Consider the following 72,089-nt stretch of genomic DNA (forward strand, 5'->3'; position numbering starts at 1 on the left):
AACCAGTCCCTCTCCAACACAAGGTCTTAGGATAATGAAGAAAGGTCAGCATAAAGGAGGGTCCATAGAAAAATTCTTGAAAGGAAAAGACACTGACTCAGAAAGACCTAGAACCTCTGAGGAGAATATGACCTTCTCTCCAGCACAGAAAGACTTCCTTGATGAAATATGGAAGGAATTTAAAAATCAATTGGAAAATTTGGAAGAGAAAATTAACACCTTGCAACAAGAAAATAATTCTCTCAAAACCTCAATTGGTCAAATGGAAAACTCTTACAAAAATAAAATTGACCAATTGGAAAAGGAGTTGCAAAAAATGAAGAAAATTCTTCTCTTAAAAAACAGAATGGAGTCTGTGGAAACTAATGACTTCATGAGACAGCAAGAGTCTGTTAAACAAAACCAAAAAAAAAAAAATTAAAAAAAAATAGAAGAAAATGTAAAATACCTCATCAGTAAAACCATTGACCTCATGAATAGATTGAGGAGGGACAGCCTGAGAATTGTAGGCCTTCATGAAAACATTGAAAAGAGACAAAAAGCCTGGACTTAATATTACAGAATTTAGTGATGGAAAATTGCCCTGATATCATGGAACCAGAGGGGAAAATAGTTATTGAAAGAATACATCAATTCCCTCTGGAAAGAGATCCAAAAATGAAAACACCAAGGAATGTTGTGGCTAAATTCCAGAACTATCAAATAAAAGAGAAAATCCTGCAAGTAGCCAGAAAGAAACAATTTAAATACCAAGGAGGCACAGCAAGGATTAGGCAGGACCTGGCTGCATCAACATTAAGGGATCAAAGAGCAAGGGAGCTTGCAATGCAACCAAGAATCCATTATCTAGCAAAACTGAGCCTTCTCTTCCAGGGGAAAAGATGGCCATTTAATGAAATGGGAGACTTCCAACAACTCCTTATGAAAAGACCAGAGCTAAATAGAAAATTTGGAAATCGAACAGGAGGTTCAAGAGACACATGAAAAGGCGAAAAAGGGGGGGATAAAGAGAAAAAAAACTGTTATCCAATAAGATGAAACTGGCTATATCCCAGCATGGGAAAAAGATTCTCATAACTCTTTTCTTTTCTTTCTTTTTTTTTTTGCAAGGCAATGGGGTTAAGTGGCTTGCCCAAGGCCACATAGGTAGGCAATTATTAAGTGTCTGAGGCCAGATTTGAACTCAGGTACTCCTGACTCCAGGCCTGGTACTTTATCCATTGCACCACCTAGCCACCCCAATTCTCATAACTCTTGAGAATTGTAACTCTATCAGAGAGACTATACTTAACCAGAAGTGATGGACACTCAAGACTTACCCATGAGACTGCTATCCAGTGGGAAGAAACTGGCTATATCCCTATTTGGGAGAGAGACTCTAATAACTCTTGAGAATTGTAACTCTATTAGAGAGAATATACTTAGCCAGAAGTGATGGATACTCATGATTTTATGTGACTCAGATAAAATGATTTAAAAACACTGCCTCCTTAAAAAGGGGGACAGGAAGGAGACAGGAGTATGGAGGGGTTCGAATGAGGTGCAAAAGACCTATTGTAATAGAGGGGAAGAAGGGAGACAAAAAACACCTGAATCTTCCTCTCATCAGACTTGGCTTAAATTTAACTTAAACACACACACTCAGTTAACTTAAGAAACATTTTACCTTTCAAGTAATAAAAGGGGAAAAGGGGAGGGGAGACAGAGACAGGGAGGAGAAAAAGGGGAACTAATAGAAGGAAGGGAAGGAAAAAGAGAAAAAGGGAAAGGGGAAAGAAAGGGGCAGGGGTGGATATAGGAGGGCAAACACACTGAAGGTGGTGGTATTCAGAAACAAAATATTGAGGAATATGAATAATGTGAAAAATACAATCAGAGGGAAGATAGCATGGAAGGCAATAACGAGTCAGTAGTTATAACTTTGAATGTGAATGGGATGAATTCTCCCTTGAAATGTAAGCAAATAGCAGAGTGGATTAAAAATCAGAATCCTACGATATGCTGCTTGCAAGAAACTCATTTGGTGCAGAGAGATACATATAGAGTAGAGGTAAAAGGTTGGAGAAAAATATATTTTGCTTCAGCTGAAGTGAAAAAATCAGGAATAGCAATCCTTATCTCAGAAAAAGCAGCTGCAAAAATAGATAGCATTAGAAGAGATAAGGAAGGAAACTATATCCTCCTTTACCCTCCTATTATAGACAATAAAGTGATTTCAATACTGAATATGTATGCACCCAATGGGATAGCATCCAAATTATTAGAGGAGAACCTGAAAGAACTACAGGAAGACAGACAGCAAAACTCTACTAGTGGGAGACATCAATCTCCCACTCTCAGATTTAGATAAATCTAATCATAAAATAAACAAGAAGGAAGTTAAGGAGATAAATAGATTGTAAGAAAACCTAGATATGATAGACTTATGGAGGAAACCAGAGAAAGAATTGTGGAGTTTGAACAAAGAAGACTATTACCTTCAATTTAGGAAAAAACCCCATTATCTTATTATGTAATTTGGCTATCTCTTATACTTCATTTTTCTTTCTTAAGGATATGATTCCTTAATTCACTTTGGATCATTGTATACCATGGAAACAATGTATAGAATGTCAAATTGCCTTCTGTGGGGGGGTGGGGGAAGCAAGATTAGGGGAAAAATAGTAAAACTCAAAACAAATAATATCTTTGGGAAAAAAATTAAAATGTCTAGAGGACATTCAGTTTGAGGTGTCTGAAAGGTAGTTGGAGTTCATTAGAGAGACTGGGGCAGGAAAGGTAGATTTGAGAATCATTAGCATTGAGATGATAATTAGATCTGTGTTTGTAGAGATAAGCAGGAGAAATTAAAAATAAGTGAAAGAACCAGGATGATAGAGGAGGCAATCTGTTGGAGGAGATGGAATGGAATGGGATCATATTGGCAGGTAGAGAACTTAGCCTTTATAAGGAGAAAGGTCACTTCATCATGTGAAACAAAGGTAAAAGAAGAATATATGGCAGAAGGTATTTAAGTGACATGGGATAAAAAAGAGGGGAATAGAGGGAGTTCACAAGGATATGATGGTTTATTTGTTAGTACAGGGGACCTGGGTGACAATTGAAGGATCAAGGGTTTGGAGGTCAAAATGTGGATGAAGTATAGAGCTTTGTCATGTAAGGTAGAAGGAGTTTTGAGGAGTCAATAGATTATAACAATATACAGGAATTTCAGGATTCTTAAATGTAGAAGTGATACTTTTGTGGGTGATGGCATGATCAAGAGTATGAAAATTTTTGTTTGTGGCTGAAGTGACTTGTAGAATAGGTCATGGGAGGTGAGTAGGTTTAGGAACTCAGTGGTTAGGGTGTTTGAGGGAGAGTCAATTTGTATGTTTGTTAAAGTCCTGTAGAAAGAGTTGAGGAGAGAAAAATTGTGAGCCAGGTCCTGAAATCATTTAGAAAGAAAAATGAGTGACTTCAAGGTCTACAAGCTACCAGAATTTTGATTTTGTGGTAGATATGAAGAATCTCAAAGAGGAGAGGCTACTGAGTGATGGAGGTAGGAGGAAAATCTGGAAGCAGCAAGGACTATTCTAACTCTCCTGTCTTGATAAATGAGCCAAGGGGAATGAGTGAAGATGAAGCCAGTACTGAAAAGCGTGGCCAGGGAGGCTATGTAATCAGGGGGAACTCGGTTTCAGTGACAGCTAATAGATAGAAGGCGCTAATGGATAGAATAGAAAAAAATTAAGATGAAGGAAAATTTGTTGTTTATGGAATAAGCATTCCACAGGGCACTGTGAAAGGACTGGGTGTGCTTGGTCGAAAAATTTTGTCTTTTAAAAATATTACCTGGGAGAAGTAGTGGGAAGGATACTAAGGATTACTCTGATATAAAAAGTAGGAGACATCCATGAAAACTTATTGAAAAATAAAAGCAAACGAAAGATGAGCTCTTTGAGTGTGGACACTGTTTTGTTTCTGTCTTTGAATCCTTAATGTCCCAGATAGTAAATGCTTGGGGACAGTAAATGCTTGATATTGATTTTTCATTCTACCAATCAATAATCATTTATTAAGGACCTACTATGTGCTAGGAAGAAAAGGAAGGAAGAAAACATTTATTAAGTCCCTTCTATATGCATGCCTGTTTCTGGATTAAAAACTAGAGGCAAATGACAGTCCCTACACTACAAACCCCTACACATATTCTAATAAGGGAGAAAGATAGTGTTCCCTCCTCCCCATTTTTGGTCATATTTTTTTGAAAATATCATAGTCATTTCTTGATGTTCTTTCTCTTCTTCTCAAATATACCCCCCTTCAATGAATTCTTTGTAGTAAAGAAAAAGAGCTAAGAAAAATGGACGGACAAAGTAGCCAATACAGATAGTATATATACAACATACTGTCCCTCTTCTTTTGAAAGAAGTGATACATGTATCATACTCTTTCATTAGTGACCAATATTGCTCATCACACTTAATCTGGTTTCAGCCAACTTCTGGTGTTATTTTCACTTCTGCTATTAACATTATTGTATATATTATTATTTGAATTCAATTTTCTTTGCTCTGTAAGACTTCTGTGTTTATAAATGGTGGGCTAGAACCCTATGGACCAGGTTTCATTTTTGAGGCTTCCTCCAAAAAATATAAAACTCTGACTTTTTGATTAGTTATGCTTCTACCTGGGGTTTATTCTGGGTAAATCTCCAAATACAGCCTGTACTCACAGTTGAAGTCAAAAAAACTTCTGATAAAATCAATGGAAATATTCAGTGTAACAATGCAGATATATCAGTTGTGGGTGATGATGTTATTTCACTCCACAGAAAATGCAGAAAACACTATGATCTCATAGGAATCTATAAATAAATGCAGAAAACACATAAAAGGCTTAGTTGTGTATAAATAATCAACACAATTTTCCCTGTCTGGTAATCCCCACTTTATACCAGAGTCTTAAGAGTTCTCCAAACTCAACAAAACTGTGGTTTGAACCTTCCCTTCCTATCTTTAAAAGGGGAAATAAACTTGAGGCTGCAAAACAGGGAACAGCTTGATACTCTAATACTCTCTTATCCAGTAGATATTTAGCCTCATGATACTCCTGTTAAAGTCTAGAGTTCTCTGGAAGTTGCTTCTATTGAAAAGGTAATCCCTCTTTCCATCAGTCTCATACCATCTCAAAGACTCAGATTGACAGTAGAGGGGAAGGTCCATATCCCTTGTTTCTCTCTATAGTGATTTCAGTCTCTTATAATAGTTATTCCCAATATCAGGGACCCCATACATGATATTCCTCTCTCTCCAGAAGACTTATCACTTAGGTAATCCCCCTTCTCTTGAAAAAAGGTCAATTCTTCAAACTTTTGAATTTGGAGATACATATAAGATACTGTCCAATACTGCTATTTTTTCATGATATCCCTCCTTTAGTTAGAAGGTTAAATTCTGGAACCCTCAAAATTGGGGCTACTAGAGAAGCAAACCTGAATAACTTTGGCTGCTTGGTTAAATGATTCCTCCCTTCACAGCTTCCATATAAGATTAGAAACTCCTACTACTATTATCTAGGAACCCTTCCATTCACTGTATGGAAATTGGAATACCTGTCTCTATCATGTGTTGTGGTTCTAAGACACCTATTAACAGTTCCTGGTGGTAGTTCTTGGCTCCCACTTTACACTCCTTGATCTACTGTACTTTAAGAACTCATTGGAAGAAAGGTAGGAGGGAAATATGTGGATTTGTTTTGCTTAACCATATTTGTTCCCTTTTCTTTCTTCTTGTATTTTGGGGGTTGGGGGAAAGGACATCAGGCTTCAGTGATTTACCCAGGGTCACACAGAAAGTGTTTGAGCCTGAACTTGAACTCACATTTTCCTGACTTCAATTCCAGTGCTTTATCCACTGCATTTTGGGGGATTTTTTCCCTTTACTTTTTTTTTAGGTTTTATTTTTTACAAGGCAAATGTGGGTTAAGTGGCTTGCCCAAGACCACACAGCTAGGTAATTATTAAGTGTCTAAGACCGGATTTGAACCCAGGTACTCCTGACTCCAAGGCCGGTGCTTTATCCACTATGCCACCTAGCCGCCCCCCCCCCCTTTACTTTTAATATTAATTTTTTAAAAAATTGAGTTCCAAATTCCCTTTCTCCTTCTCATCCCTCTTCCTCCCAATGAGAAGAAAAACATTCTGATATGAATTATACATGTGAAGTCTTATAAAACATATTTCCATATTAGCCATGTTGCCAAAAAACCCAATTAAAAGCCAGAAACATAAAGAAAGTGAAATGAAGTATGTTTCAATCTGCACTCAAAGTTCATTCATTCTCTCTCTGGAAGTTCCCGAGTCCTTTGGAACTGTCTTTGATATTGACTATAATTATTTGTTAAAAAGGAGAGAAAAATATTTAATTAATATAGAGTTATTGGGAATATCAATGCTATAGAAAAAGTAATATTAACAAAATCATCTTTAAAAAGGTGAAGTTACTCTTGACCTCAATATCCTCATCTGCAAAATGGAGAGGTTGGAATATTTCATCCCTGAGGGCCCTTCAAGTTCTAAAGTTGTAATCCTAAATTGGAAAAAATCATTACATCTTACTCAGCCTATGCAGAAGAAATCTGCAGTAGAGTGTTCAGAGTTTAGAGTTTAAACTAGAGTTTAAAGTGTTCAGTCTTCAAGATATTTCAGAGAAGGAGCAATTTCCAAAGAATTCAAGGTATCATAAATAACATCACTGTAAATAAAAAAGACAAAGAAGATGACATAGGCTATTGTATCATAAACTTATATTACCTTATACTAGTGATCCAAGTAATAGATTAAGGGAATCCTAAAATGAAAGCATGTGAGAAACAAATAAAGGTGGTGGTGAAGAGAAACAGAAAACAAAGTATTCCACAAACTCTTATTTTCAGGTGGCTTTGTGCTGAGTTTGTTTTCCAGTAACTTTCTTCCCAATGACACTTATTCTTCATTGTAGTAGAAATTGTATTGAGTTCACATTCATTCAGTACCTGCAAATAGGTTTCAATGGTTGATTTTTTTTATATTAGACTCTATCTTGACTGTCTCAAAATTGCTTAAGAGGTGTAATGCCATTCTTTTGCTTTGTTTGCTGGTTGCAAAAAGGCATTTAACTCAGACATGATAGGCAAATGATCTCTTGAATGATAAAATCATAGAGAAAAACTAGTTTTACAATCCTCTGATTATAAATGGCAAATGGAAATTAAACAGGAAGCCACATGGTCACCAAAAAATATTTGCTTTTGAGATGAAGGATGAACTAAATAAATAAGGCATATTTTCTATGGATAACAAGCTCTCTCAGAAACCACAATTTGCAGAAGACTTTGTGCTGAGTGTGCCAAATTCTAGATTATTCAGTGAAATCTGAGATTACTCAAAAGAAAACAGCTCCAATAAGGCACAAAGGAAAAAACAAAGTGGATGAAAATGTCTTTTGCCCTGGTTATGACATGCAACTGTGTTAGTAAGTTAGTAAATTAATACATGGGGAGAGGAAAGAGGTAATTAATGAATCTTCTTCTAAAAGCTTTACAAATGTTATCTCATTTGATTTTCAAGGAAATTGAGGCTGATAAAGGTTAGGTGACTTGCTTGGGATCACAGTACTAAGTGTCTAAAACAATATCTGAACTAAAATCTTCCAGAATCAGACTCAGTTCTCTTTCCATTATGCCACTTAGTTGTCAACATATATAGAATTGGAGAGGGGAAAGTAGATTGGAATTATGTGAGAAATGGAGTAGAACAATGATTACAAGTTGCTTATTGTTGAATTGAATCTTTTTTAATGCTTATTTTCTCCTAGTGATACTAAAGGATTTTGAATCATGGAACTTCATGATCTCAAAAAAAAATTAAAATTGCATGTGACTCAACAGACAATAGAATATGCCAAAATGATAATATATACATATATATATATATAAATTATATGCAAATATAGGTAGTGATGTACTATCTACCATGACTTGTGATAAGTGGCATAAAAGATATCACCAGTGTGGCACATGGGACAGAAGGGGAGATATGATGGTGTGGAGTGAGAGTGAGGGATGGCAGATAGGCTCCTCAAGTTTGAGCCCATCACTATCCAGATCTAGAAGGTGACCTCCACTATATGGGTAGGATCTGTACAAAACTTTTACAAATCTGTGGGATCTGTACAAAACACATCACACAGGAAGAGGAAGCATGGATGGGCTTGATTCATTCTAGTGGACTACTGAAATCATAGATTCATTCTTTGTGCACTTTATGTCCCTGTGAAACTGGACCTTCTACCTAACATTTTATTTAACTGGATATAGAATGAGCCTTGACTGTGGAGTCAAGAGACTTAAGTTGAAATCCTGTCTACGATGCTTAACAATCTGGATGACACTGGGCAAGCGTTAAACTTCCGTGGGCCTCAGCTGCCTCATCTATTAAATGGGAATATAGACAAGATGGCCTCTGTGGTCCTTTCTAACTTTCAGTCCATGATCCTGTGAATTCTAAATCTTTGCCCATACCTAAAGTATACTTCCTTCTCTTCACTTCTTAGAATCTCTAGTTTTTTCCCTTACAATTCCTTCCAAGTGTTACCATCTGCATGAAACCCTTCCTGATCTCCTGAAACTACTAAGGCCTTTCCTCCTTTTATCTCCAATTACTGATATATACTCTCTATATGTTTCTATATGTGTGTTTGTCTTTCCCTACAGAACATAAATTTTTTGAGAGCAGAGACTTTAATTTTTGCCTTTTCATTTTCAGGGTCTAACAAAGTGCGGGGTACATAGTCAGCATTTAATAAATGATTTGCTGACTTTACCACATTGTAACAGAGAGAGCATTGGGTTTAAATCCTTATTATGCTACTTAACAACCTGCAATTTTGATTGTGAGGCCTTGAGCAAGTCATTTAAACCTCTCTGTTCCTTTGTCAAGTACAGGACAGAACTGGATAGTCTTGCAGTTCTAGATGATTGATTCTATGAGTTTTTCCCAATGCTACTTCTAGGATATCAGAAAATCCTCCAAAAATATGGAATCTATGATCCACTGGTCCCCCAAACCACCAGCGCCTTGGTCTCTGGTGTCTTCACATCCTTTCTCATATGTGGTACCCAGACCTGAACACAATACCCTTATAGGTTGTCTGCTCAGGGTTAAGGATGACAGAACTATCTATTTCTTGCTGCTAAACACTGCATTTTAGTTTTGAAGTCTGCTTTTGAATTGATGTTTGAATTTCCCCACTGAATTTTGTCATTTGGAAAATGGGAATTTTTCTTTCTGCCTAGTTTTCCCATGAGGTTAGAGTGAAGATCCAAATAGAAGATGTTTATAAAGCCTGTTAGAAATTCTGTTTTGTTTGCCCTTCATTCTCGAAGAAGATCATGACATCAGGGAGATGATGTCATGACAAGCAAATGAATTGGATTTGAGTGAGGCGGAACTAAGTCACCAGCCTCACTTTTTTCCTCTGGAGTCATCTGGGTCCACTGGCCAGATATGTATCTGAAGATGGTCCTGGATGATGGGAGGTAATCAGGCAATTTGGAAATGCTAAAATATTCTTATACAAAACAAAAACTGCATATTCAATTTTAAACACCAAACAAAAGAAATCCCTGACTGAAACATTCAGGGAGATAGTGATCATGATCCGAGACCAGTTAAAAGTGATTTTCACCCTGAGGAAGGTTGCCTCATTTTCCTGGGCCCTTTGGCAACTCAGGGAACTTTAGGTAGAGTCCATCTAAGCCCTTTCCCATTCCTACCTCTCCAACCCCCCCCCCCCCCAACCAAGTCATCAGTCCATCCCTTCCCTCCTCCCATCTTTTTTGCTCCCCCCTTCCTCCCTCTTCCCCCCCCTTACCTGGTCCCTGATGGGATTTAGTGAGATTCCCTGCATTCCAGTCGAATCACTGGCTGCCTTTGCAAGCAATGGGGCCCTTGTGGGCAGGCGGGGCAGGGCAAGACTGAACAGCTTGGATGCCAACCTGTTTCCTCCTTCTCCCTCCCCGCCCCTGCCCCCCACCACACACATATCCATTCAGTGTTCTCGCCCCCCTTCTTGCCCCATGTCAGTCAGGGGCCTTATCCTGGCGTCGGGGGGGGGGCACCTTGAGTTATTACCTCTGCTCCAGCTGCTCCAGGGGACACTCTGGTGTCTGCCTCCAGCCTTGACGATACATGATGGGGACCTTCTCCTCTGGTTTCCTGCTCTTCAGCCTACTGGTTCTTCTCCAGAAGCCTGGGGCTCGGGGGCTACCCCCACAGATTAGAGGTAAGGCATGGCTCAGGATCTGTCCTGGTGTAGGTCAGCAGGCTTAGGTGCCCAGGATGCAAGGGAGACCAGGTCCACTGAAAAGAGCTACTTCTTTGGAGACAGAGAATGGGCCACCTTCAAGGAACATCATTGAATCATTAAGCTCAGGGAACCCTACTAGGGAGAAGGGGTTCTTGGAGAAACTGCACAGCAAGAGGGGACAGGGCAGGGAAAAGGAGACAAAGGCAGGGTTTAGGGTATAGGGACAGGTTCAGGACAGAAAAGCAGACATGGGGTAGGGATAGAATACATAACAACCGTACTGCTAACAGCTAGCATTGATTTAATACATTAAGGTCTGTAAAAGTATATTATACTTTGTCTTTTTTGGCCTTCACAAGAATCTTGTGAAGGAGGTAGTTATGATCTCCATTTTTTAAAATGAGGAAACTGAGTCTAGGAAGGGGTAGATGACTTGTCCAGGCTCACAAAGCTAGTGACTAAAGCAGGACTGGACACAGGTCTTCCTGATTTTTAAGGCCTGTGTTCTATCTATAGTTACTGCCTAGCAGAGGAGGGAAGAGGGCAGATGGAGACAGGATCTAGGGTGGAGGGGGGCCAGGTGGAGGGCTGGAGCAAGATAGAAAATTGAGTCAGAACCTTGCACTTAGTAGGTACTTAATAAATGCTTGTTGATTGGTTAATTGTTTAATCTGAGCCAGGGTCATGGGCTGAGTTCACTGTACAGGAACTAAGAGGGGCTCAGGGATTGGTACAAACGGGGGGGGGGGGAAGGTACAGGGGCAAAGACAGAGGGGGGGCAGGAGCCAAAGGTAGGAATGGTGTTGTATTATTATAGATTTAGAGCTGGAATGGATTTCATTTAATCCAATCTCATTTTCAAATGAGGAAACCATGAATGAGTTGCTGAAGGTCACACAGGTAGTAAGGGGAAGAGAAAAGAGCAGAAACACAGACATGGGTAGGGACAGAAGCAGGGAGGGAGCCAGGACAAGAAGAAGGCAAAAGAGATACAAGACTAGTTACAGAGACATAGATAGGAGGAGAGAGATGAAACAGGAACAATGATGGGGGTAGAGAAATGGACAGTGGGGGGAAAGGCCAATGTCAGGGGTAGTGGAAGAGAAAGGAAAGATATAAAATAGGACAGCAGCTTCTGGGAATTCCCACTTTCCCTTGCCCTGGCTCATTGGTAGACACTCAGGAAAAGCTTCATTGACTTCTCAATAACATGCTTTGATTCTTGGAAGGAAGTGCCCAGGGAGCATTTGCTTGATGTCCCAAATCTGTGTCCAACTGTGTTCTTCCTTTCTTCCAGCACTGAGCTCATTCTAGATTTCACATAGCTCCTCAGGCAGCTAGAGCTTGTGGGTAACTGGGAAGATGTGACCATTGAACCCTGCTAAAGGAGAAGATTCAGTATATGGAAAAGAAAAGGGCAGAAAAAGGAACATAGGTGGGGACAGAAGCAGGGACAAGAAGAAGGTCAGGGCAAAAGAGTCACCAGAGACAGAGAAAGGACTAGTGGTGCTCATGTGGTGACAGTTGCGGGGGTAAATTATGAGAAGATGCAGAGGTGACCCAGATGGTAGAGTAACTGACTGTCTATGAGAAATAAGGAAGAGAAAGATGCAAAACTGCTTTTTTTGAACATAGTTATGAATGTGGGAGATCGATGCTAGAGACTGAAATATCTCTGTCCTTCTTCCTTGCTCACTAATATATACTAGTGACTAATATACTAGTATTTGAAGGGTTACCATGTGGAAGAGAGATTTACTTTGTTCTGTATGATCCCCAATGACTACATCAGGAGTCATATGGAGAAGCTCAAGTGAGGTAGAGCTTGATCTCTCTTAAGATGAAAACTTTCTCATACTTTGAGATGCCCCAAACTCATCAGTGGAACCTCTAGAAGCAGAGGGTCCCCCTTGCAGGAGGGCTTCAAAGAATCTGAATGACCACCATAAGCTCCTTTCATTCTTTTTCTTTATAGCCCAGCACCAAACATACTTCTTGGCAGACCATCAGTGCTCTATCAGTGATTACTGGATGATTGATTTTTGATTAACATTCCAATAAGGTAGATGGTGCTAATAGCAAGATCACAATTTGCCAAGAGAGGAAACTGAGACCCAGAGGGATGTTCCTCCTCACCTTTCTCCCTTTAGTGGGTATCTCCCAGGACCACCATTGTGAAGAGAGGCTCAGACCACATCCTTCATTTTCCTGACTTCAATGCCATATCACTACTTGAGGATCTTTCTTCTCTGTACCATTTTTGGTTTTCTTTTTGTTATTGTCTTTCCCCAATTAAGCTCTTTGAGGGCAAGGGCTATATTCTCAGGCTAGGAATCAGGAAGACCTGAGTTCAAAGAGCCTCAGACATTGAGTAGTTGAATGACCCTGGGCAAGTTACTTAGTCCCCATTTGCCTCAGTTTCAACATCTGTAAAATGGGAATAATAAAAGTATCCACCTGCCAGGGCTGTTGTGAGGATCAAAGGAGATAATAAATGAAAAGAGTTTAACCCAGAGCTTATCTTACGGTAGGTACTATGCAATTATTAGCTGTTAAAATTGTTGTGGTGGTGGTGGTTGTGGTCGTGGTTATTGTTAGTTGTAATTCTAGTTCTAGATGCAGGGCTTGGCTTAACAAATGTTTGTTTACTTGACTTGACTTCCCCACAGCCTCAGTTTCCTTGGCTGCAAAAGAATGGCTTCCTAGCTACTTCCCAGCTCTTGATTATGATCCCAATACTTGTATGATTTTGACCAAGCCACTTAATTTCCTTGAGTGAGCAAATGACAGATTTTGGCTGGACCTTCTAATGTACAGGTCAGTGTCTGCTCCATTATAATATCCAGTTAAGCATACTGCAAATTCAGGATAACTTGGAGCAAGGTAGAAAGCAAGAGATATTTTTGTCTCTACCATCACCATTCCCTTGGTTTCCCATGTTCAAAAAATAATTTTTCGTCTTTCTCTTCTCTATTTCTCATAGATAGTCAGCTACTTTGGCACTGTCTGTTTTACCTCTGTATCCTCTCACAGTCCACTCTGCCCAACTCATTTGCCACCACCCTTCCCCATGAATGCACATACTCATGTCCTCATTAAAGTTATTGGGAGCAGGTTAGCTAAGTCACTTACCTGCCCTTCTTCCCTGGTCTTGGAAACAGCATTAAACTCTTCTGACTTGAATCATATTATTTAAGGGACTAATCAACACTAGATGATGTCTCACCTTATATCACACTTTCACAGAACCAGTTTTTAACGTTAATAGGGTTCTCTTTGCTTGGTTAAAGATGGTCAAAAATGGGGAAGAAGTTTTAAAAGGCAGATTTGGGGTTTAATATAAAGAAAACTTCCTGATAAGGAGAACTGTTTAATAATGAGGCCTACCTTATGAAGTAGTGAGTTCTTTATCTTAAATAATTGAGGTTTAGAGACTGCCTGTTTGGGATGGTTCAGGGTGGGGAGATCAGTCGACATTATAGTATATGCTCTCTGGGATTCATTATTTAGCATGGTAGTGTGTGTGTGTGTGTGTGGGGGGGTGTGGGAAGTACTAGGTCTGAAGTAAGAGGACCTGATTTCACATTTTACCTCTGATACTATCTGTGTGACCTTAGGTAAGTCATTTGGACTCCTTAGGCCTCAGTTTCCTTAGCTATAAAATGAAAGGGGGAATCAGATGGCTCCCCAAGTACTTTTAGGTTTTGATTTATGACCTTAATGCTTGTGTGATGTTGCCCAAGTCACTTAATTTCCTTGAGCCTCAGTTTCCTCATCTGTAAGATGAGAGTAATGGTTTAGGCAAGTCTAAGATAACTACCAGCTCTATGGTTCTTTGCCTGACATTCAAAGCCTTCCATCATCTCATGCTACTTTTTCTGCCTTACCTCACAGAACTGAGAGTTGCGCGGGACTTCACCTGGTCTAATCTATATCTGAAGGGAATCTTTATCCCAATATACCAACAAGAAGCTACACATCTTCAGCTGTTAAGACTTCAGAGTAGCAAAATTTTACTAAGTGCCTGCTATCTTGGAGTATATTGGTGCCTAATCAATGCTTTTTGATTGATTGAGCTCATACTATATTGCTCTACACAGTCTATATTACAACCAAACTAAGATTTCTACTTTGCCTTCATGAACTCTATTCCTTTCTATCTCTTCTTTCCTAGAATGTCCTCCTTCTCTATCTTCAACTACTGAATTCCCCATTCAGTTATTTTTCAGTTGTGTCTGACTCTTTGGGTGTTTTCTTGGCAAAGATCCTGAATTTTGCCATTTCTTTCTCTAGCTCATCTGATAGATGAGGAAACTGTGGCAAACAGGGTAGAGTGACTTGTCCAGGGTCACACAACCCGTAAGTGTCTGAGACAAGATTTGGGCTCAGGTCTTCTGACTCTGGGTCCCAAGCTCCTACTGTGCTACCTACTTGCCACAATTCCTAGCTGCTAAATTTCTATCTTACCTTTAAAGTCCATTTAAAAGATTCCTTCTTCATGAGATAATCCTAGATATCCTGTTATTAGTGGGATTTCCCTCTAGATCTCATGAACTGAATTTTTTTGGGAAGCTCAATAATACATTTATGAACTGCTGTGTAATCTAATTCTTTGTGTTTATGTCTTATTTAGTCTTAGTTTCTCTGTGACTGACATAGTGCTCTACACACAGAAAGCACTTACTACATGTTTATTGAACGAATCAATGAATGAGTAATTCCCAATATTGGGGAGTGAGGTGAAGCTGTGAATAGAGTCAGGGCATTGGGACTTGGGGTCAGAAAGATCTAAAGTTAAATCCTCACATTCATTATGTGATCCTAAGTGACTCAATTCTCTATGACTCAGTTTCCTCATCTGAGGAGGTTGAACTGAATGGCTTTAAAGACTCCTCCAGTATTCTGGCATTGCCTGTGTGGTTAGCTCATATCATGGAGACACCAGATCTTTAGGAGAATTAGTCTTTGGAAGGGGGAGGGTAGCATTGAGAGGGAGTTCTCCTGGATCAGTGACTAAACACCAATGAGTGACCCCTGGTGCTGGCAAACTGTATTTCTGAGGACTCCCATCAGTAGTACAGGTTCCAGGATGGGGCAAGTATGTTACTCAACTCAGAATAGCAATCTATAAGCAAACATTTGTTGAGTGTTCTGTGGACCAGGAGGAGTGGTGATAAAGAGACAAAAGTGAGAAAATATCTGCCTTCAAATGGTTTACATTTTATTGTTTATTACATATTTACAGAGAAGTAAATACAAGTTAAATACCAAGTAATGGGTGTGTGTGTGTGTGTGTGTGTGTGTGTGTAGCAATTGATGACTGGGGAAATAAGGAAAAGATTGTTGTAGGATATGAGCATAATGTTAGATCTGGGAGGGCCCTTAGAATCCAAAATATCAGAGCTGGGTGGGGAGGGGGGGTGACTTGGAACACAGGATGTCAGTTGAAGAGTCCTTAGAACAAAGATTGCCAAAGTTGGGAGGGGCTTTGAACCTAGATTGTCAGACCTGGAAGAAACCAAGAACAGGATGTCAGAGCTGGGATAGTCATTAGAACACCTATTATCAAGGCTAGAAAGGACTGGGAAAGATATTTCCAATAGAAAGTCAGAATTAGAAAGGACCTTGGAATATGAAATGTTGGATCTTGTAGGAATTTTAGAGCTTTAAGTTTACAAACAAAATAATAGGATCAGAGAGAAGTGACTTCATAAAGGTTGCATAGCAAATTAATAGAACCATGACTGTAAGCTAAAGTTTCCTTATTCCTAGCCCATTAGTTTTTTCATTGTATCTTACTCTGTGCTCCAAGATTCTTGAATCTGGTTATCCTGCTAAGATTCTAATTGACTATTAACTCCCCTTCCCTCTCCCTTTAACCCCCCATGGATTGGACAACCAAGTTTTGAGTAGGAGTAGTGATGAGAGAAAGGGAAAGCATTCCTTAGAGTGTGTTTGGGAACAAGGTCAATCAGCAAGCTCCTTAGGAAGCCCTGTTCCATTACCCCCAACTTTCTTCAAACTGTAGGGATTATCTAGGTTCTCCTTCTTAGATCAATATTTTGTTAAGTATAGACAAATGATTTGCTTAATTTAAGAGGTGGATAATTGGCCTTGAGTACTCTGGACAGGCCATCACAAAAGCTTGGATAATTACTGCCTGTTTTACTTGACTAGTGAGTTTCCCCCCTAAATTTCTTAAACATCTAGCTGTTTCCCAGGCTTAATTTTGGAAAATGCCTCTTTGTTCCTTTCCTCCTAAATTTCATCTTCTCCCCTTCCATAATAGGACACCTGTGCAGGACAAGGCCCACGGATCTGGTGTTCATTATTGACAGCTCCCGTAGCGTGAGGCCCCATGAATTTGAAAAGGTCAAAGTCTTCTTGTCACAAGTCATTGAGTCCTTAGATGTGGGGCCCAATACGACTCGGGTAGGTGTGATCAATTATGCCAGCGCTGTCAAGCATGAGTTCCCTCTCAAGGCTCATGGGAACAAGGCTAGCCTCCTGCAGGCCGTGCACAAGATTGAGCCCCTTTCCACGGGCACTATGACAGGTCTGGCCATCCAATTTGCCATCAACAAGGCCTTCAGTGAAGTTGAAGGAGCCCGGCTCAGGTTCCCAGAAATAAGCAAGGTAAGTGTCAATTTGTATTTTCTTGGGCATTTGGCTCATTGGTAATAAATTGATAATAAATTCCTTTGGCCATTTTGGTACCAAATCCTAAGCCTCTTCAGGGCAGGGAATGCTTATCCTTAACCCTCTTGTTGTGCCAAGAATTCTACAGGGGTTTGATCTTCTCTCTGATGATGGTAGTTGAGATAGTGGTAAGATTAGATGGTGGTAATGGGAAAGAAGGATGACAAGAATGATGAAGATGGTCAATACTTGGTTAAAATGTGCACATGGCCCTAGTATACGGAATCTCTGAGAAATGATGAGGTTCCATTCAAGATTCCATGTCTTTCGTCCTCTCAGTAACATCAATGGTTTCCTAGTACTTCTAGGATCAAATACACACTTATGTTTGGTATTTAAAGCTTTTCACAATCTAGTTCCAACCAAGAAAGAGGATTATTAAGTGGAAAAGGGGATTAGATTGGTTTTGCTTGGGCCCAGAGGGTGGAATTAGATGGAATCTGGAGAGAGAGAGGAAGATTTAGATTTGACAAAGGAAAAACTCCTTAATGAAGACAATTGAGTGGTCCCAAAGTAGAATGGTCCAATTTGGGAAGGAATTCATTCTTATTCACTGGAGAGATCCAAGACAAGGCATCATGACCACTTGATAGGAATTTTATAGTCAAGTCAGGGTGTCAATTTTGTGAATTTGGCAATGCAAAGAAAGGCAAAACACAGTCCTGATCTCAAGGATCTCACACTCTAATACAGGAGAGAACATACAAACAACTATATACAGAGAAGATATATATATATATATATATATATATATATATATATACACATCTATATCTATATATCTATCTGTATATGTATGTGTATGTATGTGATAAACTGGAAATGATCTAGTTTTAAGTTTTAAGAGGACTTGAAAAAGCTTCTTATCGAATGTAGAATTTTATCTTAAACCTGAAGGAAGCCAAGGAGCTAGGAGGGTTCATGAGGAGAGAGAATTTGATGGAAACAACCAATGCAAATGAAGTCAGTGGACAATTTGGAGCCTAAGTTCCAGAGATACTGGATCCTAAAGTATGTGTTAAGATGTAAGAAGCTGGAAGGGCAGGAAGATATCAGATGATAGAGGTCTGTAAAAGCTAAACAGGGGAACTTGCATTTTACTTTGGAAGTGATAATGAAATAGAATTCTTGTTCGGGATGTACAGGATATGCTGAGGCCCTTTCAACTCTAAGATTATGGATGATAGACAGGCTTGGTTCTCAAGTATCTTACAAATTAATTGGTGAAAGATTGTATATTATAATTAGGATTAAAAGAAAGATGATGATAAGTATAAACAAAAGAGGAGTTCAGACAAAGCTTTGGGAGAACTTTGGGGAGGAAATGCTTGCTCAAGGATGGACAAGTCTTTATAGAGAGGCTTCTGAGTTGGGCCTTGAAGAATGGGAAGGATTTCAATAGACAAAGATGGGAAGACTATTCTAGAGATGAGAGATGGTGTGGTAAAAACAAAGAGGCATGGGTTAAAACAAATAGAAAATATGCAAATGAGAGCTGGAAATGTAGGATCCATCTGAACTGGGGCACCTTAAATTCCAGGATAAAATAATAATAGTTGCTGATTACATTGTGCTTCAGTTACAAAATAGTTTACATATATTATTTCATCTGGTCATAATAATAATTCCAAGTATGAAGTAGCTATCACAGGTGTCTTGATCCTTTGAGGCTTTAAAAGATTAGGTGACTTGCCCATGAGCACATAGAGAGTTAGTATCAGAGTTGGGAATTCAAACCCAAATCCCTTTTGATCCCAAGAACACTAGACTGGCTCTCAGAAGTAGCAACCATATTTTATTATATAGGAAAGGTGAAGCTTGGAGAAGGTTGTTGAGTAGATAAGTGATGCCATTAGAGTCTTGAATAGGGCCATTACTAAAACATTATCTGATGGATGGATTGAAGATGGGATAGAGCTGAGATAGAAAGATCAGCTAATTGGTACTTATGGGGTGAGTGAGAATAAAGGGGAGTATTTATAGTGAGAGGGGAACTAAAATGGTACAGCGGGAATGGAAAAGATGGGTCAGATGGGAGAGAGAGACTCTAAAAAATTGATTGCCTTTTCAAGAACCCTTAGATCTCTGACATTCTGGATTCTAAGACCCTTTCCAGCACTGACATTCAATGTCCTAAGAGCCTTCTAACTCTGACATTCTGTGTTTGAAGTCCTTTCTATTTTGGATTTTTTTTGACATTCTCTGTTCTAAGACTCCTCCCAGCTCTGATATTCTCTGTTCTAAGTTTTTGTTCAATTCAAACAGGTTATATTTCATCCTCTTTTAAAAGTTGGAGGCTTATTGAATCTACTAGGGGCCTAGTCATTTTTTGGCTCCTCTTGTGCAGATATAAGGCTGATGACGGGCTTGGGGCCCTGATTTGATTCTGCTGGGTTGTGAGCACCTACATTTCTTTGCCTCATTGCCTTCTTCCCCAGGTCTGGAAGATGGAGAGTTTCTCCAACTAGTCTATCTATCCCTGTTCCCGGGACTTGGGCGCCATCGTGCGGCCAAAGGTGATTAAGTCTATCTGGAGAGCACATGAGATGGGGAGGTTCAAAGGATTCAACCTCTTGATTTCCATAACGTTCCTCTGCATAACCAAGGATCATAATGCCCCCATCTGTTCCAAAGGCCCCTTCTCCAGCAAATTGTTGCTCAAATGCATTTTCCTGTTAGCAGGCCCATACCCAAATCTCTGCAGTGGGGGGAAAACTATTTCCCCACCAAACACCCAGTTCTTGAAGATATTCCACCAGTTATGATCATGCCCAAGGTAAGCAAACACAAAGGTTTTATATATATATATTTTTGGGGCAAATATGAAAAGAAAGGCACACCTTTTACCTCTCCCCCCTGGGGCTGAAGAATGAGTTCAAGCATCTTCTGGAGACACCTGCTGGAAGCTATAAGGAACTGCAGAAGATCTTGGGAAGTAGTTGAGCTGCTTGTAAGAGGACGTGATCACATAAGCTTTAGGATCTGGATTCCAGGCCTGCTTCTGTAACGCAAGGACTGCTAGACATAGTCAAGCAAACCTGTGTTTAGCTACCTCCGCTGGTCTTTCCTAGTTGTGACCCCGAGCAAGTCATTTGACCTTTCTAGATCCTGGTTTCCTTATCTATAAAATGGGTATTAAAGGACATTAAAGGGTATTAAACACCTTTTCAAGGGTTTTTGGTGAGGTTCGCATGTTGAGTTGGACAGTGGAGAGACCATCCCAGACCATTTTAACTTGGATGTCTTCCCTGGGTGAGTCATTGTCTCGACTAACTAAAGGCTTTAGACTAAGCCTGAAAAGTCTTTGTAAGCCGTTGGCTAAAGTGGAATAACAGGAGTCCTGTTTGAATGGAAGAGGAAACTTGATCATGCCTCTGGATATTCTCTATAAATTATCAAGTTGAGAAAGAGAAGGAAATCTTTTTGCAAACTTCTAAGAACTTTGCAGTGATTTTTATTATGCTTGACCCTGTGAACTTGGCAAGTCATTGTACCTTTTGGGGATTCAATTTCTTCCTTTGTAAATTGAGGCATTTGGAGCTACATGGTCCCTAAAGTCTCTTCCAACTCTAACATCTATGACTTTATGATGCTATGATCTTTTCCCCATGAACAGTTAGTCAAACCTGGTAAAATATGCTAAATGTTCACTCAGAAGGCCTAGCTAATGAAGACAACATTCTGACTACACTTCAGGCTGATGATGGAGAATTTCCATCCTTTCTTCTCTAAAGAAATCATCTTCTAAAAACATGTGAAGATGTTGTTTCTTTGGCCTTATGCCTCACTATCCTGTGGGTTCCACTTCATAGCACCAGTTCGTTCTCTTGACTTACTTTTGGCCCCAGGACTTTTTCCACCTTGCAAAGTCTCATGAAAAACAATATGATTTAGTGAATAGAGATCTGGATGTGAACCCAGAAAGCCCTGTGCTCCCAGGCTGTTTTTGACACATACTGACTTGCTGACCTCTCAGTGGTCCTAGGCATTTTGATTCTGGACTACAAGTTATGGAGAACATGGCAACCTGAATTGGCAGATGGAATTCCCTGTAACAATGATGTCACAAGTCTAGTCCCTGTGTACTAAATTCCCAAATATTAAAACTTCCTTGATTGCAGAACTTTCATAACCTCCTAATCCTCTGAGACTTGCCTGGTCTTGAAGCTAATTTAACCCCTTGAGTTCTAAGCTCAGTTTTTCCTCACTCCTGACACTTCTTTATCAAGGAACATTCATGACTTCCTTGGTGCTAAATGAGGTGTCCTTGTTTTTGTCTTCATTCTCAGAGATCTTTCAGAGACTACTGCTGGCCTCTATGATTCTGGATTCTTTCTGTACCCTTGGCTTCTGAGAAACCATACTTCTATGCTTCTCCTTTAACTTCTGAAATTACTCTTCCAACTTCTTTTCTTAGCTCCTCAACTTTTATCAAGCCACTCCCACCTCACTCCTTATGTGAATATCTCTCAAGGCCTGTTCTTGGACAATCTCATTCAACCCTAGCTTCTAAAACCGTCTAGTTCCCCCTCCCCCTCATTTTCCCTCTCCTCCCCTCCCCTCTCTTTTATCTTCCTTCCTCTTCTCCCTTTCTCCTGTTTCTGTTTCTTTATCCTCATGTTCTCTCCAACTCTCTTCTTTCTCCCTTTGTCTGTCTCTCTGTCTATCTGTGTCTCTTTCTCTGTCTCTCTCTTTCTGTGTCTCTCCCCCCTCTCTTCATCTCTGTCTCTGTCTCTACTCTCTTTCTCTCTCTCCCTTCCTTTCTCACCCCCTCTCTGTCTCTGACTCTCCTTCCCCAGCTCTATCCCTGTGTCTCTTTTTGTCTCACAAACACATGAACACACAGATACACAGATACCTCTTTTTTTTTAGTTTTTTTTTTTTTGCAAGGCAAATGGGGTTAAGTGGCTTGCCCAAGGCCACACAGCTAGGTAATTATTAAGTGTCTGAGACTGGATTTGAACCCAGGTACTCCTGACTCCAAGGCCGGTGCTTTATCCACTACGCCACCTAGCCACCCCCACAGATACCTCTTATTGAGTCCTCTTCTGAATTACAGAACTTTATTTCTAGCTCTCCACAAGAAATTTCTGCCTGGATATCCCTATGGGACCCCCAACTCAGTGGGAATAAAATCAAGTCTATTATTGCCCCTTTAAATTATCTTCCTCTTTTGACTTTATATTTTTGTCCATGGCCCAGTATTCCCCGTCTCCTCTGTCCCAACCTTGGGGTTATATGTGACTCTTCCTTCTCCTTCCTATCTTGGATCTAATCAATTACTGAATACTCTGGAACTAGCCTCTAGGGTATTTCTTGCATCTGTCCCTGTCTTCTGCTGCCACTCTTTCATTATCACTTTCCTGGGTTATTGCAGGATTTTTCTGAAAGTTCTTTATGGCATCATTCTTCCCCACCTTTAATGTCCCCTTTATCCTTCTGCCAGAACAATCCTTCTTTTGCATAGATCTGGTTATAATTTTTCTTTTGCTCAAACAACTTTGATTATTCCCTATAGCTGAATGAGTAAATGAAGGAATGATTGGAAAAATTTATTAAGTGTTAATTATGTGCTAAGCATTATGTAAGTGCTAAGGTTATAAACAGAAACAGTAAGACAATCCCCTTTTCTGAAGACACTTAGGTTCTAGTAGAGAGAGATGATAAACATTGGAGATTTCGGCTACAAGTCAGATGGATACAAAGGTCCCTGAGGGCCTTAGGTTACAGCTTACCGTGGTAAAGCAGTTGACAATGCATATTTTAAAATGTTATTTCCGCCAATAAAACTCTAGCTATTTATGTTGTTGAGCCACCTGAATACACAGAGGACTTTTGTGGTGAGAACTTTCATTTCTGGGTTTTTGGTTGTTGTGGCTGTTGAAGAGAAGGGGGTTGCCAGATCACACTCCTTCCTGAGATGTCAGCTGCAGGGACTCAACTGGAGGGTCAGAGGTCTGGGAGGTCCTGGAATTCCTGGAGATCTTGTTCTTATGTTCCTGGCTTATTTCTGATGGATTCCAAGGGGCATTATTCAAAGGGGGGAGAAGCAATTTAACTCACCTGACATATGATCCCCAAAGCACTGCAGGTGACCCTTTAACTAGTCTGGTCTGCTTGCCCTTTGTGTGGCAACTGGTTGGCAATTGGTGGGCAAACAGTTTTGGAATAAATCTCAAACTTTTCTTCTTGCTACCCAAGGCCTTTCACCATTTGACATCAACCTTCCTTTGTAGTCTTGTTATAGGTTACTTCCCTCCTTGAATTCTATACTCCAACCAAATTGCATCATTATCTACTTCTAGACATTTATTCTTACATTTCTATGTCATTGTTGACATTGCTTCCTATGCTTAGAATGCCACCCCTCCTCATTTTCATTTGCAGAATTCTTATCTATCCTTCATAGCCCCACTCAAATGTTTCTTCCTTCAGGAATTCTTCCCTGATCCCTTAGATCCCATAGACCTTACCTTCACAAAGAATTTTTGCCTCTCTCTAATATACTGCTCATGTAATTGTGCATCATAGTAATCTGTCTTTTGTCTTATTCAACCCCAGAGGACTGTGAGGTCCGTAAGGATCTGCATTATTTAACCTTTGTATCTCCCTTAGCATCTAAAACAATAGGCACCCAATATAATTGTGCTGAATGAACAGGAGGCATATAGTAAAAAGAACAGTCTCTGGAGTCAAAAGACCTGGTTTCAAATTTCATCTATAACTCTTAATGACCTTTTGCAGAAGATGGCATTTAAGCTGAGAGAAGTCAGGGATTCCAAAAAGTGGAGATGAGCAAGAAGAACATTCCAGACAAAATCTCTGACACAAAAGACAAAGTGTCCTGTATAAGCAAGAGCAGGCAGGTAACATGACCGAACTGTAGAATGAGTGGGCAAGTCAGTTAACCTTTTGGGGCCTCAGTTTCCTCATCTGTAAAAATTAGAGGGTTAGACCTAAACCTTCTAGGTCCCTTCCAAGATTAGATCTTTGATCCTATCAATGAATAGGTGAATGGATGGATTGCTCCTATTTCTGTTTTCTGGAGTAAAAAAAGAGCAAGTCTGTTGTTATTGAAATGATAGCCTTTCAGAATTTGAAAATACTTATTTTATCCACCCAATGCTTCTCTTTTTCAAGCTAAACATTCTAAGTTCCTTCAACAAATTGTTATACTATATTATCTTCAAATCATTCATCATTATGGTTGCCACTCCTATGGACTCTCCAGTTTGCCAATGTCTTTCCTAAACTGAGAGCTGGAATGGAAGACATTATTCTATCTGTGGTCTGCCAGGACATAGAATGGTCCTTTAATTACACTTTAAATTTCTTCACACCCTGCTTCCTGCCTATCTTTCCAAACTCCTGCTTTCCATCTGGAATTATGCCCAAAAGGCAATAAAAATGTGCAAACCCTTTGATCTAGCAATACCACTACTGGGTCTATAAACTGAAGAGGTCATGTGAAAGGGTAAAAACATCACTTGTACAAAAAATATTCATAGCAGCCCAGTTTGTGGTGGCAAAGAATTGGAAATTGGTGGAAATTTAGTGAATGTCCATCAATTGGTAAATGGCAGAACAAATTGTGGTATATGTATGTTATGGAACATTATTGTTCTATTAGAAAACCTTGAGGGATGGGATTTCAGAGAAGCCTGGAAAGACTTGTATGAACTGATGTTGAGCAAGATGAGCAGAACCAGAAGAACATTGTACACCCTAATAGCAACATGGGGGTGATGATCAATCTTAATGGACTTGCTCATTCCATCAATGCAATAATCAGGGACAATTTTAGAGCACCATCTGTATGCAGAGGAAAGAACTGTGGAGTTTAAACAAAGACCAAAGTCTATTACCTTCAGTTTTTTTAAAAAGAGTCTTGTGCACTACATAATTTAGTTATCTCTAATACTTTATTTTCTCCTCAAGGATATGATTTATCTCCTAACACATTCAATTCCAATCAATGTATAGCATGGAAACAATGTAATCAGACTGCCTTTTGTGGGGGGGATGGGGGGGAGGGAAGGGAGGGTGGAGGAAAAAATTGTAAAATTCAAAACCTTCCAGAAAATTATAGGTAGAAACTACTATTGTATATAATTGGAAAACAAATAAAATATGAATAAAAAACATTCAGGTTAAAAAAACAAACCTTCTGCTTTCCTTCCATCCATACACTTATTCTACAATTCAGCCATATTGGTCTGCCTATTTATCTATTTAGATAATGCTTTGTCTCTTGTGTTGGAGATTTTGTCTGGGATGTTCTTTTTTGTTCAGTTCTACTTTTTAGAATCCTTGGGTTCTTTCAAGACTCAGCTTAAATGCCATCTTCTGCAGAAGATCATTTTAGGGTCTCTCCTTCCCCAGAAGTCAGAGAATCTGGTGACCCTCTAAGGCTTCCTTCCATCTACTCGTAATGCATCTTGTTTACACTTCCTTCTCTCTATATATCATCTCCTCTGCTAGAGTGTAAGCCCTTTTAGATTAGGGACTGGCTTTTGCCTTTCTCTGTTTCCCCAGTACTTACTTAGTAATCACTTAATACATTTTTATCAATCATGATTGATTATCACCTATTCCTTTTGTTGTTGAGCAGTTGTGTCTGAGTCTTCATGACCCCCCAGACCACTGAATACTGTCCATGAGGCTTTCTTAGCAAAGATCCTGGAGTGCTTTGCTGTTTCGTTCTGCAGCGGATCACCTTTTGTCAGAATTCTCCTTTATGAGCTGCCTGTCTTGGGTAACGCTGCGTGGTATAGCTCAGTTGCACTGAGATTGTTAAACTTCTCTGTCATGACAAGGCAGTTGTCCAGGAGGGATCCTCTTCTACACTGAACCAAATCAGACTCTTTGGTTTCCTCAGTCTAGACTCAGTCTCCTCCACCTCCAGGTGGGTAATTCTCCTTCTTTGTCTAGGTATTTGCTCAAGTACCGCCATGTTATCAGTCAGATGAGGTAGAGCCTGGTTTCCATGAGTTCACAGTGACAGAGATGCCTGTAATACTGTAAGGTCCCTGGGGGGGGGGGTTCCAAAGACTTTGGGCTATGGAGTTTCCCCATGCTTTGGAGGACCAACAGCCCTGAAGGAAGGGGGCATTTGGCCTTAGATGTGGCACCACCTGGAGTCCTCTAAATTTTTGCTGGTTGAATGGAAGTTCTCCAAGGGTTCCTGAGTCAGGACAAGATAACTATAACTTTCTACTCTTGCCCATATATTAGGGTGGACTTCTTCATGGGGTGGGTAAACTATTATCAGGATCACTCTTCTCATTTTATTGAAAATAACCTTTGATTGGAAACTGTTGATGGCCTTCTCCAAATGGAATGTTGACTTCCAGGATTCCTGGTACACATCAACCTGCTACTGCACTGAAGATAAACTTTTCAACTTGAAAAAGCTACAAGTCAATACTTAAGTGGAAGGAGTATTGGTGCATGATCTTCTGTTTGCTCATGATTGTTCTCTCAATGCAGCCTCTGAAGCTGAGATGTAACAAAGTACGGATTGATTCTTTGCTGCTTGTGCTCATTTTGGTCTAACCATTAACACCAAGAAAACATAGCCAGTACCACACCATCTATATGTGGAACTGCTGGTTACAGGAAATGGAGGAATTTTGAGTACTGTGGACAAGTTCACTTACCTTGGCAATGTCCTTTCCAGGGAGGTACACGTTGATAAATAAGTTGAAACACATATTGCCAGGGCTATCTCAGTATTTGGGAAGCTCTGAAAGAAAGGGTGGAAGAGAAGTATTAGACTGACTAACAAAGTAAATGTTCATAGAGTCATTGTTTACCTCATTGCTATATGCCTGTGAAACCTGGATGCCTATCAGTGCCATGTCAGGAAACTGAATTGCTTCCATTTAAATTATCTTAGGAATATTCTGAAGATCACCTGGCAGGAGAAGACACCAGACATTGAAGTCTTTTCTTGAGCAAAACTGTCTAGCATTCCAACATTACTACAAAGAGCTCAACTACAATGGACTGGGCATATTGTTAGAATGCCAGATGTAGGCTTACCTAAAAGACTATTTTTATGCAGAACTCACAAAGGACAAGTGCTCACAAGGGGAGCAGAAGAAATGATATTGGGATTCCCTGAAGGTCTCATTGAACAACTTTAGAATTGATTGTTTAGCATGGGAGACAGTGGCACAGGACCACCCAGCATGGTGTGCCCTCATCAGAGAGGGTGTTGGGCTCTTTGAGGAAGGCAGAATTGAAGTAGCTCAAAGGAAACTTGACATACATAAGTATGTAAGAGCATCCCAGGTATTCACATGGCCTATTTGTGCCTGACCTATGGTGGAGCATTCTGAGCTCATATTGGTCTGCTCAGTCACAGTTGGACACTGTAATTTATCACAAACGTAGTGATGTCATTTTGGTCTTCTTAGATAACAAAGGACAAGAACCAACCATGCTACTAAATATCTTGGGGACTCCCTCTTGCTTGGGCCAAGGTAACTCTGTGCTGTCCCATTCATTGAGACTGACTTCCTGCTGAACCATTCACTGTGTCACTGGAAAAAAAACTCTGAAAAAACTGAAAAAACACCTTCTGAATCTGGTAGCTCACACAAAAGAGGACAGAACATACACTTGAACATCCCCTTCAGGAATCTCGGTTAGGGCTTGCCAAGGATTAGCCAAGATGGAGGGAACTACTGCTTTATCTGCAGATCTGCAAAGTTAGAATTGGCCCTTGTGGAAGTTGGTGTGACAGGAGTTTGATTCTTGACTCGGTCTTTTGTTGTAACCTTAGGGCCTCAGTTTCTTCAGCAGTAAAATGAGAAGGTTGGACTAGATGACCTCTAAAGTGCCTTCCAGTTTGAAATCTATGACCCCAAATATTTTGGGTGGGCTGTCCCAGTTCTTTTATTTAGTTTTCTCCCTGACCACTTGCCTGTAATACAGCATTTATTTTTTATTTTTTAGTTTTTAGTTTTTGCAGGGCAATGGGGTTAAGTGGCTTGCCCAAGGCCACACAGCTAGGTAATTATTAAGTATCTGAGTCTGGATTTAAACTCAGGTACCCCTGACTCCAGGGTCAGTGCTCTATCCACTGTGCCACCTAGCCACCCCCAACACAGCATTTATAAAGGAGACCCACTGTGGCTTGAAGGGTATATCTGGGGTTTGTCTCTGCCACATGGATCAAACTTGTAGACAAATTTGTCATCACTCACTTGGTGATCACTCCTTCAAGGAGCTGGTTTGGTTGTCCCTACACCAAGCCTATGTGACTTCCACACCCAAAGCAGTACCAGCCTCTAATGGATGCCTGAAACTATTCACAAATGTCATTCTTCTCCCTAAAGGCTCAATGAATCATTTCTACCCTTGCTTTGACAGGTCCAGGGATAGGACACACTTGATTGTTCTTGTTGTTCAGTCATTTTTCAATTATGTCTGACTCTTTATGACCCCAATTGGGGTTTACTCAGCAGAAAATATGGAATCTTCCTTCTTGAGTTTGTTTTACAGAAGAGAAAAATGAAGCAGAGTGCCGTAACTTACCCAGGGTCACATAATTGATAAGTATCAAGAAGACGAGTGTTCCTAACTTTAGACCTGGTACTCAGACCATTGTACAGACTAATTGCATTCTAATAGGACACACAGACCTGTTAAAAACCTGGTCTTAGTCAAACTGGTGACTCCTAGACTGCGTCTCTAGTTCTGACCTCTCCTTTGAGATCCTATACCAATACCACTATTGGATATTTCACCAATTCATGGCTTTGACTTATCCAAAAGGTCATTCTTTTTCTACTTTAGCCAGCCTTTGGTCTCTCTCTCTCTCTCTCTCTCTCTCTCTCTCTCTCTCTCTCTCTCTGTCTCTGTCTTTGTCTCTGTCTCTCTCACCTTCATTCCTCCCCATTCTCTCTGTTTTCCTTATCTATAGGTTATTATTACCTTTGATTCTTTCTCTTGTGTCACCTCTTATGTTCAGTCACCAAGTCTTGCCTTTCCCATATCTGAAATATCATTCACATCAGATGTCTCTTCACTATTTCAACTAGTGCCATACTAATTCAAATCCTTCTTGTAATCCACCTGGGCTATTGTAGCAGTCTCAATAGTTTTTCCTGATTCTACTTTTTCTTCTTTCTAATCTATTGTTCACAGCATAGCAGAAAAATCTTTCTTTCCCACAGATTTTAACTTATCACTTCCTTCCTCAAAAATCTTTATTGTCTAGGGCAGAAGTGTGGGGAACCTCCAACCTGTGGCCATATTGGAATGGTATTGCCAAGGCAACCACAAGCAGGATTCAAAATTTGATAAATCTAGCAGCTTTTTAGGGATGAATTAGTTAAATGTTTGACCAAATTTTGCCCATGAATGATTATAAATATATAAAATATCTAAATATTTATAAATATTTATATTATATCCAAATATCTAAATTGCCCTTGGCAGAAAAAAGGTTCCCCACCCCTGGTCTAGAGAATAAAATTCAAACTCAATTACTTGGTATTCAAGACCCTTCATATTCTTGATTCAGTTTATCATTCCAGTCTTATCTCATATGACTCTCCTTGTATTCTCAGCTCCAGTCAAACTGGGCAATTATCTGTCTCTTTAATTCAATTTATTTCAAACATTTTTTTTAAATTTATTTTGATTAAAGATATTATTTGAGTTTTACAATTTTCCCCCCAATCTTGCTTCCCTCCCCCCCCTCCATGGGAAGCACTCTGTCAGTCTTTACTTTGTTTCCATGTTGTACCTTGATCCAAATTGGGTGTGATGAGAGAGAAATCATATCCTTAAAGAGGAGAAGAGAAGTCTAAGAGGTAACAAGATCAGACAATAAGATATCTGTTTTTTTCTAAATTAAAGGGAATAGTCCTTGAACTTTATTCAAACTCCACAGCTCCTTATCTGGATACAGATGGCACTCTCCTTTGCAGACAGCCCAAAATTGTTCCCGATTGTTGCACTGATGGAATGAGTGAGTCCTTCAAGGTTGAACATCACTCCCATGTTGCTGTTAGGGTGTACAGTGTTTTTCTGGTTCTGCTCATCTCACTCAGCATCAGTCCATGCAAATCCCTCCAGGCTTCCCTGAAATGCCATCCCACCTGGTTTCTAAAAGAACAATAGTGTCCCATGACATACATATACCACAGTTTGCTAAGCTATTCTCCAACTGAAGGACATTTACTTGATTTCCAATTCTTTGCCACCACGAACAGGGCTGCTATAAATATTTTTGTACAAGTAATGTTTTTACCCTTTTTCATCATCTCTTCAGGGTATAGACCCAGTAGTGGTATTGCTGGGTCAAAGGGCATGCACATTTTTGTTGCCCTTTGGGCATAGTTCAAAATAGCTCTCCAGAAGGGTTGGATGAGTTCACAGCTCCACCAACAGTGTAATAGTGTCCCAAATTTCCCACAACCCTTCCAACAATGATCATTATCCTTCCTGGTCATATTGGCCAATCTGAGAGGTGTGAGGTGGTACCTCAGAGAAGCTTTAATTTGCATTTCTCTAATAATTAATGATTTAGAGCATTTTTTCATATGGCTATGGATTGCTTTGATCTCCTCATCTGTAAATTGCCTTTGCATATTCTTTGACCATTTGTCAATTGGGGAATGGCTTTTTGTCAAACATTTTTTAAGAGCATACTGGGTGATAGATATAGTGCTAAGCACTAAGAATACAAATAAAATAAGTGAATCTCTTTCCTCAAGGAGTTTAAAATCTAAGGGGTGATTACACAAAAGGAGGAGTGGGATCATCAGGGATCTATAGCATGGGATGTGGCATTCCATGGAGTCAAAGTTCTATGTGGCACAAAAATTTGTATTCCTATTCCAGCTGTTATTGTTGCTAAATCCCTTCTTCTCTCCTCTTCACATATTGAACTACTCCATTTCCCTTAAAGTTTAACTCAAATACTTCCTCCTCCAGGGAGTTTTTCCTGATCTCCTAAGTTGGTAATGCTGTCTCCCTTAAACCAAACATAGTTCTTTGTTTTGTGGCTCTCAGTGATTTTATACTAATACTTCAATATCCCACTCAACCTGTGGCCTCTTCAATATGAATATTCCTTCCAGTGATGAAGATTGCAACTCATTCATATCTGTCCAATTATGTGTTATAACAAACTATTAGTGAGCATTTATTAGGCAACTATTATGTACTAGTCTCTGTAAGAACTCCTTGCACCAGGGCTTCATACCTTTGCTAGACTATGAGCTCTGAAAATCAGGATTGCTTCTTATCTTGGCTTTGCATCCCTTTCATACAGTATTTCTGAAATATTTGTATGCAGTAGGAACTTAATGAATGCATGTCATATTATTTTGTATTTCATTGGTAGTCATACTTATGGCAAGGTGTCTTACATCTTGTTCAGTTCTGTAAAATATGTGTCCAAGGGGATTATCTAGGGGAGAGAAGAAGCCAGCAGCCTTGGTTTGGTTCTTAGCTTGCATCCCTCGATTGATGATGATGTAGACCTGTGGATGATATCAGTATTGACCATGGATCTGATGTGAGTTGGGGAAGGAGGGAATGGGTTAGAGACTTGGAGATATAAGATTGAGATCCTTGTAGGAGGACTAGGTAGTCTAGGAAGTTGTGGCAAATTAGGCTTAAACTCTAAAGATCATCATTTCTATCCTTTGTTTTTGAGTTGTTCATATTTCCCTTAGTTATCACCAAGGGACCTTTGAAAAATATCAACTTCCATCTTGGCGAGGCAAAGGGAAGAAGGAGTTCAGGTATAGAGTCTATATAGACTAGTATCAGTGATAAAATGGCTCAGAAGGGTATTATATATTCAGCTATTATAGACCAGTTGGTAAATCTAGGTTATAATAAAGGATTTAAGCTATTTTCTTTAAACCTGATATCTTTTCTGTCTGGAAATCAGTTTCATCATTTCTCTTTCTTTTCTCCTCCTCCTCCTCCCTCCTCTTCTTCCTTCTTTCTCTCTTCCTCCTCCTCCCCTTCCTCCTTCTTTTACTTTTCAAGGCCTGGGTGCCAGTGGTCACAGGCAGGTCAATTTGGTGCAAGATCCTAATACCAGATCTCACAGGCTTTTTGTTCTTCCTTATTTTTCCTTTCCCCAAAGGTGGCCATCGTAGTGACAGACGGTCGGCCTCAGGATGGTGTGAAGGATGTCTCTGTCAGAGCTAAGCAGAGTGGCATTGAGCTCTTTGCCATTGGGGTGGGTCGAGTGGACAAGCACACCCTGAGGCAGATTGCCAGTGAGCCACTGGAGGAGCATGTGGACTACGTGGAGAGTTACAGTGTCATTGAAAAATTATCCAAGAAGTTCCAGGAGGCCTTCTGTGGTGAGGAGGAGGCATCTGGGTAAAGGGAGTAGCTAAAGAGAGGGGGGAAAGTTGAAGAATAGAGCAGAGGGAGGAGCTGGGTGCAGATAAGAGAAATGATGGGAAGTTCAGGGAATGGGGTAAAGTGAAGGGAGGTTCAGAGAATGGAATGGAGGGAGGAACTGGGAATAGGAAGGAGAGGTTTGGGTAGTATAGGAAGTAGAAGGGTGTAAAAGCAGGAGCAGATAGTAGGGGAGCAAGGGAAATGGGGGAAATGGTGGGGAATAAGAAACAAGAGAAAAGTAGTAAAAGAAGTAGGATACAGATAAGGAGAATGGTGGGAAGCAGAGGAACAGACGGAAGAAATGAATGACAAAGGGGGTATGGAGGGGCAACTAGGTGGCACAGAGGATAGAACACCAGCCCTGCAGTCAGGAGGACCTGAGTTCAAATCTGGCCCCAGGCATTTAATAATTACCTAGCTGTGTGATCTTGGGCAAGTCACTTAACCCCATTGCCTTGCAAAAACCAAAAAAGTGAAAAAAAAGAAAGGAGTATGGAGCAGCAAGAAATGAGAGGAATGGTTGGGGAAATAGGGAGGATGACAAGAGAGGCATGAGTAGAGAAGAGAGAGAAGGCATGGGGGAAGAATAGGAAAGAGAGACAAGGTATGGTATAATAAGGGGAAGGGAACAGGGGTGGGTAGATGGTAGTAGAGAGCAGAAAACAGAGGGAAGGGGCAGAGAGTGATCTAGGAAGGTTTCTATAAAGGCTCTGACCCCTGGAATTGCAGCTCCTCTCCTGATCTATTTTTCCTCCTCTGTGATACAGAGAGGACAACTCCTGCCCTCAATAATCTCATAAAGATACCCAAGAAATTTTTAAAAGGATAAAACCTAAGTATAAGGAAAGAAATTTTCTGTAGAAAAGCCCTCTTGGGCTTTCTTTGAAGTTCTGGGGCAGGGTGGGGGTGGGAGCAAAGGGCTCAGGAGAATTCCATTCCATTCCCTGTGCTCAGAAATTTGTTCAGATCTAGAAGAGAGCCAGGGTTTAGTTTGAATCAAGTTCCTATTCTCATTAAAGTCCATGGTCTAGTGGGAAGATGAGATGCAAATAGAGAACCCCAAAGCACGTCAGACCATGATAAGTGTATTAGATGGGTACCAAGCAAATATTGCATGAGATTTAGGGGGAAATGTCTTACTGGCAGAAGAGATCATGGGAAGTTCCTTGGAGGAGGTAGCATTTAAGGAGGGCTTTGAAGATTGGGTAGGAATTCAAGAGAGGAAGAGGAGGAAGAAGAGCCTTTCAGGCATCCAAAACAGTGTGAACAAAGATCTGGGAATGGGCAAGTGCTGAGCATGGGTGTGGGCCAGAACAAAGTTCAGCTAAGCTGGAATATAGATCATAGTGTGTGTCTGGCGGGGGGATTGTCATAAGAGACAAGATTCATAAATTGGTATTTTAAGCATTGATAAACATATTGAGAGACTTGGGAAAGTTTGATACCAGAGCATGAAGGACTTGAATTTCAGGTGTTGGGAGTTTGAATTTTGCTCAGTGGGTGATTGGGAACCACCAAGGATTTATGAAGAGAGGAATGGGATGACTAGCTGCTGTTTATAGAAGGAAGATTAGTCTCGTAGAGACAGGAAAGAGAGGAAAGAGTAGAAAGAGTGACGTGGAGGGTTTTGTAAAAGGGCAATTCTAATAATTGTGGGAGGCCTTACTAGGGGGTGGCAATGGGAACAGAAAGGAGAATAGATAAATAGAAATGTTACAGAGGAGAATTCAATGGAACTCAAAATGAATGGATCTAAGAGGTGGATAAAAAGGAAGAATCAAAGGCATTTGGGTTGCAAACATGGGAGAATGCGTGAGTGGTGTTGCCAATGAGAGAGAAAGCAAAGTCAAAAAGAGATGAGGAGAAGATAATAAAGACCCAGTTTTTTTCATGTTGAATTTGGTATTGGTGTTTGGTGTTGGGTTGGGTTTGGTTGGTTTTGTAGGTCTGGAGCTCCAAAGAAAAGTCAGGGTTGGAGACATAGCTGAGACTTGAGTGAATGGAAGAGATAGTTGGCAAAGGAGTAAATACAAAGGGAAAAAAGAAGCAAGTTGAAGTCAAGGTTTTAGATAAAATCCACCTTGAGGAAAAGGAAAGAAGAAGAGTTAGCTAGGAGGAGGTTAGAAAGTGTAGGGCAGGTGCTGATCTGCAATGGAAGTTCCTCACTGGGTATTTTCAAGCCTGGGAAAGAAAGAAAGATCTGAAAGACAGGGAAGGAGAGGAAAAGGAAGGAGGGAAAGAGGGAAGAAAGGAAGAAAGAAAAAGGAAGGAAGGAGGAAAAGGACAAATGAAAGAAGTAAGAAGAAGGAAAAGAAAGTAAGAAAGGATGGAAGAAAGAAAAAAGAAAGGAAGGAAAGAGGAAGGAGGGAGGGAAGAAGAGAAGGGGAAAAAAGAAAGAAAAAAGAGAAAAGAAAAGGGACAAAAGAAAGAAAAGAAATGAAGAAGGAAGGAAAGAAAAAGAAAGGCCAAAAGGAAGGAAATGAGGAGAGAAAGAAAAAAGAAAGAAGGAAGGAAGGAGAGGAGGAGAGGGGGGAGAGAAAGGGAAAGGGAAAGGGAAAGGGAAAGAGAGAGAGAGAGAGAGAGAGAGAGAGAGAGAGAGAGAGAGAGAGAGAGAGAGAGAGAGAGAGACAGAGACACACACACACACAGAGAGAGAGAGAGAGAGAGAGAGAGAGAGAGAGAGAGAGAAAAGAAGAGAAAAAGTGACTGACTTATGCTCAACTTCTTCAGAGAAATGGAGGAAAATGAATAGTTAATCTCAGAGTCCATTACCCTTGCCCTCACAGTGACAAAGAACCCACCCTAAGTCACTGTCTTCTTCTCTTGCAGAGGTATCTGATCTGTGTGCAACTGGAGATCACGATTGTCAGCAAATCTGTAACAGCTCCCCAGGCTCCTACACCTGTTCCTGCAGGGATGGCTTCATCCTGAACAGTGATGGAAAAACTTGCAGTGGTCAGTGTCCCTCTACATCCCCATCCCTTGGTACCTGAAGTGGTGAAAGAGGGGGGACTCACTAGTGGAGAGAGACAGAGGAACCTCGGTGGAGACTAGGGGTGGTGTGTCTAAGAGAGGGGGTGTCTATACTGTATTCACATTGTAATCATCTCTAGAGAAAGAGTCTGGTGGTCACCTTGAGAAGGGCACAAATGAATCTCTTCTAGTTGGTCCCAGGATGCAGACAGAGGCTCTGGGGGCTAAGACTCAGGTGATTTCTCTGTGAAGTTCCTCATCTGCAGTGATCTTGTGAATTGCCAACATCTTTCTGTCCCCAGCTGCCCATCCCAAGGAGAGGGACATCTCAGGGTGTTGTTAGCTTCTTTAACCCTCCTCAGACTCTGAACAGGAGAAAAGGGTCTGATAACCAGGCAGGAGCAACTAGATCTTAATCCCTTGCCCTGAAAGAAGCCAGGTAGTGGGTTAGAATATGAATTTTTTGGCAGTTAGACATGGCAGTGGATATAGTTCAAATCATGCCTCAGACCCTAACTAGCCGTAGTGACCCAGTTAAATCCCTTAACTTCTTTTTTTTCATTTTCAGTTTTTTCATCTGTAAAATGGTGATAATAGTATCTCCTATCTCAGAGAGTTGTTGTAACACATGAAAAGACTTGATAAAGTTCTTATTGCTTGATAAAATTGTTATTGCTACTGTGGTTAAGTACCATGAAAAGGCTTCTGGGGCTTTATATTGAGACATGGGAGAAGGGGTGATTCAGAGCTGGCTAGGGTTGGGCTAGGGCTAAGGAGCAGTATTGGGGAACATCAGGCTTATTCAGATTTCCTAAATGGACACAAATTCTGGATACTAATTGCCAGGCTGGACTCGTTGATTCATTGAGCTGGAAGGGTCTTTTGAGACCATCTAATCCAAACACCCCATTGTTAGAGATGAAAGTGATTTGACCTAAAGCCATGTGTCTTTCCCTATAGCAGAAGATTCTGTTAAGAGAACATTAGGCATTAAAAATTGAAGTCAAATAGTCATTCTTTAGTGAGAGGAAAAAAGCTCCTACTGACTAAGATCATTAACCATGGTACCAGAAATCTGTCTGGGTAGGGTCAGGCCGGGGTGGCAGCAAAGCAGTGAATACAGAAAAGTGGGGATTATGGGTAATGCCCTCTCCACCCTCCTCGATTTTCAGTCATTTTTCTCCCATCAGCTCCCTTGTATTCTCCCTGAGTCCTTTTTCATTCACTCAGGGAAATGAGGTGGTGAAGGACTAAATCAATACTCCCCCAGGAATCTGTAATTAGAAAGATGATTGAAGGGGGTCATGCTTAACCCAAAAGGATGAATCTTTAATAATGGTGGAATTTCAGATAGTGCCGCACTTAAGTAGGAGAGATATTTGGGGAGTAGGAAGACCTTGCTACTTTTCACATTGCCATATAGACAACTACCTACTCCAGCAAAGTAGAAAGCTGGTTTTAGGACTAGTTTGGGCTTGACCGTCTCTGTAGCTGAACAATAAAGGTCTCATAGTATCTCTGATATCCTTTCTCTTATTCCACCCCCCCCCCCGCCTTCTCCAGCCTGCAATGGAGCTGGTGGAGGCTCTGCCACTGATCTTGTCTTCCTAATCGATGGGTCCAAGAGTGTTCGCCCTGAGAACTTTGAACTGGTGAAGAAGTTCATCAACCAGATTGTAGACTCATTGGATGTGTCCGACAAGTTGGCACAGGTGGGCCTGGTACAGTACTCTAGTTCAGTCCGGCAGGAATTCCCCCTGGGCAGGTACAAAACCAAGAAGGACATCAAGGCAGCAGTCAAGAAGATGTCTTACATGGAGAAAGGCACTATGACTGGGGCAGCTTTGAAGTACCTCATTGACAATACCTTCACCATCTCCAGTGGGGCACGGCCTGGTGCCCAGAAGGTGGGCATCGTCTTCACTGATGGCCGGTCCCAGGATTACATCAATGATGCAGCCAAGAAAGCCAAGGAACTTGGTAGGACACTACTGCTCTTCTCAGAGGGTTGCTTATCTTTGTCAATCTTAGAAGTTGCTTCATAGGATCATAGACTTAGGGTGGAGAGGGATTTTAGGTCTTCCTAGATTTTAGATAACAGATCCTTTAAATCTAACTCAACTCCCTCATTTCATAGCTGAGAGACCCGGAACCAAGAGTGTTCATATAGTTGTGTAACATCACAGAGGGAGTAAGTTGCAAAATTAAGATTTAAATCCAGGTCTTCTGACTCTAGGCATTACTCTTTTTCCTATATCTTACTCCCTCCCTTCTCTACTCCTCTATCTACCTCCCTTCTTCCTCCCTCCCTCTCAATCCCAATGGATTGAACTTTCCCAGGACCCTAAAGGCCATTGCTCTTATCTAATCTATACATTCAACCCAATTGAATGACATGGAGGTCTGAAATCAGAATTGGGAGTAGGAGGGGCTGTCATGGTGATAGGGGACTGTCAATATTGGTTTCATTCCGGATATGGTATGGGACCTTTGTTAGTCATTCATTCAGAACCACATATGTTTAAAAACCTCCACTGATTAGAAGGCAAATAAACTGAACCTCACTTTTCTGAATATCTCTTCCCTGTACTCAACTTTTAGGAAAAAGAATCAAATGATAAGAAAGTCACAGGGGATCAAGGAGTTTGTCAAGAACAAAAATAAATGAACAAGGCCATTTTCAGGATATGTCCTAGAGACCTAGGACAAAACATGGAAGGAAGTTAGAGTTGAAAGAGATGACCCAATGCTGTACTCTCATTTAATGTTTTAAGGATTAGTATGGGTGTGGTCTAGTCTCTTGGGCTTTTCCATCTTCAGCCCTGGACTAAATGACATCTGATGTTCAAGGTGCTGACATGGCAGTCCCTTTCTTGACCCTGATTCATCAAAGAAGGGACCAGTGATAGAAGGAAAACCTCTTAGGTCACAGCATTTTGAGTTGAAAGGAACTTCAGGTGTCATTTAATAGCAAAAATAATATTTCACATTAAATTAGTGTTTTATATCAATTTTCTTATTTGAGCTCTGCTATAATTCTTTATATCTTGAAGGTTCATTACTATCTCCATATTAAAGGACAGGAAACAGACTAAGGCAGTTGGAATGTCCAAGGTCATATGGCTAACATGTGAGAGCCCTTGGAGGAATAATGATGATGATGTTGATGATGATGACTGGCATGCAGTATGTGTTTTGATAAATTATCTCATTTAAACCTAATGTCATATCATTATCTACCTTTTCAGATAGATTCTACAAGTGTTATTAAGTTTTTTATATAGATATAGGAACTATTACCATAAAAGAAGTTAAATAATTTGCTCATGGTCACATAGCCAGTAATTGTACAAGGTAGGATTTGAACCCAGGTCTTCCTGAATCCAAGATTTCTCCTCTAAGCCATCACTTAATATGCTTTGATTAAAAGAGAGGAAAATGGTCATAGATTGAGACTCAGGAAGGGAATTTTAGTTTCCAGAAAGGAGGAAGCACCAGATGGAAGGTCTATAGAAGTGTTATCACTCTCACTTAGGTAGATGGAGAATGGGTGAAGGAGAGGGAAAATCAGATACCTGATCTCAAATCCACAAATCAGGGACTATTTATGTCTGTTCAGTCTGGTGTTAAGTACTGAGGCATATATGAGCAAAGAACTTGGACCTCATTGAAAAGGCAGGACATGCATAGAGAACAGCAGATATTGGTGATGGCTGACATTTACATAGCTCTATAGAGTAGAGTGTATGTATCAAGTGCAAAATGGTCCACTCTCAATGGAAGTGCTGGGGGTGGAGGGTAGGAATCAGTTAAAAGAGGAGATGGTTGATAAATGGTCTGGTGAAATGATGCATGTAGAATACATTGTAGATGTTAAAGCTCTCTCTAAATGTCATTTGTCACTGCTGCTGTCTTCCTCTAAGTGGAGGGGGATTTGGACTGGAGAAACCTGGGATGGCTTACTGCAGGAGGTGACAACTGTACATTATAGAATGGGTAGAATTTGACTTGGAAAAGTCTTCAGGGAACTTCAGGTTCAGAGTTAGAAGGGAGTTTAGCTAGAAATGGCCATCTAGCCTAATTCCATAACTTTGTAGATGAGGAAAGCAAAGCAAAAAGAGGACTGATCTGAAGTCATCTACATAAGAAGTAGGTGGTAGAGCCAGGATTCCATATTTAAACATCCCAAGCTAAAGCTTGGTCAGGATTTGAGATTTGAACAGGTGCTCTGACTCCCCATTTTCAGTTTGGCTAAGATTTGGGATTTGAAACCAAGTCCTTAGAATCTCAAGGTGGAACTTGTTTTACTGAACTATGAAAGCATTAACCAAAGTCCTGTAGAAGTAGGGACCATGATGGCAAGACGTGAGGATATTTGCCCAATTGGAGAAGAGCTGGGCTATCTCAGTAGATCCAACTTGGCGAGGGCTTTCTTGAAATATTAAACTGAGCAAGGGATCTATTTCAATTTCCTTTTGAGGGGACAGTCAAGGGATTGACTTCCCATCCCCCAGGGGTTGATAGAGAGGGAAATCCTCAATTTACTTAGGAAAATCCTGATTATAGATTCTATTCCTTGATGGAGGAGGGTGAAGGTGTCACCCATTTGTTTAGGAGCTGGTGGTTCATCTCCCAACTCTTTTCCCCTTGCTTCGTTGCAGAATGGGAAATACTGCTTTTGCATCTCCCACCGCAATCCCAAATCCACAAGCAGAATAGACTCTGACCTAGGGAGACAGGGGTCAGGGGTCTGCATCTAGTATTGATTTCCAGATGAACTCTGGCCTATTATCTCACCGTATCTTACCACCAATTATCTCATTGGACTGGAACTGGAAATAATGCCATTTGGGGTTATTTGGGCCTCCTGTGGAATGAATGAACAGTTCTGAAAGGAAAGTGCTCCCTTCTATAAAACATACCCTGAGATCACCTAGAAGTACATCTCAGAAAGACCAGGAGATCAGAGCCAAGAGCATCCTTTCCTGTGTGATGTAACCTGGGAAAGGCACCTCCACCCCCAGCACTTCCATTGAGAGTGGACCATTTTGCACTTGATACATACACTCCATTCTATAGAGCTATGTAAATGCCAGCCATCACCAATATCTGCTATTCTCTATGCATGTCCTGCCTTTTCAGTGAGGTCCAAGTTCTTTGCTCATATATCCCTCAGTACTTAAGACTTGACTGAACAGACATCATTACTCCCTGATTTGTGGATTTGAGATCAGGTATCTGATTTTCCCTCTCCTTCACCACCTCCTTGGTGCCTTCCCTCTTCCTAGCCCCTGCATTGAGATAGTGAGATTATGGAAATCCAGCAAACTTTCAATGATCCCTTTGCTTGGAATGACTCTAATCAATGTCTGTGGATCCAGGTTGCTGTCCTGTACCTCCAGGGATTGCCTCAGGCTCCTCATATTCCTAGGATATTTGGGGTTCCATTTTGCTTAGGGGCAACCCTAAGACAAAATGTGGTATAATAGTATGACTTTAAACTGGGTTTAAAGTTAGGAAATGCTTGGACTTGAATCCTGCCTCTGTTCTTGTTGTATCACCATGGGCAGGTTCTCTCTGAGTCTCAGTTTTCCCATGTGTAGAATGAAGATTATAAGAGCTGCAGGCCCTACTTCATGGGGTTATTGTGAGGATCATAAGATGTAGCATATATAAAGTATGTTGACAACCTAATAGTTTCATTTCAGTAGTCATCGTGACCATCAGCCCATCCTCATCCCCAACATCTTCATCATATTTTCATCAATATCATTCCCTGGAAATGATGTCTTGAGGCCCAAAATTTCATGATCACAGGGGCTGATTAGGTTTCAGAAAAGGTGATTTTTTTGCTGTCACTTTGTCTGGTTAGTTGGCATAATGGATAGAGAATTGGCCTCAAAGCTAGAAAGGTCTTCTTCCTCTGACTCATACTAATGATGTGATCCTGGAAAAGTCACTTTACTTTTTACTGTCTTAGGCAACTCTCTAAAACTATAAATTTCTGAGAAAGTGCTTATTTGCATTGGTAAAGGAAGTTTTCTCACCAGAGGGTTCCCTAAACCAGCAAAATCATAGGCACAGTTTAAAAAAAATCTATCACTTCTATTTATCTGCCCACCCACCTATTCACCCATCCATCCATCCATCCATCCATCCATCCATCCATCCATCCATCCATCCATTCATCCACTATCTAGACATCTGTCTCTTTTTATTTGCTCTTTCTGTTTGGCCTCATTGAAATCACTAAAATTCTTCTACTTGGGGCTTGAGACAGGTGCTGTGGGATGTAAATAATAGTGGAGTTTAATCAAAAGACTATTGCATTGGGAGTTAAGAAACTTGGGTGCCAGGACCAACTTTGCAAGTTATCAGCTGGGATTTGTGTTTCCTTAACTCTTGAACTCTTCATCAGGGATATGGATCAGAGAGAGAGACATAGAGGAAATGACCTCAAATCTCATCACCTTCAAGGAGCCTTTATTCAATTTTTTTTGGTAAGGCAATGAGGTTAAGTGACTTACCTAAGGTCATACAGTTAGGTAATTATTAAGTGTCTGAGGCTGGATTTGAACTCAGGCCCTTCTGACTCCACAGCTGGTGCTCTAACCACTGTGTAACCTAGCTTCCTTGAACCTTCATTCTTTAAAACCACCAGAAGGCTGATGCTTTGCTCTATAATCTTCTTTCCTTTAAAAAAAATTGGGGCAGCTAGGTGGCACCGACCCTGGAGTCAGGAGTACCTGAGTTCAAATCCTGCCCCAGACACTCAATAATCACCTAGCTGTGTAGCCTTGGGCTAGCCACTTAACAGCATTGCCTTACCAAAAAATGAACCTTGGTTCTACTTTAAAAAAGTATTATAAATATCTTCTGTTTCAATATCACAGACATTTCTAGATTTCTGCTCTCCCTCTCCCACCTGCATGAATCTTTGCCTGTAACAGAAAAACAACAAATATGAGCAACAAGATGAACATATCTGGAAATGTATGCAACATTTAGCCCCTATAGTCTCCCACCCCACCAAAAGAAAAGTATTCATTCATTTCATTTATGATTCCACACTTTTTCACTATACATAATCATTCTAGAAAACAAACATTGCTTATGATATTTGCCATATTTTAGTAGCACAGCCCTGTTGCAACTGTTTCCTCCTTGGGAAGAATTCTTAATTTCTCTACACCACCATATATATTATCCCATTGGCTTAGCTCTGTGGATCAGGTCCTCCCACGTATCTTCCCAGTAATTAAGACCATGGGAACCTTCAGTGAAGGGGCATGGTAGCGGGGTCAGGCAAACAGAGCTTTGTTCCTGCCTTCATTAGGCATGACCCCTTTCCTCCTCTTAGGGTTCAAGATGTTTGCTGTGGGTGTTGGCAATGCAGTAGAGGATGAGCTGAGGGAGATCGCTTCAGATCCCGTGGCAGAACATTACTTTTACACTGCTGACTTCAAGACCATTAGCCAGATTGGCAAGAAACTTCAGAAGAAGATTTGTGTGGGTAAGTTGGAGGGATGGGGTAGGTGGTCTAGACATTGGAAAGCCCTTTTAGGAAAGAGGCAGATGGAACCCCTCAGCCCAGGTTATGTCAAATCTGAGGTCTATGCCATATCATTGGAGTGGCAACAGTCCTGAAAGTGGGCAGGGCCAAGACCAAGAATTTATCTAGATAGGAGGAAGGTTGACAGGTACCATCATGGAGTGGGTCATATGAAGACAATGTCCATAACCCAGGAAGTCAGGCAACAGATCTCTGAACCCCAGGTTGGGAGACTGGGGAGCAAAGGGTCTTGGCAGAGAATTGGGCAGCCAGTGGTTGAGGCCTGAGAGTCTGGGAAAGAAGAGAAAAAGGTCATAGGGTCCATATGATCACCTGGTAAGACCACAGGTATGGGTGGGTACAAAGCATTGATTAGTGGGTTGGTTTCTTGTCTAACTCCATACTGCCAAATAAATTTATCTCAGTTAATCTGGATGGATCATCTTGGCAGCCCCTGGTTGTCTACATCACCTATTGAGCTTGATCTGATAAGAAAGAAAGGGTTCTATCTGGGCCAATGACATAGTTCTTGAATTGGAGTTTCCCCTAGGCCTGTCCTGTCACTCACAGGGACTGCATACATCTCTCTGAGCATTCACAGGAATTCCCAGTATCTCCCCTAACATTGAGAATGACTCAGTCTCTCCTTCATCTCTTTCACCTAGCCCTGAGAGACACTGCCTGCATCTCCCTTAATGCCCATGCAGAAACTTGACCCCCTTTCAGTTTTCCCTTAGCAATGACAAGGACTTTGGCATAGCTCCTAATGCTCACAGGGTCTTCAAGCATATCTCTCTGCTGTCTCATCTCTCCTGGTGACTACCAAAGTCTTCCCTATCTTGGTCAAAGGCTCCCAACACTTTCCTCTCTTCTAATCCAGAAATCACCGAGACACTCTTAGCATCCTCCCAAATCTTAGAGAAACTCCTGGGATCTCCCTTGGTCCCTAAGAAGAGGTTCTGTGTGGAACTAAAGGAATCCCAAGAGTTCTTAAGATTTGGGGGTAAGCTGGCTTTTAGCTCCTCCAGCTCTGCTTTGGCTCTCACAGACTCCCAAGATCTGCTATGACCTGCTTTGTTGGTCAGAAGCCTGGCTCTGAACAGGACCTAAGAGGGCAGGGATGGTAGAGACCAGCTGATTCTGAGCTTTATCTCCCTTTTATTTTGAATTGGATCCAGAGGAGGACCCATGTGCCTGTGAGTCCATCGTGAAGTTCCAGACCAAGGTGGAGGAGCTCCTTCAGGCCTTGACACAGAAACATATCCTTCCCTGGTGGAACTGAGTTGGACCTGGAAGAAAGGGTAAGGGTGGGTCCAGATATGGATTATCCTGGTAGTTTGGGCAGAAGGAGTGTGGGCTTGGGGTTGGGGGCTCTGCATCTGAGGACACCAGGCTTCAAATTATTTCATTCCAATTCAATTCAACAAGTATTTATTAAGAACCTACTTCTCCAGGAAACTGTTCCTGATCCCTCTAATTACCTTCCATTAGGCTATTTTATATTTATTTTATATGTCTCAGTCTGAGCATGTGTCTCTGTTTCTCTATCTCTCTATGTCTGTCTATCTATCCATCCATCTGTCTGTCTGTCTGTGTCTCTCTCCCTGTCTCTGGTTTCTTCTGACTCTCTGTTGCTCTCTGTCTCTTCTCTTCTCTTCTCTTCTCTTCTCTTCTCTTCTCTTCTCTTCTCTTCTCTTCTCTTCTCTTCTCTTCTCTTCTCTTCTCTTCTCTTCTCTTCTCTTCTCTTTCTATCTCTCTATCTTTCACTGTCTCTCTTGGTTTCTATCTTTGTCTCTCTCCTCTCTTTTTCTGGCTTCAAAGTCAGGAAAACCCCAGTTCAAATTCTCCCTCTTACATATACTGGTCATGTGACCCATGCTTTATAGAAAATCCTCTGGGACTTCAGGTGGCAGATGAAGTACCCTCTGGCATTGGCAGAGAGAGCTTTTTCCCTAGGGAGCTCCCTCTGATATTTAAGTAACAGATCCAGTCCCCCTCTTTATCTCAATGTACCTGTGTTTCTACTCCTATAAACTATAGGCTCATTGTGAGTGTAGACAATGTCATTCTTTCTTCCAATATCTCAGGAACATAGCCTGAAGCCTGGCCCCAGCTGGTTAATAAATGGTTTGGGCTTAATACATGCACATTGATTAATTGATTGAAGGAGCTAGTCTAGGTAGGATTCAAAACACATAAAAATAGTCCCTGCCCTCAATTGGATTCTATTTCAAAGGCATTTGGATGACAGTGTAGGGGAGATGGGCTTCCTCTTTAGTGTCCCAGTAGGATGGGGGCAAGTTAAACCACCTGAAGATGAATGTTGCAGGGGAGGATTGTCTTTAGGTTGATCTGGTTAGTTGTATGTCCGAAATGCCTGAAAAATGATTCTGAGATCTTACCCCACTTTCTGTGTGATCATAAGTTCTCTGGGTCTCCTTTTCCTGTTTTGTAAAATGGACAGTTCTTCAGTATGGGCAACAGCTAGGGAAGAGACAGGAATAGATACCAATGGACCAAGGGTTGTTTAGATGACCTGGGGAAGCATCAAGGACTGGGGATGAGCATAGACAAGCTAATGGAAAGAGTATATAGAGAGGGGGAAGGGAGGACCTCCTTTCCATTACAAGGGTGCTGTGACTGAATCCTGATTGTTCTTCCTTAATCACACTTACTGGAAGCTGTGACCAAGCGGCTTGCTGCCCTGGAGAACAATGTGATCTAGGATCCTATGAAGATGTCCTGATTGTTCCTCCTGGTTTTTTTCCTTCATATACTGTTACATGCTGGGGAGCCTCCACCTATCCCTGAGAGCAACTTAGTCATCTTCTCCATCCATTTCTCTTTAGCCAACAGTCTAGCCTTACTAACATCCTCCTCTTGGGGGAGAGGATGGGGGCTAGAAGACTGGGATGTTTGGGGCAGGGCTCTTGGGGTTGCATGCCAGCCTAGCCAGCCTTTTCATCTATTGTGCATCTAGAAAGCCCTGGAAAGAGGTGTGAGTGTGTGTGTGTGTGTGTGTGTGTGTGTGTGTGTGTGTGTGTGCATACATCTGTGTATGTCCAAAGAAGTTTTGATTTTCATTTTTATCATCCAAAGTTTAATATATTTCCATATTTTGTGTCAACCTAGACTTGACTATGAATTCTATGAACTCTCTGGTGACCTCTTATTTTCGGTTTATAGAATGATTCTATATAACTTAAATATTAAATGTACACAATGGAAGACTGACTTTCTGACTGAGAAGAAGATGGGACTCACTGAATACATGTAAGAAGGGATTCCTTTGATACTACTCTGCAAAAAAGAGGAAGATATGCCCAGATCTAATGGAGGCTCTTGGACTCCTTGTCAATCCAGAGATTAGGGTGGATCCATAGTGGATATATCCAGGGAATTCAATTCAATTCAGTTTAGTTTCATTGAACAAGCATTTATTAAGTGCTAGGCCTGTGCTGGTCATTATTCATTATTCATCTAAAGACATAAATGAAATACTCCCTCTTCTCAAAGAGCTTAAACCCCACTAGAAGGTCCCCTTGATGGTTGCTGGTCCCTTAAAATGCATTTTCAGTCTTCATTCTAAACAGGATGGGCATCTTGGTGCTCAGGCACCAAATCTGATGGTGTATAAAGAATTATAAAGTTACTCTGATGGTCCTTGATGCCACTAACATGCCCACTCCATCCACAAGAGATGGCTCCTGCCTACCCCATCATCTCTCATACCTACCCCAGCAGGAGAGACAGGGAGGGACAATCCCAATCTCATCTGCCCTTATGCTATATCCTGTACTCTATATAGTCAAGTCAACAAGCAATTATTAAGCACCCTCCATGTACTTCATTCAGTACTTTACAGAAACTGTCCTTCCCCTGCTCCACGTGTAGATGGAGACTCTGGCCCCCTGACCTCTAAATTCTGCCTCCAGGGGACCCTTTCCTACATCTATACCATTCTCCTTTGTTCCCCTTAGGGACCCTGCTTATGATCATGTTTCATGCTTGAGCATATACAAAAGGTTTTTCAGAATATCTCCAACTGTGCAGAAACATCTTGTTCAGGGCAGATCAAGGGCAGCAGAAATCATTAAAGATTCCCAAGCCCCACCTTGTCTCAGTGTCATTGCTGTTACCTGTTTCTTGTCCTCTTTCTAGTCTCTTTGCCATTGTGGAGGTGACCCTGAGTTCTTGAGGGTTGTGCCAGGGGATTGCAAGATCTGATTCTAGAAGATTCTAGTAAATCCCTCATACTGGTCCTGCCCTCTCTTTTGTTTTTATTTACCTATGCACCATTAAAAGTCTTCTGTAAGGTTCTATTAACTGTCAGGGGCTGCTAGGTGGAGTCATAGTGTGCAGAGAGCACTGGACCTGAATCAGGAAGACATCCTGAGTTCACATCTGACCTGAGACACTTACTGTGTGACCCTAGGCAAGTCACTTAACCCTGTTTGCCTCACTTCCCTCATCTGTCAAATGAACTGGAGAAGGAAATGGCAAAAAAATTAAGTATATCTTTGCCCAAAAAACCCCAAATGGGTCACAATTGGATATGATTGAACAGCAGCATATTCTAAGCACTAGTTACAGTTACAAAAGACAATTCCTACCAGAAGTTACAAAAGAAGTTACAAAATACAAAAATCTAAAAAAAATTCAGGCCTCAAAGAGTTTACATTCTATTGGAGGAAATAACATGTAAACTTATAAGCAAATACAAAATAATACAGTTACCCAGTCAACAAACATTTATGAGGTGCTTACTATATTTGCTAGGCATTGTGTAAGTGCTGGGAATACAAAGAAAGGTAAACACCAGTCCCTGTCCTCATGGAGCACATAATTTAATGGGGAAGACAGTATACAAATAGTAATATTCAAACAGGAGCTATAATGGGTTCCTTGGGGAGAAGGTTGTAGCTGTTGGGGTTATATCAAAGTGATTAAATTATTGATTTTTTGAAAAATTTAAATAAGGGAAGTCTTAATATTGGAAAGAAGAGAAGAGGGTCCATCTTATAGACCAGAATCCTTGTCCAATGTTGACATATTTTCCAGTCCCTCTTCTCTAAGAGAACCCCTGGGCTTTTTCCTACTGCTCCTTTCAATAATCCAACATATGTTGTACACTGACTTGAGGGAAGGACCTGTGTTTGAGGCTTGGGAGTAGGGAATCAAAACCAGGGGAGGTTTCTTTTTCCCCATTGGAACCTTTGTTTTTGAGCATTTGGGGGTAAGTAGATGATTCACAATCTAAATTTAAGTAGAGGCTTCCCTTCTCAGAAAAACCTCATCTCCCCATGACAAGGCTGACATACTTCACCTACATGGTTGTTTTCTCCAAATATGAATGAATTCAAAGCAATTTTTCTGTCAAAAATACAATTAAGCACAACAATTTCCTACCATTATTCTGATATGATATACCCTATAACCTCATCCCTCAATTAGGAAGGTTGTTTTGTTCACTGCCTCCACCATAACTGATTGATTTTGGAGCTAGGTTGCTGTCATTCCTGTCCCTGCCAGTGTCCCACCCCAAAGTATGGAGAACATGATAACCCCTACCATTTTTTTCCTCCTATAGAGTCTGGGGAAAGAAACTAGTTAATGTGCTTTGAGCTCTCTGGAGAAAAACATAAGGGGTGTGTAATCACACTCACTAATCACTGGTTTGCTCCTCTGTGGCCCCGGGACATGATGGATGGGTGTGGGCTGGGTGGTGGTAGAACCAGCTGGAGGGTGGGCCCTCTCTTCCCTGGCTAGAACAGGATGCCAGGTGGCCTTGGACTCTCAAGGGATGGAAGTAAAACAGATGGTAGAGGCAGCAGAATCCCAAGATGTAAATATTGAGGGCAGAATGAGGAACAATGCCAGTGGATGGGGGGAGGATGTTGGCAGGAAGCCGAATTATGCTCACAGCAAGGAAAAAGTATCTGACTTTGGGAGCTGAACAAAAGGGAAATGGGCTGCTCTGGAAGGCAGTGAGTTCTCCATCTCCAGAGGTCTTTAAGGAGAAGGTGTCCAGCTCCCCTGAGGAGTTGTGGCGAGATTTCAGACTGAGGCAATGGTTGGACTAGATGCCCTCTGAGGTCTTGTCCTGCCCTGAGACTCTGTGGATCTGTGCTGGCCATGAACATGGCAGTGGAAGAGTGTCCAAGGACTGTAACCTACAAAGACAGGCCTTCTAGTATGGAGATTCTGTGATTGTTTGATATCTTCTCAATCAACAAATAAATGTGGATTAGGTGTCTACTAAGTTGCAGGCACTATGTTAAGAACTAGGGATACAAAAATAGACAAAAACAGTACCTGACCTCAGGGAGTTTACAAACTAATGGGAGAGATAGCATGAAAATATATCCAAAACAAACTATGCAAAATAAATCTGAAATACTTTACATGGAAGGCGCTAACATTAAACTAAAAGGCTTCCTGAAGAAGGTGGGATTTTAGTTGGATTTAAAAAAGTTCAGGGAGGTAGAATGGAAGAGGGAAAGTCTCCCCCCCAAAAACGGGAGATAGCCAAGAGATCAGGGTCACTGGATCACAGAGTCTGTAGAATATGTAAAGTGTAAAAAAAATGGAAAAAAGTTAAGAATGTACCAGAATGTGAAGTGATTTAAAAGCCAAATGAATTTTATATTTGATACTGGAAGCAATAGGGAGCAACTAGAGACTATTATCATCATCATCATCATCATCATCATCATCATCATCATCATCATTAGGCAATGGGTTTAAGTGACTTGCCTAAGGTCACACAGCTAAGTAAATATTAAGTCTCTGAATTTGGATTTGAACTCAAATCCTCCTGACTCCAAGGCTAGTTCTTTATCCACTGTGCCACCTAGCTGCCCCACCAATGGAAATGCTTGAGGAGAGTGACATGACAAGATCTGAGCTTTAGGAAAATCACTTTGGTGACTGAGTGGGAGAGAACTGAGGCAGGCAGACCCACAAGCAGCTGTTACAATAAGCAAGACATAAGGGAATGAGGGCCTGCCCTGGAGTGGTGATCAGAGAAATATTGGAAAGATGATGCAAGGTGAAGTCGACAGACCTTGGCAAAATTGGATATGGAGAATGGGTTGAGAGAGAGTGAAAAGTCCAGGGTGACTCCCCATGTTGTGAGCATGAGGATCTGGGAGGATGGCATTGCCTTCTATAGAAATAGGGAAGGGAAGGTGTGTGGGGAGGTAAGGTTTACTCGAAAAGATAACAGTTTTTAGACATGTTGGGCTTAATATGTCTACTGGAAATCCACTGTGAAATATTGGAAAGGCCTTTGGAGATGCAAGGTTACAGATCAGAAGAGAGGTTGGGGCAGAAAAGGTAGATTCGGGAATCATCAGCATAGAAACAATAATTCAATTCATGGGGCCTGAGGCATGGAGCCTGAGGATATCACCAAGTGTAGTAGTACAGAGGAAGAAGAATAAAGGGTCTGGGATGGAACTCCAAGGAACACATGGCTAGAGGACATGATCTGGATGAAAATCCAGCAAAGGATACAGAGAAAGAACAGTCAGAGATGTAGGAGAAAAATCATCAGAGAATGGTATCCTGAAAAACCTAGGCAGAAGAGAGGAGGAGAACATGATCAATAGTGTCAAAGGCTGCAGAAATGTTCCAGGAGAATGAGAATTGAGGGAATGTCACTGAATTTGGCAACTAAGAGATCACTGGAAATTTTAGAATCCTATTGTGATGGAATGATAAAGTTGGAAGTTGGATTGTAAGGGCTTAAGAAGGGAATAGGAGGAGAAGAGATGTAGGTACTTGTTGCTGGTCTTTTTGAGAAGTTTGGTTACAAAGGGGAGAAGGAGTCTGTGACCATAGTTAGCAGGAGTGGAAGGATCAAGTGAGGGTATTTTCAGGAAAGAAAGCCATGGACAGGTTTACAGTTAGTAGAAGAGCCAGTGGGGGGGAGGATTGAAAATAAGTGAAAGAGTGGGCGTGACAGAGAGAGCAGTCTGTTGGAGGAGATGGGATGGGATGGACGCACTTTTATAGACAGAGACTTTGATCTTGCTAAGGAGTAAGGTCATTTCATCATATGAAATGGGTGAAAGATCAAAGAGAGATAGAAGATAGTTGAGTGAGAGGAGATGAAGAAGAAGGGAGAAGGGGAAGCTCCTGGTAAATGACTCATTTTTTTTTTTTTTTTGTGAATATGAGTGTAGAGGGAAAATGATGGGAGGTTTGAAGAAGGATGAAAAAAAATTGAAAGATGCTGCTATGGAGAGTAACATAAGGGAGGCATGGTAGAATTGTCTCACAGCAATGAGGGTCCAGGTGAGGTTACATCATGTAAATTTGTAGTGGACCCAGTAAGAATGGTTCTGTGATGTTCTCTATCTTTCTTCAACAGGATATGTGTAAGGGCAATGGTGGTGAATGGTGGGAGTGATCCAAGACTGAGACTTGAATGGGCATAATCTGCCATATGATGAGGGATTAGGGATTTAAATGTAGAATTGGAATTGGTTTCCCAAGGGGTCAAGATGGGGAGAGGAGGAAAAGTGGGGAGATGGTCTGGGAGAGAACTGAGAGAGCCAGGGATTGGAGATCATGATGAGGATGGAGAACAGAGGGACAGGTGAAAGGTCAAGGATTATGTGTTTGTACATAGCAGGGCTACTAATATTTGTGTGTCCTGGATTCCCTTTGGCAGTCTGGTGAAGCCTAGGGGTTCTTTTTGGTGTTTATAAATGAACAAGATAAAATCCATAGGATTATATAGAAAACCAATTATATGGAAATTCTCTCTCTACACATATAAGGTATATCTGATATCTATCTATATATAGACATATAGATATACAAATGCATATATTTCTGTCTCTCTGTCTCTCTCTGTGTCTCTCTGTGTCTCTCTCTCTGTCTCTCTCTCTGTCTCTCTCTCTCTCTCTCTCTCTCTCTCCCTCCTTTCCTCTCCTTCCCTCCCTCCCTTTCTCTGTCTCTGGCACCCCATTTCTCTTTAGTTCTCTTCCTCCATCTCTCTGTGCCTCTCTGTTTTTTGCTTTCCCTCCCTACCTCCCTTTCTCTCTCTCTGTCCCTCTCTGTCTGTGTCTCTTTCTCTCCTTCCCTTCCTCCCTGCTTTCCTTTCTTCTTCCATCTCTGTCTCTGTTTATCTCTCTCTATTCATGAACCCAAGTTAAGAATTCCTGCTATGTAAGAAGGATAGTTCAGAGGCCATATGGTGTAATGGTAAAGATTTGATTATAGAACTATGTGGATCGAGTCCTGGTGTGATACATACTGGCCCTGTGAGCCTAGGCAAGGTCACTTAATGTATTGGTGCTCAAGGGGACTCTCTAAAGTTATATATTATACAATGATTACAGGGGAGCTAGGTGGCTCAGTGGATAGAACAGTGGCCCTGGGAGTCAGGAGTACCTGAGTTCAAATCTAGCCTCAGACACTTAATAATTACCTAGCTGTGTGGCATTGGGCAAGCCACTTAACCCCATTTTCCTTGCAAAAACCTTTAAAAAAAGAAATACTTTCGTAAAAAGGAGTTTAGTCACTAGGAGGTGTAAATAAACAATGAAATCACAGATATGGTAGAACCAAAAAAAAGGATCATTAGGTTACCTTCTAGTCTCTCTTCTCATACCCAAAGTCCTTAGAAGATATCTAGCCAAATGACCTCATTTTATAGTTGAGGAAATTGAGACCCAGGAAAATTAAAGAACATGCCCAAGGACACACAGAAATAGTAAGCAGTGGTGGGGGAATTTGAAACTAGGTTTTTGACTTCAGGGTCAATGTTTTTTACATGTTCTATACGACTCCCTGTAATCCATCCTAAGAAGTTGTCAAATTAGTCATCTTAAGTGTTCCAGGTTTCCTGCCAGACTTATCACTGTCTTTTAAGGCAACTAGGTGATACAGTGGATAGAGTACTAGACCTGGGGTGCCAATCTTGCCTGAGATATTTACTTAGTTGTTTGACCTTGGACAAGTCACTTAACCTGTTTGCCACAGTTTTCTCATCAGTAAAATGGAAATATAATACCATATACCTCCCAGGATTATTGTAAGACAAATTAAATAGTATTTGTAAAACATAGTACAGTGTATGATACATAGTCAACACAATGTATATATATACTGTAATGATGATGGGGATGATGAGGATGATAGACATGAGCATGAGGATGAAGATAATGTTGAAGATGATGACGATGTTGATATTACACCACAGAGGACCTCAGCCACCAGCTTTAGAGCAAAGCCAGGGAGCAACCCCTAGAGCTGCCTCATACCTGAGAATTCCAGACTCTGGTTTGCTCCCTTAACCTTGAAACAGAAGAGACAGACAGACACCCTATGCAAATATACAGAACAAGCTTCCTGGATAAGCCCTGCAGAAAGAAATTCAAGAGAATTACAGTCATTCACACATAAGAATGGAGAAAGAAATTCTATGACCTGAGTACTCTAGGATTTGTTGTGTTTTTGTTGTTTATTCATTTTGGTGGTATCTGATTTCCCATGATCCCATTTAGGGTTTTCTTGGCAAAGATACTGCAATGATTTTCTATTTCCCACTCCAGTCTATTTTATAGATCAATAACTGAGGCAAACAGGGTGAAATGACTTGACCAGAGTCATACATAGTTAGTAAGTGTCTGATGCCAGATTTCAGCTCAAGGAGATGAGGGAGATGAGGTCGTCCTGAGTCTAGTCCCAGCACTTTATCCATTATGTCACCTAGTTTCCTGAGGATTTAAGACCATGTCAACTCCATTCCACGCAACTCTAATTCAATTCAGCAAAGATTTATTCTGTGCTTATTCTATCCAAGGCAGTCTGCTAGATATTAGGGACACAAAGACAGAAAAGCAAAAACAAAACAAGAATAAAATCAGCAGCAATATGAAGACAAAGACCCCATTGTGATATATAATCCACAGGTAAATTAAAAAGAGATAATTTGAGGAGAGGGAGAGAGAGAGAGAGAGAGAGAGAGAGAGAGAGAGAGAGAGAGAGAGAGAGAGAGAGAGAGAGAGAGTAAACAGCTGGGGTGAGCAGTGAAGCTTTTCTAAAGAGGCAGCATCTGAGCTAAACCATGAATGAAGAGGAAGATTCAGAGAGGCAGAACAGTAAGGAGCCTTTCCTTGTCACAGGGGACAGGCCATGTGAGTACAGAGAGATACAGGAACAGGTAATGGAATCCTGAGTCCCATAATCAACCACTGTAGCACAATTGATCTATTCTTACTTTGTCAGAATGGAATAGGCTAGTCTAATGATCACTAGCATTGGACCTGGCTCTATCTTGAATACATCTGTTTTCCATGAGAATTTTCTATGGGCAAGTAGTTAGGAGAGAAGACTAACTCCCTACTGCTGCACAAATGCATAGATTTGACTGCCATATATTTTGTCCTTCTATAGAACTGATTTAACCTGTCCTCTACACCATCCTATGAAGGAGGTGCTGCCCTATTTATTTCTTATGCTCCTCTTGTGGATATGCCTGTACCCTATGTCACTACTCTACATTCCCTCCAAGATTGACCATTTAATATACTCTGCTGTACTATTCTTTACTATATATCATTCCACTTTGACAATAATAATAATAATAATGATGATGATGATGATGATGATTACTAAAATTGGAGTTTATATAGTACCTTTAAGTTTGTATAGTTTTTAATAATGGGGATATTTTATTATATGAAATTAATGAGAAAATATAGAGAGGTCTACTGTTTTCCTAGGGGTGTGGTGGGGTAGGGACATACCTATAGGACAGGATGGAGAATCTTCCAAGATTTGATCTGTTACCCACTCCTAGTGATTCATAGGGTACAAATGATTCTGCTAGAAAAATCTAGAATGAGTTGATGAGCAGTATGAGGTTGGTTGTTTGTCATTTTAGTTGTTTTTGACTCTTCTTTACCCTAATCAGGGTTTTCTTTTAAAAAATGTGGGAGTTGGGGCAGCTAGGTGGCAAAGTGGATAAAGCACCGGCCCTGGAGTCAGGAGTACCTGGGTTCAAATCCGGTCTCAGACACTTAACAATTACCCAGCTGTGTGGCCTTGGGTAAGCCACTTAACCCCATTTTCCTTGAAAAAAACCCTAAAAAATGTGGGAGTGGTTTGCAAGAAGAGACAGCCACCCTACATAGGTACCCTAAACAAGTTTCCTGGACATCAAACCCTGTAGTAAGAAATTTCAGAGCACTGCAATTATTCACACACGCAGGAATGAAGAAGAAAGAATCTTCATGAACTGAGTACCCTAGCATTTTGCCGAGTTTCTGCTTTTGAGTCATTTCATTCATGCCCAACTCTCCTTGACCATATTTGTGGTTTTCTTGGCAGAGATGCTAAAATGTTTTGTCATTTCCTTCTCTAGCTCATTTTACTGATGAAGAATCTGAGACCAATAGGATTAAGTGACTTGCCCAGGCTCATACAGCTAGTAAGTGTCTGAGGCTATATTTGAACTCAGGAAGAAGAGTCTTTTTTTTTTTTTTAGGTTTTTGCAAGGCAATCAGGGTTAAGTGGCTTGCCCAAGGCCACACAGCTAGGTAATTATTAAGTGTCTGAGACCGGATTTAAACCCAGGTACTCCTGACTCCAGGGCCGGTGCTTTATCCACTGCGCCACCTAGCCACCCAAGAAGAGTCTTCTCGACTCCACTAGCTTCAAACACTTGTACCATACCCTATTCATGTTTGTGCACTGGTTACCTCTTTTATTCTCTCCTTTAGTAAGACATAATTCAAGATAGTTCATTTTTCTAGAACTCTAAGGGTGGAGATTTGTCAATGAGCCAATGACTGTGAGAAAAGAAAACCTCATCTCACTAAAGACAGGCTTGAATCTGTTTCATAAACTACAATACCTGTGGATAGTTCAGGGAAGGGGCAAGTGTTCTGATTGCTGTAGATTGAGCATCTTTCTTCACATTAAATTTATATTGATACAAGATTTGCTTATTTTTGATTCTTGTGTTTCCCACCATAGATTACCTGTTGGGACCAACTAGAAAAGGGAAGACTACTCTTTTAATGTGACAGTCCTTTAAATACTTCCATCTCAATAAGCATGCATGAAATACTTACTATATACTAGGTATTGCTAGGGATGCAAAGATAGAAACAAGCAGTGCAGAAGTTTGTATTTTGCTAAGAGGAAGAACATGTGCACGAATAAATAAAGACAAAGCACCTATAAGGTAAATAGGAAGCAATTTGGGGGAAGGAGAGGACACATAATTAGAAAGATAAGAAAAAGACTCATATAGTAGATGGCACTTGAGCTGAAACTTGAATTGTGCTATAAAGTAGAGGTGAGAGAAGAGATCATTCTGGACATGGGGGACAGCTTGTGCCAATGCTCTAAGTGGGGAGCCAGAAGAATGTCTGGGGAACTGTCAGCAAGTGAGTTTTACTGGAAGTTGGAGTACAAGGGGAGGGGAAGTCAATCTGAAAAAGAAGGATAAGTTGGCACTGGGTTGTAAAAGGTTTGAAATGACAGTCAGGAGAGTTTATATTTTGTCCTAGAGGCAAGAGAGAATTGCTAGAGCTTCTTAATTAGGGAAGACAAGGTCAATCAATTAATAAATAAGTATTTATTGAGTACCAGCTGTATGCCAGATACTCTGTTAGGCATTGGGAATTTAAATACAGTTAATGAAATAATCTTTACTAATGGGGGTGAAGGGGGACATCAAATAATGATAATGATAATAATAATTATAAATAATAATAATAATAGTAATAATAATATTTGTCCTTCATTTTTGAAGAAGACCACAACATCAGGGAGGTGATGCTATGATAAGCACATGAATTGGATTTGAGTGAGGGGGTGCTGTGCAGTCAACCAGCCTCACTTTCTCTTCTAGAGCCATCTGGATTCAGTGGCCAGATATGTATCAGGATGACTGGAGTTGACTCTGGATGCAAAGCAATCAGGGTTGAATGACTTGCCCAAGGTCACACAGCTAGCAAATGGCAAGTGTCTGAGGTCAGATTTGAACTCAAGTTCTCCTGACTCCAAGGCCACTGCTCTATCCATTACACTACCTAGCTGCCCAACAAATAAATGTAAGTATATAGAGAGACAGACAAATTTTCACTTTAGGTAAATTCTCATTATGCTAATTTGACTCCCTGGCCCATGCTAAGGATCCTCCACTTCAGACTCTAAAGCTTCTCTGACTTAGAATGCAGAACCTAGAATGGGTCAGGGAGACCCTGTAAGGATTGGCTTGTGAAGGATATGCTTATGTGAAGTGAGAACTGGCTATCATATAGTCCAACCTACATTGTAGAAAAATTGCTTGGGCAGCTGTGTAGAGGATGGATTGTAGATGGGTGAGTCTTGAGTCAGATTGATTTATCAACAGATTATTGAAATAGAAGAAGTGAGAGGTAAGGAGGGTCTGAGCTAGGTGGTCACTGTGGGGGAGGGAAAGGGTGGGATATGAGAAATGTTGTGGAAGGAGAAATGCCAAGATTTGGCAACTGATTGGATAAGAGAGATGAGGAACAGTCAAGAGCTGAGAATGACAATGAAGATGGAAGCTTGGATGACTGGTGGAATGACCCTTGCAGAAATAGGAAAGTTTAGATGAGGGGTAGGTCTTGGGAGGAATGATAATGTGTTCTGTTTTGGATATGTAGATATTGAGAAACCTATAGGACATTTGAGTGATGCCCAGCAGATAGGCAGTGTTAGAGGATTGATGCTCAGGAAGAGATAAGGGCTGAATGTGTACATTTGGCAATCATCTACATGATTATAATCATTGAACCCATGGGAAGTGGTGAGATCACCCAGAGAGGGAGAAAAGAAGAGGTACTATGAGAGAACCCTGGAATATACTCAAGCATAGAGGCCAAGATTTGACAAGTGATTGTTTAAAGGAGGTGAGGGAGAGTGAGGAACTGAGGATGACATCAAGTTTGGAAAGTTGGGCTATATGACAAGGGCACCCACAATCCCCCTGCAAAGGAAGAGAAAGAAGTTCTCTCAGAGAAGAGAACAAAAAGAGCTTGAGAAGAAGTGGTCAGAGTGGTAGTATTACAAATAGAAATTGGAGGGAATAGTGTAACAGAAACCTAGAGAGGAAGGGTTGTGGGAGACAGCATTGACACACAACACTAAGGAGAATTGAGGAAGAATAGGGACTGAGAAAAGGCCATTGTTTTTTTTTTTTTTTTTTTTGTTGCTGTTGTTGTTTTTAGTTTTTTGCAAGGCAAACAGGGTTACATGGCTTGCCTAAGGCCACACAGCTAGGTAATTATTAAGTGTCTGAGACCGGATTTGAACCCAGGTACTCCTGACTCCAAGGCCAGTGCTTTATCCACTACACCACTTAGCTGCCCCAAGACCATTGTTTTTAGCAATTAAGATATCACCAGTAAGCTGTTGAGTCCTATTGAGTTTGGATTCTATTAACCTTCCTCCCAATCTTTGATCTCCTTCAACCCACTCCTGGATCTTTTTACTTGAATGTACCTTTTCTGTCCTGTACTTGAGTGATTGATTTTTTTTTTACCAAAAAAATGACAAGATATATGAAAATTGTGGGGAGGGGTAGGAGAGTTATGTTGAATATGATAGTTTGAGTGGACTGGAGGAATGGGAGATGCCATGCATTTTATTTGAAAGGTCAAGTTAAGTCCTGAAAGAGGACTCTTCTTTCCATTTAGAGTCCTTGGGGCAAGTTATAGTCCCACCTCTTGTTACTGGCTCCTTCCTATTCTCAGCATGTCTGTTCTGGGCTCTAATGAAGCACCTCTTCTCTGGATAATTTCCAAGCACGTCTCTGCTGTAGGTTTGATTAACAGAATGTTATAAATAAGCCTAAGAAAGAATGGAAAACTGACACCCTTGGTAGAGGAGCCTGAATATATTGGCAGGCGCCAAATTACTTTGCAACTAATATTTTTGTTTTTTGATTTTATAGATAAACAGAACTAAACTAATTAAGCCTCTTCCTCCTCCGGTCTGGCATTACAAAAGAAGTCCCTTGGCCCCAAAGTGAATTAGTTACCAGGTTACAATATAGGCTTTATCACTGCAATTATAGTTCATTAATAGATCTGCAATGGTAGAAAGATGGAATCCGCCCTCCAAGAGGTTTGTTTTGCATTTCTCCCTTTTTAATTACATGGTTATCTCTCCAACAAAAGCTCTGTGAAAAATGAAAATCACACTGGCCCATATGTTCCAGATGTGAAGCTAATGAATCTAGCCCACTGTGCCGATTAGGATGAGTGTTCCATTTTAATTGAAATAAGTTTTTTTGAAGCTCAGGTCCTGACAGAAAGTTGGGGTTTAGGTTAGATTTAGGGTGAGTGAGAGCTCTGTGGCACTCCACTAGGGATCCCAATAGTGGACATCAAACTAGTAATTGGTGCTTTTGAGATTTAATCATTAAGCCTGTTCTAAATATACTAAACTCTCTTAACAAGGAAATTATTTGTTCTTGACCCTGTGCTATTCATTATTGCTAATAGTAATTTGGATGAAAGCAGATTTATAATATTCACAGATAGTACAAAGCTTGGAGATGTAAAGAATACATTAGGTGGCAGTCAGTATTTGAGGAGATTCAAACAGGTTAGAAAGTTGGCAGTATCAAATTAGATGAAATTTAAAGGGAAAGCCTTTCACCTTGGATGAAAAAGATTGACTTCCCAAGTAAAGGATGGGGAAATATGTCTAGACAGTGATTCATGTGAAAAATATACAGAGGCCTCATGCTCAATTTGAGTCAAGAGGGTGATATAGCAACCAGAAAAGTTAATAGGATCATAGAACTGCTTTGATAAAGGCAGAGTATTCAAACTGAGGGATATGAGAATCATGTTGTCTGCTGACCTGGCCAGGATACATCTTGAAAATGATGTTCATTTCTCAGCACAAGTTGGAAGTTACTCAGAGGAGGGTAACCAGGATTCAGAGAAGGCTGGGGACAATGAGATGAGATTAGAGGAAGAAGATGGACACGTTTAACCTGAAGAAATTATTTGGGAGGAGAGAAGGCATGATTGTGGTAGTGGTGGTGGTGGTGGTGGTAATGATGATGATGATGATGATAATGATGCTGATGAAGATGATGAAGATGATGAGAGTTCACCCATCCACCATGCCTTAATGTTTACAAAAGACTTTCCTCACAGGAACTCTATAAGGCAGTCTGTAGTGATATTATTATATCCATTTTACAGAAAATAAATCTTTGAACAATGATTAAAATAGGAAAGTTGTGCTATACTCAAAAGTAAGAGAATATAGCAGGGAATGAGATAGAGGAGAGATGCTTAGGTGAGGAAGTTAAAGGAAGTGAGGAGTGATGTATGGTATAGTTTAATTGAAGATAAACAGAGGAGGAAGTAGAGCTTATATTACTGAAGGAAGCAAATTACAGACCACCTGGCCAGAGGAAGGAAATAGATGAAAAATTTAAGGGAAAGATTATAAGCCTGGTGTAGTGGTATGATTTATCATCACCCAAGGGCTTCACTTATTCAGACAGCTATTGAAATATTTACCCTGAGGAAAATCGAACTATTATTACATTTCTGTCCTGCTTGAAGGATATTTTCATTCTTCAAGAATTAGAGGAACTGCTTGCTATTCTTGGCTTGCTTTTGTTGGAAAAGGAGGGACTGTCTGCTGTATAAGAAATAATAGAAACCTCAAAGTTGGACAGAATGGGGTGGAATAGTAAAAATGACCACTATATCTTAGAATTCATTCACAATTCAGTAAATATTTACCCCTCTTCTAAACTTTTCTGATAATGTTGAAGGGATCACCATTCTTCTACTTACCAATCTTACAAATTCAGTTTGTTCTCAACTCACTGTCACTCACCCCAATTATCTAATCAGTTGCCAAGTCTTGTAATTTTTTTTGGTCTCCAACATCTCTCACATATATCTCCGTTTTCTACTCATAAAGCAACCATCCCAATTTAGGGTCTCATCTTCTCTTGCCTAGAGCACCACAGAAAGCTTCAAATTGGACATCAAGCCTCAAGTCTCTCCCCTTTTCATTTGTCCTCCACATAGTTGCTAAAGTGATATTCCTAAAGTATAGTTTATCTATAATGTGTTGTTGTCATTCATTTATATTTGTCATGTCTGAAACTCCATTATCCCAGAAATACTAGAGTGGTTTGCCATTTCTTTATTCGGCCCATTTTGGTTAAGTGACTTGCCTAGGGTCATACGGGTAGTGTCTGATGTCAGATCTGGATTGAGGAAAGTGAGATTCTGGACTCAAAGCTAGGTCTTCTGTCCATTGCACCTAGCTATTGATAAGGTTGCTTATGTCATTCCCCCCTCCCATACTTAAGAAACTTCAAAGAGTTTACCCCTATAAACTATACAAACTTTTGTAAATGTAAGATCTTTAGCTATACAGCTCCTATAAATATAAACTCCTTTATTTGGAATTTAAAACCCTTTATAATATGTTCCCTTCAAAATAGTCCAGTTTCCTTCTACATTATTCTTATCCACAACTTTATGCTTTAATATGTTGATCTGCTTGTTTTTCACACATAAAACTCCATCTCCCATCATTGGGTTATCTCGTTCTTATTTTCATTGATGGTATGATTTATTGTTTCAGTGATTGACTTTTTCATTCATTGTTCTTCAGAATTGAATCATTTAAGTTTTGGTGTTTTCTGCAAATGTCCTTTATTTATTATGTTTTTCATAATAAATGTCCTTTATTTATTATGAGGTCACTAAAGGATGTCTTTTATATTTCTGTTTTTCCACATTTGTTCCTGAGATTTCTGATATGAAAATATGGTAAATTTTTCTTAAGTTTTCATGTACTTTTTGCAATTTCTATTTTACACTTATAAAAAACTATAATATGAAACTTTAAAAATTTCTACTGCAAAAGAATTTCTAGTTCTAGTGTAGTTCTATTCTAAATTCCACCCAATAATTGCAAAGACTTAAGACTCCTAAACTGAATATATCACAGAGAGATATGACCCAGGATTGAACAAGTCCTAGCTATCTCTATTGAATCATTCAACTAATCAATCAAAGGCATTAAACTAAGCTCCAGAAAGAATAACTTAGTTAATCAAGAGGAGACTTGACCATACCTTGTGGGGTTTATCTAAAAGTGACAATCTAATTCAGAATTGAGCAGCTTATAGGCAGAGCCCTGAAAGGGGAATTTCTTTGGAGGTAAAGAGGAGCAGGAAGAAACCTCTGTCTCCTTTCTTACTACCTTGACCAAAGAAAAGACTGTGAACTTTGGAAGGTTGGAGGTTTCAGGCTTCTCTGTGTCTTACTCATATTTTGGAACAGCAGTGGCAGCAGTATTTGTATGAAAAGCTGAGGAGAACCTAAGCATACTCAAGGAAAGCAGGACTCATTAAGGAGTCCAACAGAAAACTACATTATACTTAAGGAAGTTTCGTGAGTACTTCATAAAAGGGAAAAAGGAATTAAAAAACAAACAAACCTCAGGAACTATGAGTTACTCCATTGCCAGATGATACCTAAACTGGTGTCCACTTTCCCCTGAAACTTGTATGTACTAGTGGGAGTATGTGTCACAGAATGTTTTGTACCAACTTTTCTTACAATGGTACCTTAGTAAATACTTCTTTCTAAAAGCTAATTGACTAATTGATATAAATAAGAAACCAATGGGAAAAATATACTTGTGGTAACTCATTAATTATATCATTAAAATTCACCCCCTAAATCCTCAAGGCTACTCTTAGAATCCTGAGAATGGACATAGCAGCCACATTCTGAAAATCTGGCCCTTCAGTATTAACAGGGGTTGGGAGAATAAGTCTGGAGTCTCCATTGTTCAGATGCTTCAGATGCTTCTGGTTCTGGTTCTTGTCTTTGTTATTGAAGGAGATCAAAATGACATCAGTATTTTTGAGACAAATTACAGTGTGTTCGACTGTGGCTGATCAGACCAATACGAATTCAGAATGCTCTACCACAGGATGGGCATAAATAGTCCATATGAACAACTGAAGGTTTAAACTTACATATGTCACATTTCCATTGAGCTATTTCAATTCTGCCACACTGGGTGGTACTGTGCCAGTGTCTCCTAGGCTGCACAACCATTTCCAAAGTTCTTAAGAGAGACCTTCAAGTTGTCCCTGTATTACTTCTTCTAACTCCTGAGTGCTTGCACTGTATGAGTTCTCCATAGAGTACTTTTTGGCAAATGTACATCTGGCATTCTAACAACATGACTAGCCCATCACAGTTGCATCTCTATAGTGATACTGGAATGCTTGGCAGTTTAACTCAAGAAAGGACCTCAGTGTCTGGTATCTTCTCCTGCCAAGTGATCTTCAGAATCTTCCTAAGACAAATTAAATGGAAGCTGGTAGACTATCTAAGTTTCACAGGCATATAGCAATGAGGTCAGCACAATGACTCTGCAGACTTCTAATACCTCTTCTCTCCCTCTTTTGGAGCCTTCCAAATATTGAGCTAGCTCTGGCAATGCATGTGTCAACTTCATTATCAATGTGCACTATCCTGGACAGGACACTGCCAAAGTAAGTGAACTTGTCCATAATACTCAAAACTTCTCCATTTGCTGTAACTGATACTTCCACATAGGGATGGTGTAGTGCTGGTTGATGGAGCACCTGGGTTTTCTTGGTGTTAATTGTTAGACCAAAATTAGCAGAAACAGCAGAAAATCAATCCATACTTTGTTGCATCTCAGCTTTAGAGGCTGCATTGAATGCACAATCACCTGCAAACAGAAGATCATGCGTGAACACTCCCTCCATTTTGGTCTTGGCTTGTAGCCTTTTCTTTATCTTTTTTTTTAAATTTTATTTAAGATAATAGGATTAAGTGACTTTCCCAAGATCACACAGTTGGGCAATTAATAAGTTTCTGAGGTTGGATTTGAACTCAGGTCCTCCTGATTCCAGGGCCAGTGTTCTATCCATTGCACCACTTGGTTGCCCACTCGTAGTCTATTCTAGTTGAAGAATTTGCTATCAGTGTGTAGCTGACCTTGAGGTCATCTTCATCCTCAGTGAAGGCATTTGATAATATGGCTGAAAACATCATGCTAAAAAGCATGGGAGCAAGGACACTTTCATTCCATTGGTGACTGGGGGGAATCTCCAGAGCATTATCTGCTATCCAGGACCTGTGCATGCATGCCATAATGAAATTGGTGTACAATAATGATGAACTTCTCCAGGCAACCAAATTTTGACATAAATTGCCATAAATCTTCACAACTGATGGTATCAAAGACCTTGGTCAGATCTACAAATGTTGTATACAGACGTCTATTCTGTTTCCGGCATTTTTCCTGGAGTTGTCAGACAGCAAATCCCATATTGACTGTTTTTGACCCTTTATGAAGCCACACTGGTTCCCAGGGAGGTGACCATCTTCCTGGTGAAGGATCGGCCTATTGAGAAGGACTCTGGCATGAATCTTACCAGTAATGACTAAAAGAGTAATACCCTTATGATCATCACAGGACCATCTATTCTCTTTACCTTTATAGAGACATCCTTGAATTCTTGGGGGATAATGACTTTCTTGTTTATCTTTTTTGTTGGATTTTCCTGAGTCTGAAAGAAGTCCTCTACTATTACATTTTATTCTCCATCTAATTCAATGAAAATTTCCTTTAAGTACTTAAATGATATGTCATTCAATATCTCTAATATAAATGTACATATATGTATGCAAATTAAAAAATCATTTTCTTTTGTGTCATTAGGTTTAATTTAATGTCTTTATTTCATATCTTTTAATCCTGCCTATTTCTTCCCCAAATTAATATTTATTGAGCATTTTCAGTTTACTAGGCATAATAGAACATGAAAAAAAATTGTACCTTTCCTTGAAAAGCTTATATTCTAAAACAAAAAAATGATATTTTCCTTTTGTTGTTTTTTTTTCTACAAGAGTAGTGAGGGGAACATTTTGCATCATGAGCTTTGGATATAACTTAGCCCCACCATCACTTGTTGAGAAGAAGATTGGGTAGGGAAGAGTTTAAGGTAGATTGCAACAGAATCCTCTCTTGTTTTACTCCTATCTTATTTTGCTCCAACCTCCTTTTAAAATTCTGTGTGTCTTTTATATTTTGTGTATTTTTCTTGTAAAGAACATATTATTTAGTTCTACTTTTTAACTTTCATATCCTTTCATTTTATAGATGTGTTCATTTCATTTACAATCACGATTATGACAGTTAAATTTTGTTTCCTTCTATCCTGTCCTCTTGAATGCTTCCCTCCCTTTGTATTTCCATTTTCCTCTTTAGAAAGATTTGCCCTAATGATTTATAATTGGACTGATTTTCAGTTTCATTATCCTTCTTTCCCTCCTTTCCCCTCTCCCAGACACAGACCTCGACCACTGGGTTTTTACCTTTTCCTATTTTCCTTTTTAATCCTCTCTTGTAATCTACTTTCTGAAGTTGAAATTTGTTTTCCTCTCCAATGTTATTTTCCTTAAAATGGAAAAGAAAGGACTTAAAAGGTTAGCTTCTCTTAAATTCTATGGCGTTTATGCTATTTCTATGTCAAACTCTGTGTGTGTGTTTGTCTGTGTGTCTGTGTGTGTGTGTGTGTGTGTGTGTGTGTGTGTGTGTGTGTGTGTGTGTGTGTGTTCAATCCTCCTTTGCCTGGGTCATGTAAGTGAGGTACATGTGGATTTTGTTCTTTCCATGATTGTAAATAATCCTTCCCCACAGTTCCTTGTCTGTTGCCCTGACCTGGAGAACCCAGAAGTTACGTGCACCTTCAATTAGAGGCAAGAACTACCACTTGCAGAGCTGCCCTTTTAAATCCTTCAATCTGCCCCAGTCCCAGGACATCTAGAACTCACCTGGACTATTTGATGCTCAGAAGACTTGGATAAGGGAGGTGATTTGAGGAGTCACCAATGACATGGAAGATCTTTAGGCAATGCCATATGCCCTATTGCTGTACCCTCCCAATCCCCAGAGCTGTATTCTAATTAGCCTAAAGAGCCCTGGGCCACACCATCCATCCCACCAATGCACTCTTAGCACTTCTGGAGCTTTCCATCTACTCTGAAGCTAAACTTTGTTTTTAAAGTGTAAATTATGTAAGAGTAAAGAATGTCTCACCCTATTGGTTTGTATCCTCAGTATTTAACATTGTGCTTGGCAAACAGTATAGATTTAACAAAATACTTGTATTTCTTTGTGAAAAACTAAGCTCCTTCCCTTCTTTCTCTTTTCTTTCCTAGTATATTCCTTTGCCACTCCCCTTTCATTTTTCTTTATGACTAGCAAAAAGAAAAGATTCACCTTATCTTCTATTCATCTTATTTAACTTTATTATCTCTAGGCATTAAATTTCTGCTCAGCTACATTGACCAGATAAAATCTTTATAGCTTTCTCTTGATTCCTGTGTTTGCAGTTCAAAATTTCTACTCAGCTTTGGTCTTTTCATCTAGAATGTTTGAAAGTTCTCTTATTCCATTAAAGGTAAGTTATCTAAAAAGATAGATGTGGATGCACAAGGAATTCCTCAACCAAATTAGAATTTTAAAAACCATGAATAAAAGACAAATCATGCGTCTATCATATAAAGAGTTGAATGGAAGAACCACATCAAGAATTTGGTGATGAATGCAAAGAATAAACAAACAAAAAAGGGCTTTTTAGCTTTTTTTAGGAGAAAGATCAATGAAGGGACAAGGCACTATTCAGAGTAGGTAAGTAGAGTCAGTAGAAATAAGGCAAAAATATTTAATTCTTGTTTAACTTTTGTTTTTTTCTGCTAAGGGCAGTAATCTTAGATCTATCCTGAGAAATGACAGAACAAAAATGGTTAATAAGGAGTTGAAACCAAATATAATAATAGAACTAGTAAGATACATCTTTTTATGAGAACAAGTGACTTGGCACAGATAACTAGATTGTTTTAACTTTTTAATTGGTGGTAAGTCTAGAACTGGAAAGTATTGTATGAGTAATTTAGTCTAATCCTCTCATTTTACAGATGAGGTAACTGAGGTCCAAATTGTAAAAGAAACACAGTTAACACATGGCCGATTTGAGACTTGAACCCAATTCCTTTGAGTCAAAATCCAATGCTTTACCTTCTATGCTCTGTTGCCTCCTATCTACAATGCAGATTACTTGTGGCATCCACTGTTCATAATCTTTGAAAGACAATAGAGAATTTGAGAGATAATGCCATAGTTGGGAGGAGTAAATGTCACTATTTTTCAAAAAGAAAGGGAATGGGACAGTTAGGTGGTGCAGTGGATAGAGCACTGGCCCTGGAGTCAGGAGTACCTGAGTTCAAATCTGACCTCAGACACTTAATAATTACCTAGCTGCATGGCCTTGGGTAAACCACTTAACCCCATTGCCTTACAAAAAAAACAAAAAAAAATAAAGAAAAGAAAAAAAAGAAAGGGAAGACAGTAAAAATTATAAAAGTAATTAAACTTATCATTGTCTCTTGTTGAATTTCTAGGATATATTATTAAAGACAGCTAGATGGAGAAGTGGATAGATCACTATGTCTGGAGTCAGGAAGACTTGAGTTCAAATTTAGCCTCAGCACTTCCTATATGACCCTGGGCAAATTACTTAACCCTGCTGTCTCAGTTTCCTCAGGCAGGAGGAAATGGTGAACCATTATCAGTATCTTTGCCAAGAAATCTCAAATGGGGTCATAAAGAGTCAGACATAACTGAACAACATCAAAACCAAGTATGGATATCTAGATAATAGATGACATAGTTGATAGATTGAAGATGTCAGGTAGATGATAGATGATAGCCAGATAATAGATAGATAGATAGATGATCAATAGATATTAGATAGCGGATGACAGATAGTTGATAGATAGAGATGATAGACAGAGGCTAGACAGATAAAGCATTTATTAAACATTGACCATATCCAGGCATTGTGTGAATGTTGGGGATAAAAATACAAATTAGCAAGACAGCTGAGATAGTTTGCATTCAAATGGAAGAAGGACACTAGCAAAAGGGGTGCTACAAGTAAGGAGGGAATGAGGCCCTTCTTGCCTCATGGTGAAGGAACTTCTAGGAAATGCTACTGGTGTTTCGACCTGGGCAAGGTAATGACCAAAGCTCGGTGAATTAATGAGTTTTCATTAAGAGTCAGCCTAGCAGAACCTCATTTGTAATTCTCGGTGCTAGTGTGCTATGAATGCCATGGGCACTAGAGGGTGCCATCAGAGAAGGAATGAGGGCTTGCCTGGCTGGCTCCCCAGCTGCGGAGTTTGACACTGACGGTAATTAGAGCTAACACCATTTAGCCTTCTGTCATTCATACCGCCTTGCAATGTTTGATGGGTTTAACCTTTGCATCCAAAAAGGAATTCACACTGTGTACAGCATTCTTTCCTGTGGGGCCAAATATGATGCTCACTGCCACTGAAAGAATGGGGAGCTCAAGTGTTCTCGCCTCCCTTAGCACCAGTCCTCCTCCCAGAGGATTGCTTTCTATTCACATTTCACTTGCCTCAGGGGCCTTGGTATCCTCTCCTTTGTTCAGGGCCAGTTGCCTTCCAGAGTGGCCAGTGGTGTGGGATAATTCTTAAGGTTCTGTTCGGCTCGAAACCCTTTGATTCTATAAATTCATTGTGATTGTTCTTCATAGAATGCCGGAGCTTGGATTGGGGGGAAGGGGCTTAGAACACAGGATGTCAGAGCTGGGGGTGTGGGGGGGCTTAGAGCATAGAATGCCAGAGCTGGGAGTGGGGTTAAGGGGCTTAGAGCACAGTATGTCAGAGCTCGGACTGTCCTTAGAATATAGAATGTCAGAACTGGGGTTGGGGGGTTCTCATAGCACAGAATGTCAGACCTGGGATTGGGGTTAGGGGGTTTAGAACACAGGGTGTCAGAGCTGGGTGTGTCCTTAGAATATTGGATGTCAGAGCTGGGGGTGGGGGTTTGGGTGCTTAGAACAGAATGTCAGACCTGGGATGGAGATGGGGGGGCTTAGAACATAGAATGTCAGAGCTGGGAGGAACATTAGAAAATCAATTCTAACCTCCACTTACACATGAGAAAACAGGCCCAGAATGGTCATTTCCTTAAGATCAGATACCTAATTAGTTGAAAAGCTAATTCTAGATCCCATGTCTTTAAATTTAAAAAAAGTCAGGTTACTAAGTAGTCAAGTGACAATGATCAAGTCATTTTCTTTCTCTGAATTTTAGTTTCTCCATATATAAAGAGGGATTAGACTTGATGACTACTAAAATTGTACCTCACTACCAGATGGTTGCTAGATTAGATGAAATTTATAGCGTGATGATATCTCATGTGTCCCTGAATTATAATTTCCTTGGCCCAGGGGCACCCTTGAGATTACTGGACAACTTGGGAAGGGATGCTGAGAGGAGGAGAAAGATCACAGAAAAGAGGTTAGGACATTGTAGACAAACTTGATCACCCAAACAAGATGCATCTAGCTTTGAGACAAACAGATTTTTTTCCCCCTTTTCCTTTTGCTTAAGAATGTGGTTTTCTTATTCAGGAATTAAATTGTTCAGAAGTTCTTGGGAATCTCTTTTTCTCTTCCCTTTTCTGGCCTTAAATCCCTCTATTTCTTCCTCCCTGCCCCCTTCACTCCCATATCTACTTGATCCAGAAAAGGCACCAAAATCAAATCACAACAACCTTGACCCTGTGTTCTTAAGGAGGGGAAAGGACCTGAGAGAGGACAGATTCAGTCTTCTCTTGTGGGACCCTCACTGGGGTGGGGGTGGGGGGAGAATGTCAATCATGCTAATTTGCTTCTCCACAAAGAAGGAAAACAATGGCAACTTAGACCAAGAATTTGATCACTTCTTGTGAGGAGAATGATGCCATGTAAGGACCATGAGCAGCAGTGGAGCAGGGTTGCCCAGAAAATGCCAGGAAGAAAACTAGGGTTCTGATTGCAGACATCTAAAGGAGGAAAGAACAGAGTTAAAGTATGGAACATTTCCAGAGAACAGAACAAGGAGGAAGCCCAGGAGTCCAGGAAGCTATCTGAAAATTAAGGGTGAGGCAAGGCAGTTAAAATAGGATACAGAAAAGCAATCTGAGTCATGGGCATGCCAAGTTCTTCCTCACCTAGGAAGCTCCTTGTACTCATCAGTATATAGCTTTTGCTAAGGTAGGCATCATAAAACCAGGCTAGTAGTTCGTACAAAAAAAAGTAATGGGGGGGTGGTTCTAGCAGACTTCAAGGTCAATGTGACTGAACTATGTGTCTGTATTGCCAAAAATGCTAATGTGGTTTTAGGCTTTGCAGTTATGTGATATTATAAGAAAGTATCCAGAAGTCTTTATTAACTGAAAGCAATGATCTCTTAATAGTTCAAGAAGTTTGGTGGTTTGAAGGTAGTTTGAGGGGTTTTGGAAGACCTGAGTTCAAATTTGATCTCAGATACTAGCTTCTGTGAACTTGGGCAAGTCATTCCATCTTTGTCAACTTCGGTTTCCTCCTTTCTTTTTCCATCTCTTTTCCTCTTCTTCCTCTCTCCCTCTTTCCTTTCCATCTTGCTTCCCTTCCATCCCTCCTTTCTTCTTTCTTTCTTTCCCTTTTTCCTTTCCTCTTTCCTTCCTTCTTTCCTTGTTTCTCTTCTTCCTCTCTCCCTCTTTCCCTTCCACCTTGTTTCCCCTCCTTCCTGCCTTTCTTCCTTCTTTCCTTTTCTCCTTACTTCCCTCCTTCCTTTCCTCCTTTTTTCCTTTTCTCTGCCTCTGTTTCTCTTCTTTTCTCCCTCCCTTCCATCTTGCTTCCCTTCCTTCCCTCCTTTCTTATTTCCTTTTCTCCTTCCTTCCCTCTCTCCTTCCTTTCTCCCTTTCTTTCTTCCTTCTTTCTTTCCTTTCTTCCCTCCTTCTTTTCCTCTGTCCCCTCTTCCTTTCATTTCCCCTTCCCTTCCATAGATATTAAGTGAAATAATACAAATGAAGTAATACTGAAAATTGAAAGTATTTTTAAAATTAAAGGGACCTATATGATCATAATAATCAGAGATCAATCTCCAAGTATTTATTAAGCTCTGTGTCCCAGATACCACCCAGTGATAGACACAGTGGATAAAAAAACAACCCTTTCTCCTAGATAGTCCCTGTCCTCAGGGAATTTGCATTCTAAGATTAGTAAATTAAAAATAAATATTGTGTGGCTAGGGGGACAGGTGGAAGTGACTGGAAGAATCAGGAACAACCTCTGAGAGAGGGCGGCATTAAAGATGGATCTTGAGGGGAGGTAGGAGGATTTCAGACTGAGAGGTGAGGAGGAGGCAGGGAGCATTCTTGGTTGGGAACTGTTTTGGGTAGTTGGTTGGGTTTGGTCTAATCTGTGGTTAGCTCTGGGGAGAGGTTTTTCTTTCCCTTTGCTATCAGATATTCTTTTGCTAAGCAAAGGCTGAAGAGGGAGACTGATTGTGGTGTCTGCGGAAGAGCCAGAAGCCAGATTGGCTGGAGTATTAAGTGTTTGAGGCTGAGTAATGTTATTTTCAGCCCAGCCAGATGGAGGGGGTCTTTGAACGGCTGACCTAGGAGATTGCATTTGATCCTAGGGGTAATAAGGACCCATTGGGTCTTCGGAAGTAGGAGACTGACATGGTGTAACCTATATGCAAGGAGACTCAGTTTGGCAGCTGTGGGGGGGGCATTCTCCAGTCCTGGACATTGTTGGGGGTGGAATTTTCCAGTGTTAGTCCAATTTCTAATTCTCTTCCAAATGATTTGATTCATGGCAGACAGTTCTCTCAAGGTCTGTGGTCTCCCCAGGCAGACGTTTTTCATTGGCTCCAATTGTGCTCGGCCCCTGGGAGAGGATTTTCTTCTTTCTCTCTGGGTTTTAGATTTTCCTTTGCTGTCTTTGCTCCCTTATTCCCTGGTCTCTGCCCTGGAAGCCCTTACAAGGAATGTCATCCTGAGTCACTCTGGCTCCCATTAACGTTCTGGGGAGCCAAACAGGGTCTAGCAGAGGTCAGATCTGGACACTGGCATCTGATGGTCTGAAAATGCAATTAGTCATCCCAGTCCCGAGTCCTGTCTCGCTGACTGCTTTTTGATCTCATCTCCTAATATTTTCCAGCTTCTTAATTGGCCTTGTGGCTTTGGTCTGGTTCTCCTCCAGC

General features: G+C 40.5%; 1 protein-coding gene across 1 annotated transcript; it reads left to right on the forward strand.

Moving 5' to 3' along the window:
• The first annotated feature begins 10,213 nt into the window (after nt 1-10,213).
• On the forward strand, nt 10,214-44,224 carry MATN1 (matrilin 1). Its single transcript, XM_074216632.1, has 8 exons — nt 10,214-10,307; nt 16,621-16,967; nt 32,152-32,374; nt 35,247-35,372; nt 36,954-37,370; nt 42,751-42,903; nt 43,823-43,945; nt 44,121-44,224. Exons 1-8 carry the CDS (start codon nt 10,214-10,216, stop codon nt 44,222-44,224), a joined length of 1,587 nt encoding a protein of 528 aa, XP_074072733.1.
• Nucleotides 44,225-72,089: the final 27,865 nt, after the last annotated feature.

Source organism: Macrotis lagotis, chromosome 1 (assembly GCF_037893015.1).
Source record: "Macrotis lagotis isolate mMagLag1 chromosome 1, bilby.v1.9.chrom.fasta, whole genome shotgun sequence".
NCBI lineage: Eukaryota > Metazoa > Chordata > Mammalia > Peramelemorphia > Peramelidae > Macrotis > Macrotis lagotis.

Excerpts from the sequence above, each read along its gene's own strand:
- MATN1 (XM_074216632.1), top strand. The coding sequence starts at position 10,214 with ATGATGGGGACCTTCTCCTCTGGTTTCCTGCTCTTCAGCCTACTGGTT. Across the intron at positions 35,373-36,953 it reads TGATGGAAAAACTTGCAGTG|CCTGCAATGGAGCTGGTGGA; the intron begins GTCAGTGTCCCT and ends CGCCTTCTCCAG. Across the intron at positions 43,946-44,120 it reads AGAGTTCTTAAGATTTGGGG|AGGAGGACCCATGTGCCTGT; the intron begins GTAAGCTGGCTT and ends AATTGGATCCAG.